At 32.6% G+C, this 72,089-nt stretch overlaps 2 protein-coding genes across 3 annotated transcripts in view; both read right to left on the bottom strand.

The window, feature by feature from the left end:
• Positions 1-20,936, bottom strand: part of LOC148274994 (uncharacterized) — a 267,174-nt gene extending 246,238 nt beyond the window's left edge. The window contains exons 1-2 of one of the 2 annotated variants that reach the window (XM_088236328.1): positions 20,154-20,936; positions 18,511-20,122 (exon numbers count right to left, since the gene is read on the bottom strand). In XM_088236328.1, coding sequence (XP_088092454.1) covers positions 18,511-19,945 — 1,435 coding nt within the window. In that variant the 5' untranslated portion in view covers positions 19,946-20,122; positions 20,154-20,936. Of the gene's footprint in view, positions 1-18,510 lie in introns of both variants that reach the window. The other variant, XM_088236327.1, reaches the window with a different exon arrangement.
• Positions 20,937-41,297: 20,361 nt separating this feature from the next.
• LOC148274993 (tyrosine-protein phosphatase non-receptor type 13-like) lies at positions 41,298-68,351 on the bottom strand (the record flags this gene model as incomplete). The annotated part of the gene is made up of 12 exons (XM_088236325.1): positions 41,298-41,790; positions 44,496-44,684; positions 45,525-45,749; positions 46,661-46,863; positions 49,163-49,522; positions 51,822-52,081; positions 55,150-55,257; positions 55,598-55,693; positions 59,477-59,615; positions 60,103-60,347; positions 62,573-62,674; positions 67,667-68,351. Coding segments are annotated over 12 exons (3,058 nt in total), but the record flags the coding sequence as incomplete, so codon positions are not given.
• Between the last annotated feature and the right edge of the window lie 3,738 nt (positions 68,352-72,089).

The raw sequence follows: 72,089 nt of genomic DNA, 5'->3' as shown, positions 1-72,089 counted from the left end.
ATCTCTGCATCTAGGCGTTCGTTTTCAATACTAACAGTTATGTCATAAATTAATTCTACTTCTAAATTCACTTATTTCTCTCTCATATTTTTAATAGGCTTTTATGAACAAAAAATGGTTGCCTCAGAACGATTAAAATTTTTAATAAATCTGAATTAAAGGAAAAATTGCTCGGTGGAGTAAAATTAATGTCACTTTTAATTCGGAGATATGCGTACCGAGGGATACTAGACTCGTCGATGCATACCGATGCATTTACCTTTACACTTGAAGGTTAAGGGGATCGGTAGTGTATCTTCGTAATCGCTCGGGAGGATTTATCTTCAATCTTCAATATGTGACGTAAGCTTCCCTTGTTACATATCGATGTAACTACCCAAAACCTGAAGGTGTGACGTCCTTAGCTCCCCATCGTAATCGCGGCCCAGGTTTGAAAAAAAATCATTATTAATCGCGAGTATCAAAAATGATATATGTAATTTTGAATTTAGTTATGACATACAGTGTATAGTTGAAGAAAACCACTTGCGTCTTGTTCTATGATCATGACGATTTGTGTGGGAAGGAGACATTTAGTTTAATTAAACATTCTAGAAATCGATTAAATAGGATGGAAAGGAGAAGAAATTTTTAAAAGGAGATGCTTTTTAATTTGTCATAATCTACTGTGAGTAAACATTGGAAGAAAACATGATTTGGTTCACGGATGTCCTGAGTTCTGACCTCAGTCGCAAAATGTTAAATATTTCATTTTAAAAAGTCGAACCGGGAGCACACGACGGCCAGATTTCGAACGACAAAATGGTTGAAATTGTATGTCTGTATATCTTGTTAGAAAGAATCTGATTTTATTATGTTTGAAACACACATTAATTTTTAAAAATTATATCCAACAAATGCCATGCGCGACTAGATATGAGGAAGTTCCGCGTTTTTTTTTTTTAAATTTGTTAATAGACTATTAAACTAAGCCAATTTTTTAGGTTTCTGAAATTACTCCGCATGTGACATCAGAGCTTCTCGTCCGCTTATTCTCTGTCAGTTCTGCCGATTGGTATGTTTATGGTAAGTAAACCGAATATCTTTCACAGCTGTGATAAAAAGTCATTACACTATTGCTTGATTCATTTGAACCAGTCACCGCGTTCGGAGTAGTTCGTTTTTATTAAAATATTTTTTGTAATTTTTTTCATACATTTTCAAGAAACTTTGCGTAACAATTTAATGCTCTAATTTTTACCGCGCGCAATTAAACATTTTTTGTATCCAATTTATTGTAGAGTTAAAGTTCCTCATTCATCACACCAATCGCCGTGTATCTTAATCAATTTTGAAAGTAAGGTGATCAGTCTTATGCTTCAGGTACCAGTCCAGGGACTATGAAATATTCTAGTGTGAAAACACAACAAAAACACCCTTAAATATTTTATATCAACTATGTCGGGAATCGAACCCGAGACCTCTTGCATGGTAGGCAAACGTGGTGACCATTACACCACGACGCCGACGAAGCTCTTCATTACGTAGCGCATTCTGTCGGCCTAATTTTTGGCGAATAGAACTATTTAAACTATTGGAACTAATCATTAATTTTAGTTACACAAAAAAATGACAACCTAAGTGTAATAAATAAATGACACATAAATGCAAAAAATCTGATCTGGATAGTGACAAATGCACATGTTACCTTTTAAAAAAATGTTTAAAATTGGACTGAATAATTCACATAGATAATGTTTCAGCAAAAGTAAAAAAAACTTGTTTATGTATTTAATGCCGTAAGAAACATTCTTGACAAAAAACTTTAAATCAAGTATACCACTCAATGTATCAAACCGTTATAGATGACGGAATAATTGCATAAGGTGGAGCCAGCAAAAGTGCTATGCACACCTTGGAAATAGTACAAAAGAATGTACTCAAGGCTTCGCTCGTTGTCCCTATCAGAACACCCACAACGGAGGTGTTTGAACGAGTAGGTGTTCTGGACGCCAGGCAACTGTACACTAAGGCACTTCTCGTTCACACAGTGGGAGAAAATATAATACAATCTATGAAACAATATATAAAAAGAGACAACTATTCGTGCCACCTAAAATAACAACATCGTTTAGTCAGAAGAGTCACATGTACCTTGCTCCCAAAACAACAACACAACACTCTACCTTTTGATTTAAAATTCAATACAGATAAATAGAAATTGAAATTATTTGTTAAAAAATGGCTTCTGGATTTGGGTCCCGAGAACTGCCTTGAGATGGTCACATTGGTCACCCCACCAAAACAGTAGTCTATTGTCTGCTATGTATATTTTATGTTTATATCCATACAGTGTTATTTATTATATCATATCTATATATATTTATTATGTTGTCGAACATAATGTAAAAATAATGTAAATGAATGTCTCGACACGGGTTATGCCCAGTGAGGTATTCATATAGAAAAGAAAAAAAAAGTTTTATGTGAAATAAATAATTGAATAAATAAAATTTATTTTTCTTCATCGTCGTGGTCTCCGGGGATATTTGGCAATGTCAAGGGGTTCAATGCTCACTCCGGTAATGAAGAAGTTCAGTGAATTTTTAAATATTTTTTCATATTCAATAAAATTAAATCCCATTATCGTCGCTTTGATTTAAAAATTGTTTACCTTCAAAAATCCCTAGCAAAATTTTGAAATAACACCGCCCGCGACATCTCGAATCACGAGTTGTCGGTGAGTTTTTTTTACATTTTAAAATAGAATCCTGTACAATTCTAAAAAAAATAAAATTGTACCTGCCAAACGTAGAAAAATATGGCTACCCCGGAAATCGGAAATCTGCTGTCGGTTGCAAAAACACCCTGTAGATGCCTAGACTTCTATATTATCTTTTCTTAAATGTTCTTCATCTCTGTTGTAATATGTTAATATAAACAGCTCCCCAGGGAGTTGAATCCAGTCCTTATCTACAAAAATTTGGACAAACTCAAAATATTGTTAACACCATATTTGATTGGTAATTGTTAACACGTGGTCATATGAACCTGTGACGTTGCAAAGTAGTTAATTTTTTTAATGTATTTTGGAGAAACTTCGCAGAAAAAATCAATGGTTTATTTTCTATCGCGTTTATGAAAAAAATTCCATATCCAAATTTCCCTACCACTGAACCTCCTCATTCTTTTATTTGGTCGGTCTATATTGTGGAAGTCCATTCTCTTACTCACATACCCCCTTCAACTGTCTCTGTGACTACGAGGGTAGGCTATAAACTAATGCACACATGCTAGAATGCGAATGAAATGACCTTCAGAAGTGCGCCAGGTGGCATGTGGAAGTAACATTCCCCTCTATGCGCATGCGCAAGTTTGAAGGCGTTGCGTTCATCCAGTGTATTTTGAGAAGTGAAAGTATGGAGACCAGTTCTAGTCAACGCGAGTTATGCAGCGTGCTCCTATCGAATTTAAACTGCTGAAAAAGTGACTCCCACTGAGATTCATCGTTGCTTAAAGGCTGTTTACAGTAATTATGCTGTTGATAGCTCTACTGTAAATCGATGTGTAGTAAAGTTTCGTGATTGCGAGCTTGGAAAAGGCATGATTGTTGATGAAATACGTCGCAGACGTCCGATCACTGCCACAGACGATAAACATCGCAAATTCTTCTACGATTTGAATCGAAATGACGCAAGCCGTATCGGAAAATACAAGGAACGTTTCGGTTTATGATTAAACAATACCACGTCGTCCCGTCTTCACACCTTGCGCGCAACCGAAGAGGCTTTGTAAAACCTGAAATTTGAATCGATTCTATACTCTACCTATACTTACTCCCCCGATATTGCACGGTCCATTTTTTTTCCTCTACTCAAAAGAGACTTTACACCTTAGGGGTTATCATTACACCTCGGACCATAAGGTGAAGACAGCTATCAAGTCCTGGATTGAAAAAAAATTGGAAAATGTTTTCGGTGTCGGAATGAAAAAACTTGTTGCACGTTGGAAGACTTGTGTTAGACTTAACGGTGACTATTGTGATGAAGAAGTCCTGGGGGGCGAAGCATCTACCTGAACTTTCCAATCCACCGACCAGATGAGCCATGTAAAGTATGAGATCATTAAAACCTTTTACATCAAGCAAATCCCCTCCATCCTATCCCTTCGAAACTCAGTGCAAATGCCCCCCGTCTGATGTTGCGCTTTGCTGCCCAACTAGTTTTCCATAGAATCAAAGCGCCACGAGACCCGTACCGTTTCGCGAGGCATAGATAAACGGGGTTGCGAGCGTAAAAAAAATGTGAAGAAGTACCTGTCTAACACTATGTTGAAAAATAGATATATGATTTTGAAGCTTAACTCTTAAAAGACTGTGGTAAATAATACATTTTCGCGCGGTGATGTAACATCGTGTTACCACTAGTAAAAGATGGAATATTCTAAAGTTCAGACATTAAAAAAAATTTAAAAAATGGATACATAGTGTAAAATATTTTTTTCCATAATTTATACGAATAAACATATTATTTAGCCCTGTTATAGCAAAATAAATTAAAAATCACAAATACTCAGCTCATGTTACGCGCGTGCGTTCCCCATCATTGTCATCAACTGACTGAAGACTGAATCTGTTTAAGACAACACCCACTGTAGAACAGCATCTCTGTCTTCCTTGTTATGACTTCTATCTTCGTGTTCTTTCTTGTATAAGGTATGGATCTGTTGCTGAATTAGCGGACATTTATTCTTCGCGTAGCAAGGATAAATATTTTTTTATTAACATTTAGCATAGTTATATAAATTTAACTTTCCAAATTGGGTGTGAAAATGTTCATTTAAGGAATAAAAAAATAGGAAATCATCATTAGAAAAAATAAGAGAGATATATCAAGTCTTGTGTCCTATGTCGACAACTGTGACATCACAGCCACACAAGAGTTAAGAATTTTAATTTAATGTACTTCTTGCCCAATCTAGCCATTTGTTTTTGTTTGTGTTCTAAAATCATGTGTGCATTATTTTTCAGCCTATCCTCGTACCAGGTTTTCGGCGGTATCCTCTTTTTTTCTTGCGATATGTCCGAAATGTAATTTATTTTGAAATTTATTTAGGTATAGTAATCCTCCTATTTCGGGATTGATTTATATGCATGTTGTAGAAAAAAAAAGATAATTTACCTGTTTTCTTTGTGTCGTTTTTATGTAGCAATTATTTTTCTATTTTATTGCAAATTAGAAGTGAAGGTTATGAGTTCTGAATCATTGCCAGCTGTTTGCACAAGGAAACCATCTATTTCATTCAATACTCTAGTATTATTTGTTTACAAGCTGTTTCACGTAACTAATATTTATGTGGTGTTGAGATATTTTTACATACGGCGTTCAGCTGGCTAATATTTTCTCAGTTGGTATGCGAATACTATCATCGAATTCCTGATTCAATAAAAAATATTTCATGCGTTTTTTTACAAAAGGTATTTTAACAGCTTCGACGAAATTACAAAAACATTTATTTTTACCTTTACAAAATCATTTAAAAATTGTGTTTGAACACTCGCATTTCTTTTTTCTTATCTTTAAGCATAATAGGTATTTAGTTTATAAAGTTAAAAGACTTGTTGAAATCATTAAAAACGTTGGAAAATTTACATAGCCTTAATAAGGTTTCAAATAATCCAATGAAAATAGCAATACACTAATTTATAATGTTACTCAATTTTTATTATATCTTTAGTAACCTAATAAGGAAGTTCAGTGCAACGAGAAATCGGGTTAAAAAAACGTTTCTAAACGCGGTAAAAATTAGAACATTTAATTGTACGGTGAAGTTTCTTCAAAATGTATGAAATAAATATTATGAAAAATTAAAAAAAATAAAAATTCTTTAAATTAGGTAAAAGTTCTTCTAAATCAACCAATGATAGAGTGTTGTGACAGATTTTTGGTTAACGGGATGCCAACCCATTAATCAGGACAATTCACCGAAGAGAACTAGCGACATCACGCTCGGAGTAGATAATTAATAAAATAATAAACTTTTATAAATTATAGCAATGATAATACAAAACTTAAAAATAAAAATTTGGGATAGCTTGACAGTCTATTAACAAATGTAAATAAAAAACTTTAATTCCCCATTCAGATAAATTATCAAATCGTTACCATTTCTTATGCCTTCAACACGAAAGATGTTAATTATATTGTTGAAATAACCAATTTTTGATTAATTTATTATATTAACGGCCCAAGCCATTACAGCACTTTCACAAAGAAACATTTACGTATACAAGAAACAGAACTAACGACCTAAATACATGTAGCAAAGATAAACAAACAAATAAAATTTTTGTAAATAAAAAATAAAAAAAGATTAATAAAAAAATTTGAGCTCGGCTATGCCAATCTCCTTCATTACGAGCATCACATCATTTTTCAACTCAATGCTACAGGTACTTTATTATATTCAGGTAAAAATTCTGTAACAGGAAAGCAAGTGGAGAATATTCCGCCCTGTTGTCTATTGGTTAGAGCTTTTGCTACCACACTTGAGGTTCTGGGTTCGATTTCTGCTTAGGTCAACAAGAAATATTGTTGAAATAAAAATATTCACTGCAAAAAATAATTATTGCAGAGCTCGTACAGCAATGAAAAGTTAAAGTTTATTTTCAATTTTATCTACAAAGTAAAATTAAGTTTTCTTCATGAAAAATATAATATGTACACAACTTCTTATTTCTGTGCCATATCAGGTCTCCCCGGCGTTGGCGATCACTCTAGAGTAGGCATTCCGGTCCTGCGCCAACTGGAACAGCGCCTCAACCCCACGCACTCCCGTCCAGTCGCGGATGTTTCTCAGCCAGTACATCTGTCGCCTTCCAACTCCACGCTTTCCCTCCCTCATCATGATTAGCTGTGGAAGCGCATATTTAGGTAAACGCATACAAAAATAAAAATCCCCAAATTAACCACTATCTAGAGGGAAGAGAAGATTCGGAATACCACCCGGGCCTCGATTATGATGGGAAGATTTTTTTTATTTTTTTTTTATTTATTTACAATTTTAAAAAACCCGTTAGGGTTACATTAGAAATTTAATATTGTCTAGTCATTTTATGTCTCGTCTAGTCTAGTTAGTTCAGTCATCATGTGCTTTTTTAGATTGATTTTAAATTTGTCTCCATTAAAAGTTTTCAAGTAGTAAGGTAGGTCATTGTAGTGACGATGACGACTTCACCTTGACGGTATAGTTGAAGATAAATTCCCTCTAGCGATTATAAAGATATACTACCGAAGCCCCACCTTTAAGTTTTGAGTAGGTACATCGATATGAATCAAGGGGAAGCGTACGTCATGGTACACATATCTACGCTCTAAAATGACATAGCTTCAGTATGACGTCATAGTTGAAGATAAAAGTCTCCCGACCGACTACAAAGGGATAGTACCGATACCCTTCCCCCCCCCCACCTATAGTTTTGATGTAAGTATATCATTTTATACCAACGGGTCTAGAACCCCTCGATACGTTTATCTACGCATTAAAAGTGTCAAAAATTTTGTTCCACCGAGCAATTTTTCCTTTAATTATGATTTATTAAAAATTTAATCGTTTTGAGGTTGGCACTTTTTTTCTTAAAAGCCCATGAAAAATATGAGAGAAATAAGTCAGTTTTAAAGTCGAATTAAATTCCGACATAACTGTCACTTTAATAAAACGAACGGCTAGATGTGAAAATAATGTCGTTAGGTTCTGTCCTATTAACAAATAAAAGTATCTAGGCGTCAGACACAGATTACATGCGTCAGAAAGTTACCACTCCAAAAAAATAATTTAGTTATTATATTTTTTCCATCTGTTTTACTATCTTTCCGAGTGTATGTGTCGAGACCTTATAAGAGCCGGCTTTGTAGTCGATCGGTAGATACATACAGACGATCGTTAAGCGTACCGTCTAGGTGATTTCCAAAAGTTATGCAAAATTCATGTTCAAGCGAGCATTTTTTGCTCGAATTGGGATTTATTGGAATTCAAAAACGCTTTGAATTGAGCACTTTTTATTACAGAAGTCTATTTAAAATATAAATGAGAACTATTTTTAATGTTAATGACGTAAGGAACGCGAACTAATTGTTTGCGGTCATTCCGTTGGCTTGTTTCGATCATATGATGTCAATATGACAAGTAGGTAGAACATACCGAGGTAAGATACAGATAGTACAGAAGTTAAGTATACCGTCTCGATATATACAGATGAAGATAGCGTTCATAATCGAGGCACAGGGCTGCAATATGAACGACTATCTTCATCGGTATATACTGAGACGGTACAAACTAATATCGATATTTATGTACGAAAGTGTGTACATTTGTGTGAAAATTCAAAGTATCTTCTTCGGTAACCGGCAATTGAACATGTTAAAAAAAAAATGTAAACATATTATATTTTTCGTACAGAAAATTTATTTTTATTTGGTAGATAAAATTTAAGATAAATTAGACGTAGTTATAAAGAAAGCATCCAGCCATATAAAAGTAAAACTGAGATAATAGCACCTTTATGAAACGAGTAAATGATCAAATCTTCACGACAGTTGGAATGTTTTTGATTTTGACAAATGTTAATCAATGAATGCATTCGTTTTTTTTACATTACAAACAAGAGTATTAGTAAGTATTTAACCAGCTTTAATGATTTTTAAAGTACAGTAAGATTTTTCTAGTGCTGTGGGTGTTTTTTGCAAATTGAGAAATGCCGTTTTTGTGATCGACACTTTTTTCAGTAGGTGATTATTACAGTTTAATTATATGTAAACGGTCTGGCTGTTTTGGCAGAACATAGAGTTGACCTTACTGAACCCGAAAACAACAATATCTCATTTTTTCGAAATTGTGGACTGGCTGCTTCTGCATAACTACGTTCAATTTCAACTTCTCATCAGAATACGTACTCAGGGAGTAAATCCAAACTTGCCTACAAACATTTGGAGATACTCAAAACATTGCGAATTGCGTGACATTTTGACGGCCTTTCATTTGACATTGACTTGTAATTTCTTAATAGATTCTGTGTTATTCGAGGACTGGGACTAATAATAATATTACGCACGCGGACAGCTGGTGCCAGGTGCGTGGGAGCAGCTTGGGACTTGGGACATTCCCATATCCCGGGTACAGAGTTTGCGGTCACTAACATGACAATACTGAGCAGAGCCCTGATTACAATGGGAAGTCAATTGTATCTTCAAGGTGAAATTAAGTTCTTTGTATAAATAGCAGAATAGAAAAGCTTCAGGTCCAAAAGCAAAAAGTCCAGGAACTATGAAATATTCTAGTGTAAAAACACCCTTTTAAATAAATATATATATATATTTTTTTAAAAAGAATAACCCGCTAAGCCTCTATTTTGAGGCTTGTCAGCAGGTGGGAAAGAGGGAATATGGAAGGTGGTAACGAAAAATACACCACAACACCCAGACCAATTGAGGAAAAAGCTTATTTGGATTTTTTCTTGCAACTGGCTAGAATCGAACCCGCGACGCCAGTTTCACAGTTGGCCGTCTAACCAACTGCGCCACGGCGCCTTTCAACCATGTCAACCATGTTGGGAATCGAACCCGAGACCTCTTGCATGGTAGGCAAATGCGCTGACCACTACGCCACGAGGCCGAACGATTACAGCATTAAGTTGTACCGCAAAGTTTCTTGAAAATGAATGACAAAAATAATAAAACATATTTATGAAAACAAACTACTTTGAATCAACGAAATAATTGGTTGATTCTTTCAAAGAAAATAAATCTTTCACAACAACTGTTATAAAACAAAGTTGTGAAAGATTTCCAGTTTACGGTAAGTCAAGGGACCAATCGGCGAACTGACAGAGAAGAAGCGGAAGAGAACTTGAGATGTCACACGCGGAATAATTTCAGAAATACAAATACTTTGAAAAATTATTGCTTTGATTATAAAATAAAAAAATGGTTTATTTTAATCGTCTGGTAATATTATTTTTATTAAACCACTGAACTTCGTAATTCCCATCCAGTTCCAACATGTTTAATTGGTACTTTTAATTTTTGTGGCAATGAGGAACTTTAGCCCTACGGAAAATTGAGTACAATAAATGTTTTCTTGCGCGCGGTAAAAATTGTAGCATTTAATTTTACGGCAAAGTTTCCCGAAAATGTACGAAAAAATATAAACGAACTACTTTGAATGACGTCACAGGTTCATATGTATCAATCTATGATATGAGAGCAATGGAAGATTTCCGATTTCCTTGCCGTGGATGGACCAATGGGAAGAACTGATTGAGACTAAGCGGAACTGAACCTCTATCGTCACACGCGGAGTTATTTCAGAAATACGAAACTTTCAAAAATGTAGCGCCGATAAAACGATATATAAAAATTGAAAAAAATATAATTTTGGGTTAGTTTATGGTATATTAACAAGAAAAAAAAATTAAAAAACACTAAACTTCTCATTGAACAAATTATTGGAGCGTTTATTTATTTGACACTTTATATACATCTAAGGCGGGCATATTGCCTTAAGACAATTTCTCTCTACCTCCCGAACCGTTCAGTTTGAGAAAATTATAAATACATGAACATATTGAATCTTACAATTTTATACAAAAATTTAAAAACAAAGATTAACAAAAAATATATATATTAAAAAAAAAACACTATACCATGAAGATAAGAGTGGGGATGGGAAGGAAAGAAGAAGGATAAAGGAACAATTGGAATATTTAGATAGTGACATTTCAATCTTGACTTAAATGTCTCTAACATTAGTGGGTGGTAGATTATTCCACAATCGAGCGGCTACTTCTGTGAAAGAGGAGGCAAGAAAATTAGAGCTATAACAGGATATTAAAATGGTTCTCTCCGTTGCAAAGATATAAGAAAGAATTTTCATTGAAGAAATATAGTCTATGACTGTAGATACGCAATGATAATTTGTGGTAGTGTTTGTCTTTTTTTCTTTTGTGATTGGATCGAAATTCGCAACAATAATAAAAGCTGACTCAAAACACGGGTCGTTTTTTATATAATTTTGTTAGCCAATTTCTACGTGGCTACAAAACATTAAATTATGAAAGTAAGCTTGAGACATGTCTGTTGTCATATCAGCCGTAATAGCTTGTGCATCTGTCACCACACGAAACTGGTCCCAACTGTCAACGAACCAATTAAGGTCATTTAATAAACTCTTAAGTGGATTACACCGATTTTTAAAGTGAAGTGATTCAAGTGATTGGATACATTGTTCAGTAAGCATTAATCATAATTTATTACTGTCGTTCTAATTATATCATTTAAACTGATTGATTTATTAACAGGAATATTTTGAGTCTTACAAAATGTTCGCAGCAAATACTTACTGGATTTAATAGGACAGCGATTGATTAAAAACGGGTTATGTTCTTGCGGTAGTGATATGGACGTCCGATCAAATAGTCGCCAAACTGAAATATTTGGGAAAACTCAAGAACCCGAATATTTATTTAAAAAAAAGATGGGATAGATTATTAATGTCGAAGCATTTAGCATTCGTAGGGCTTATCTGTCATTAGCTAACTCATTATTTTGCCTATGTTTGAATATCGTTTTCTTTTCAACTTTGCAGCCAATGACAAGGCATGAATTTTATAAATATTAGACATTTTCCCTCCTCAATGAGATCTTTCACCTCTGTTAAAATCTGACTAATGTAGGGAACTCAATTGGCTCAAAATTAGACATGATAGAGACTATTAAACCCCCTCTCTTCTGTTCACTTTATTTTTTTTATAAACTTTATAACACAAAGTATTTTACAAGTATAATACATTAAATTACATTCCCAGGAGTTACAACTAAAAGTTCTAACGCTCCTATTTACCTTCGTGAAATTTTTTAACCCAACGCTTAAGGTCAACAGCACTAGAGCGGCACTGCGCGGCGCGTCGCGACAACACCAAATATTATTTTCATTGTTTTGGATGAAACGAACGGAACTACAGCTGCGTTACACTGCGCTTCACTACGTACAACATTTTGTCACGCATTGCCGCTGAAGTGTAGCGACGCTGTAGTGCTGTTTGGCCTTAGTTAGTTCGTTGCATTCAGACACTAGCCACAAGACACGGCCCGGTTCATAAGCTTGCATTGCTTTTTGGTTTCTTGTAATGTAGCAGTCACCGCATCACATCCTCAACAAACTTGATTTCCATTTTCTAACGTACTTATTTACGACTAAGTACTCGTAATTGAAATGTTTTTCACATCCTGGACTGGTAACTGAAAGGTAAAACTGATAACCTTGTTTTCATGTAATATATGATTAAGATACGCGCATTTGGTGTTCCAATGTAGTTCCCTATGCACCATCTGGTGCAGATGGTGATGGATCGAACATAATAACCCTTTAATTTTTTTTTATATCTTTAAAGGGCAAATAAATAAAAATAATGATTAAATAATCATTAAAATATATTTTTATATGATTTACTTAAATAATTAAAAATACGTAAAAAACTAAATGAAATGTGTAAGACCGGGTGACATATGAACCGGGTTGTGGTCCCGCAGCTAGTGTCGCAGATTCACGGATCAGAGGTCCAAGGTTCGAACCCCACTCTACCACAACACGATTCCCATTTTCCAAAAGTGGGTTATTTGCAGCTCGTTGAAAATGTCCCTCAAATTAAAATATTTGGGTAAATCATAAGAACGCAAATATTTTTATCAATTAAAAATGGAAGGACTGTTGTTAAAATTATTATTTAATTATAATAAATACAAACAAAAATATTGATCCCAAATTGTTTCCAAATATTTCACTTTCCAATATTTTATACTTTTATGTCCAAGGTTCTGTCAAAATATTAGTGATTATTCTATTAATCAAAAAAGTATGTCATTTTTTGAAAGCAGTTTTCTTTTATCCTTTTCAGATTAGGTACATTAACGATCTCCAGTTCAAAAGATATATTAATTTTAACGTAATTACAAAGTAGATGCATAAATATATGTCATACATAAGTTAACCATCAGATGAGCAATATTGGTCGTGACATTATGTTTTGTGAAGTCGTGTGTTTTCCAAATATGGTAAAGGTTATCTTCACAATAAAAGCAACCATCTGGTCACTTCACCCTGAGTCAGATATTATGCGAGACAAGATGAATACTTTATGCTCCAGAGGTAAAATGCAATCATTGTTACGTAGATATTGTGTAATGTTATTTAATGTTTCGCTTATATCGAAAAGCTAGTTTTCAATATGGCGACATAATGATGAATGTAACGCGGAAATTTTCAAGTTTTAAAATTCTACACTGGCTAGAACACCCCAGTTAGGAGTGGAAAAGTAAAAAAAATACTAAGAAGAAGAAGAATTTTGACGTTTAACGAACATATTGGCGGGAAATAATAATGTTTTTTTTTTTACCAGTGGCGTATCAACATTTTGGTGTTCTGACAATGTCATTTTTGCTATCGTAGACGAATGAGTTAAGTTTTAAGGACGTGTTATAGAAATAAGGATTAAAAGTATACGAGAGTTTAGTAGGATTTGTATGTTTGTGGGGAGATGGAAATGTTTTGGATTGTTCAGAAAGAAACGACCGCTTCCTATCATTTATAGATCCTCCGAATTTTGTGACTCCATAGTCACATGCTGCGAATAAATGTTATTATTGTCTGTCAAGGAAAATTATTTAAGTAGGTTATTCACGTTATGTAAGAAATTAAATGTTTTCTTGATTACGGTACAACAACAAAATTTATAGACAAAAACACCTACAAATTTTTCTCAAAATTTGGCAGATTGTTATTAATATTTCAATGTTTATTTATCATATTTATAGATTTTTAAGTTTTACATAACTTAACCACGAACATGCAATTAATTTAATTGCTTTTGTTGCCACATATACTCAACACGTAATCATGTATTGATATTAAATAACATATATCACAACATTGAGGTAAACAGGGTATTCATTAAACCATGTCACATCCGAAACCACGATGATTAGTATGAGCAAGAAGACATATTGGCACATTGAAATGTTTTTTTGGAACGAATAAAATTTAAAAAAATAAAATATCAAAATAAACAAATGGTTGCTTACTTCTGCAGGGGAGAAACGAGGGGGAGGTGGGAGTCTGATACACCCACAACCGAGCTCCCCTCATTTCTCCCCCGAAGAAGTAAACAACCATTTGTTTTTTTTAATATTTAATTTTTTTAAATTTTCTTTGTTCTAAATATTTTTTTTAATATGCTAATATGTCTTCTTGTCCATGTTCTTTAAACCCTGTCACATCCAAAACCACGATGATCAGTATGGGCAAGAAGACATTTTAGCATATTTAAAAAAATATTTAGATCAAAGAAAAAGTTTTAAAATAAAATATTTAAAAAAACAAATAGTTACTTACTTCTGCAGGGGAAAAGTTAGGGGAGCGAGGCGCAGTATAAGACTCCCCCTTCCCCCTCCTCGTTTCAACCCTGCAGAAGTAAACAACCATTTGCTTTTTTTGATACTTAATTTTTTAAAATTTTGTTCGTTCTAAAAAAATATTTTTATGTGCCAATATGTCTTCTTGCTCATACTGATCATCGTGGTTTCGGATGTGACAGGGTTTAATGAACACCCTGTATATTTAGGTTTCAATTAAATTAATGAATGAAGTTAGTTACCCCCTGAGATCTGAATGTCCGTGACTATATAGATTTTAGAAAATTACATACATAGCACATACGTACGTTATAAGTAGTCAGATTCTGGGTCAGGACCATAATATAACAAATGTGACTCAGTGCTTATAAAAACAAGTTGCTGCAAGTCTGCCAGTTGTCAAGGTGTTAATAAATGTTTTGCTTCGCATTTCGTAATGAATGTCTATATAAATATGCTCTTAGATTTATTTTTATTTTTGGATGCCATGCAAATACCAATTCGCGTGTACAAATTACACAGACCTCTGCACGTATATGCTTGTCTTCAAACATGTTTTTGGAAATCGTTTTCCCCAAAACTCCATCGGATATTTCCATCACAATGAGGAAGTTCAGTGGTTTTTTCATAGGTATTTTTTGAGTTATCGTTACTAAATGAAGAGAATTCATAGGAGTAGAATGCAAATCGATCATAGGATTTTATTTTTTTTGCTTTTAATACAGAGGTTCATAAATTTCTTTGTCCCGTTTTATTTTTGCTCTTGATAACTTTTCGGATTGTTTTCATTGTAGACCCTTTACTAAGTTCAATCGTATTTTTTACAGTTCATCAAAAATAATGGGTTTAAAAAAATGGTTAAAAGAATGATTAAATAAATACAGTCAGTAGTGACCGACCGAAACAAGATTTTCAGCCGAAACCGAAACTGAAACTCATTTGAATGAGTCCTTAAAAATGCCTAAAATTAGGCGTTTTTAGTGTTAAACTTTATGAGCTCATTATATTAAGTGTTAAATAAAATACTCAATTAAATAAAAGGCATAACTTAATTGAGTGAATTTGTTTAATTTTAGCACTTTTTGGTTCGTTGTTATGTTTTGCATATAACTTATTTGCAGCAGTTCTTCAATGTACGCCATAGGAAGTTTAAACTTTAAAGGAACTTATTAACTATAAAATAATAAATTACAAAAATATAGATATCAAAAATCTTACTACTTACCATAAGTCAACAGATCACCGGCTCAGTCTAGCTTTTAATTTTTCTTTTAGACAATAGCAATACAATAACTAATTATCTAAAAAGACGACAATCCAATATCTCCAATTGTTCTAATTTTCCATCGGAGTGCTGCCGAACGTAATCCGACAATCCCGACCGCAGGTTTCGGCTTTGCCGAAGATTCGGCCTAAACCGAAACCGAAACCGAAACCGCGGCCGAAACTAGCTGAAACTGAAACCGAAACTTTGGTCGGTCACTAATAGTGAATAAATAAATAAAGTATAAAAGACGACAAACATGTTTTCATTTTTTAAAATTCAGACTTACTAAAAATATAATATTTAGATTTCGGAAGAAGCAAAACAGAACCTAAAAAAGTTGATTATTTGAATTGGATTTCTACAAATTTGGACCGCCTTAATGTTTACTTGAATTGAACTTTTGGAACCCTAGCAACTCGATAATAATCCTTGGGGGTCCCATATGAAATATTTTGGGTATCGTTACATTAACAGAAATAAACGAAACACGCTTTTTATGAATATTACAACAAAAAACGGTGTTTGATAGGTGAATTCGGTATTTTTGTTTGTAGTCTGGTAAAACGCACGCAAAATGAGGAAATCGTACGATTTTTGCAATTTTAAAACGAAGGTTTTTTTTTAATCGCGCAATAATAAAAAAAACATAAATAGATAAAAACAATAATTTTTAAATGTATTTCTGGTAAAAATATACTTAAAAGTTTTATCTAACTAAAATATGATTACTTTTAGACCGGCAGATTACGCCATTTCAAATTTAAACTAAACTTAGGTATCTGGGATCTCAATAAAGACTAAGTTTTCAATTAAAATTTGTAACAATAATTTGAAGATAATAAATTGAACATGAAAGTGGCCGGCACTTATCTGTACCGGTAAAGGTAGTATGAAGGTAATAAAAACGTAATTATGATATTGTTTGAAATTAAATATTACAACCAGAATTATCTTCTTTAAAAAAAGAGAATATCATTCTATAAAAAAAAGTTCAAACTAAAATATTTCAATAATTTTTTTTTTTACGTATTACCGAAGGCATTATTTTGCGTAGAAATAAAGGAAAATATCACAAAAATGTATGTGATTTAAAATGATTGTATTTTTTTTAGAAACAAAAAGTTAAAATTTTGCTTAAGCCACTTTCATGTTCAATTTATCATCTTCAAATTATTGTCACAAATTTCAGTTCAATAGTTAGTCTTTATTGAGATCCTAGATACCTTAGTTTAGTCTAAATTTGAAATACTTTTAAAAAATATTGTTTTTATCTAATTTATGTTTTTTTATTATTGCGTGATTAAAAAAAAACATTCTTTTTAAAATGGAAAAATCGTATGATTTCCTCATTTCGCGTGCGTTTTATCAGATTACAGCCTTAATAAAAGTAAGCAACTTATTTTATTTTTTTAAATAACACTTTGAAAACGTTAGTATTATACAAACGCAAAGATTGTTATATTGCGTTAATGTTGATTAAATCTTACTGCAAGGTTACACCGCCAATCGTAAATTCAATATTGTAAATAAATTTGCGAAAATTACAAATGGAAAGATTTATTGTAGGCATATCAAGACGACATACAACATAGAAATGTTTTTTTTTGTATTTCACAATAAATCATTCCCGTTTTGATAAGTCTTTTTTGACTTTCATCAAGCTTTGTTCTCAAATGACGTGCGATATGATATTCCCCTTCATTTCATTTTTGCGTTTCCAAGTGGGTGGTTGCGTGTTATATTATTAGTTAGTTGCGTTCAAGTATTTGATGTATTTGGTACTTTGCCGCCGTCAGTAAAAAATCTTAATTGGGTTGTTAGAAGGTACTCTGAATGTCAGTGTTCGTGTCAACAGAGCTGTGTTAAGTAAATAATCGAAGCAGAACGCCAAGAAATATTTCGGCGAGATCAATGTAAACTATAGTTTTTTCCAATATATTGGAGAAATTATGGTGATATCTTTAATCATGAAATTGATCAAATAAATTTAACTATACGACACGTTTCAATTCACTGAAACCAAATTGTGCAAACTCTTTCTCGCATAATTTGAATCAAATAATGATACAAACGTTAAGGTACTCTGTGCAAAGCGTGTTAAATGTAATCACGTATTTTGATCAATTACCGAGCTAACATATTTCTGATAGCGCATTGTTTTTGTATTCACGAGACTGTGAAGAAATCATTAATCATTAAGGTATACACTGCAAAGAATGTGTTGTCATTATCTCCAGTGAATGTCACAAATTGAATGTTGACAAAAATCAATCTAGTTTGGACTAGTGGGCTTGGCACGAACTCAAAATAGTAAAATATTTATCAACATGAGTTCAAGCTAATAAACCTTGTGCTTTAAAAGGCCAATTTTTGTTTTAGTTTCGATTGAATTCAATTTACGAGGTAAATTATTTAAGGGTTCTAACAAGTTCAGAGATGACTGATAACTTTTGACTAGTTCTATAAACTGTAAGAATTAAATTAATCGGGATTGTATTAATTCATTGTATTTGTATATAATGTTTAATTAATGCCGGTTCGAGTAAATTATTATATAAACAAAGTATTAAACATTAATAATATTTATACACTGTTATATTTAATTTAAAAAAAACAATATTTTCAACTTGAGTTTTTATATAACAATATAACATCAAACAAAAAATATACATAGCTTCTTTAAAAAATATCAAGCTATGTTTTTGCTCTCCTGTAAACCTTGCAAAATGCAGATTTGATAGTATACGTAGGGACCGTTGATATACGAGTAAGTTTACAAATGATATAATAAGATAAACTCACCATTTTTCGATGCTTTTCTCTCGCGTTTCTTGTTTTGACAAATTCTTCTTCTTAATCTCTCCAAAACTTTGTCTGCTTCATCCACACTTTCTGAAGATGATGATAAAGCTCCTTCAGAATATCTTCTTTTGAGTTCTCTGCGGTTTGGATCCCTTTTCCACGTCCAGTAATCGGTACAAGACATTACTCGTTGATATTTTCGTAAACGCTTTTTGATTTCTTTTTCTACTGTGCTGTCCACATCATCGTCGTAAAGGAAATCTGGATCCAAACTAAATGTAGATTCGTCACTTTTGACCACAATACCTTGTCTCCATGTTTCATCGACGAGATTTTTTTGTTCTTTTCTGAGTTTTACGTTATTGACTATTTCTTTTAACCACGGAGGACTGGACTTGTTTCGAGATGGTAAACTTTTCTGGTATATTTCGAGAAACGACATATTCCTTACCATCGAATATCCTCCCTCGGGAATGTATTTCTTTTTAAGGGAATTATTGACATCGGTATTGGCCCTTCTAACAACTTTTAATGGTCGTTTGCATGGCTTATAATATGATGCTGATTTACACACTTTTCTCGGTATTTTGTCGACCACGTTAGAAGAAAAATCGTTATTTGAAATATCGTGAGGTTCTATCGGTAATCCGTTGTATGTGAAGTACTTCCTTTCAGTTTCATTGGAATCATTAACATCATGTAACAGATCGATTGATTTTTGGGAACTAGTTCTACATTGAGGACTCTTACTATTTCGAATCGGTCGTTTCCTTCTGTTTGGATTATATGTTTCATTTTCTTGACAAAGAAGTAACGTTCCTGCTTTTCCAGATACGTATGAATAATCAGGAAGTGGTACACAGCTTTCGTTGTCAGAGCTTTTGTAACTACTGTTTTCAATTTCACTTAATCCCGAAGAATAAAAGCTTATGGGGCTACTTAAACTTCTGCCGTACGGTGGTATCTGCAAATTATCGATCTCATCTTCACTTGGAAGACGTGAGTTCGCAGTTAGATTTTCGAAGTCTCGCGTGTCGCGAGGATTCGACTCCTCCTCTTTACTAGAATTTCTTCTATAATATCTCGTATACACTTTATCCCCGGTAACGCTATTGGTTTTCTTCAGGGGGAAGTTAACTCGTCGTTTGGCGAAATCGTTTGCGCCGAGAGATTTACTGTGTCTCTTTCCGGGCAGGGATTTTGCTACATCAACGCTGTTGATAGATATGTTGTCATCGTTAGTTTCTAGAAGAAGATGTCCGTCACAGTCGAACAGTTGTATGGTGGGGAAGATTCTCCCTGGAGAGCAGTTCCGGGTGACCAGTTCCCATTTCCGGTCCCGCGGTTTCCTCAATTGGATTCTGATTACATTATTACTTACCCGAGGACCCTCTTCATCTTCCGATACCTGGTCACCTTCTTTAGACTCAGGCATACTTAATCTTTTTTGTTTTTACCCAACTAAAAATAAATGTCGTCGGTCACATCGTGAAAGTAGAAAAATAGACTCAAAATAAAATGGATAATTCGTCGTAGTTTATTATACAACCTGTTTTCTAATAGAACCGACAAATATTTCTGTAATTGGACGTTAGCCAAGGTCACTTATTCACTCGATGTGACGTCATTCAAAATTGTTTGACATCGATTATATCAAAATATTTGCGCGGTGCACTCCGTTCATCTTTTAATCGACCTAGTTCGAAAATCTAAATTCGAGTAAATTTCTTAGTGACATTGAATTCATAAAATTATGTAGCTATGGTAATCGGTTACTCGACGCAATCTACAACTGAATCAATAATGCGATTCCTTTCACTTTTCTCGTTTCACCATTATCACTACACTCGGCACGGGATACAGGGTGGTACAGGGTAGCACTGCACATGCACTGAGCACTCTACTGGCAGCGGTCCGCGGCCAGCCGACTCGGCTGCTGGTGCGACCGTCTCCTGCCCGCAGCACCCGCAGCGCCCGCAGTCCGGAGCCAGCTCGTGGCCGCTCGTGACAGTCGTGTTCTCGTTTCGATAGCAATATTGAATATTTTCGATTTCCGCGTTAGCGAGTTCGATCGGCGACGGCCGCGCGGTATCTAGCAGTTCACCGAGGCGCGAGCGTACTGAATACGCGGAATGCTAGCAGATACTGAAGGCGGGAGTTGTTGGGTGATCGCCACGAGATGCAGCCAGCGGCCAGCGGGCAGCGGGCAGCGGCAGCGGTGAGCGGCGACCACTCGCTCCCGACTCCTACTCGCCGCCTGACATTCCTGTCAGTAAACAGACAGAAATAGATCATTCAGTTCAAAATACTCCGAGATACACATCGACTCTGTATCTGGAACCTTAACTGCGTGAGATGTAAGGACGATAACGTTGCATTTATTTACAATTTAAGGTCAAATTATAAAAACAATAAAAAACAAATGTCTATACTGAATAAAAATAAGTATTATTGGGCACTGTTCTTCGTTTGGTTTAAGCATCAATCGCTGTAAATTTGTTTGATTATTAGATCATTGATTTTCCTGTTTCTGAAATACACTATTTATAAAACTAAGATTTTGAACACGCCATAACTGAAGAGATTCTCTACGTATCTGCAATGGATTGAAAAAATAAATATATTTCAGTTTTTTTTTTCATATATTTAAAATGTTTTTTTATTGCATATTCTTTTTTATAATTGATATGCCATGTACTTTTCAATTATGTTTTTGTTATATGTGGTAAATATGGTGATATTGACTGTTGAAGTTTTTTTTACATATATTCGTCATTTATTCGTTACATGTAAATGCTTTATATGCGTCAAAGATATCAACGCTACAAGTCGAGATTGTTTTTTCATGTTTTATCTATTCAATACATAATTTTTCAAAATGATGGATATCGTTGGTAAAACCTTGATAAAACCCTCTCAATGACAAAATTTGAAGAAACAAAAATGCAACTACAAATATGTAGTTTTTCGAACTTTATCAACTAAAAAAAATCACTCATTAAAAAATATGTTTTAATGTTTTCTGGAGAAAATCATTGATTCCATTTTCAAACAATTTAAAGGAACTTAAATGGTTTCCTGTATCATGTCCAAAATATGAACAAGGAAGACCGGAAAAGACTTTGGTTGAGTCAAACATTCAAATAGATTTTTCTTAGTATAGTGTACTATATAATATGTAATGCATTTAGAGGATTTTTATCAGTATAATTATAACGGACTCAGTATTGATGTAGACATTTTTAACTGCACGTTGCATTTGTACAGAAAATTTCTTCATGGGGTCGATTATTTGGGATAGTTGCTGAATGTGCATCTTGAGTGGTTTATGCTATGTATATGTGCCGCATGTAATGTATATGTTTGTGTATGTTTTATATGTGCGTTCATGTGTGTGCGTGGATGGCTCGGAGTGTACATTCGGTATTTTTATTTATTTTAATTTATTACCTCCATGAAAAACGCAAATGTCGACAATTATTCTTTTCTCACTTAAAATTCTTATTTATTTTGTATTTTTTTGTCACATGTTATGTTTATATCTTTTTAATTTATGAAAACTTAATTGGTCTTTTTATGTTAAAAAAATGTTGTTTATAATACTCATTTTGTATGACTGTATGTTTTCTGAATAAAATAAAATAAAATAAATAAAATACCGACGATATATGAAAACCAAAAATTAAAATGAGTAAAATAAATCAAAACAAACGAAACCGACAACACCAAAAAATAGTAATATTTAAAGTTTTTTTTCCAATTTTTGTCGACAAGGACTGAATTCCCCACGAAGGGAGTTATAAATATTAAAACAAAAATGGCGAACATTCAAATAAAGGTTTTAAAAAATAGTAATATTTAAAGTTTTTTTTCCAATTTTTGTCGACAAGGACTGAATTCCCCACGAAGGGAGTTATAAATATTAAAACAAAAATGGCGAACATTCAAATAAAGGTTTTAGCTCTGTCAATGAGGAAATTCAGTGTTTTTTTGTTTGTTTATAGACTACGAAACCAAGACAAAACGGTTTTTTAAATACATTATTTTTTTCATAAAAAGAAATATTAGCGTTCTTATAATTTACCCAAGTATTTAAAATTTGGTGACCATTTTCAACGAGTTGTAAATAACTCACTATTAGAAAATAGAAATCAAGTGATAGAGTGGGGTTCGAAATTTGGACCTCTGATCCGTGAGTCCGCAACACCAGCCATGGGACCACAACCCGATTCAAGCCAGATTCAGACCCGATTTATTTTTATGTATCGTATTATCAGCGTTTGTCGGCCTCGTGCTATGAAATATTCGGGTGTGAAAACACCCTTTTAAATAAATATTTCATATCAACCATGTCGGGAATCGAACCCGAGACATCTTTCTTGGTAGGCAAACGGGCTGACCATTACACTACGAGGTTATTACATTAAGTCATTACATTAAGATTAACAAATTATAACAGGGATGGAGAATACCTTAAAGAAGGGAATATGGAAGTCTAGGCATTTACAGGGCTTGTGACCTGTCATTTGCTGGTTTAAGTGGCCACTTTACACACTGTGTAACATTCATCATTTTGCCTATGTCTGAATATCCATATTTCTTCAATTCTTCCATTTGTTGACTTAGTCAAGTTAAAGAGCTAAAACCTATATTGTTGTGAAGAGATTCATCTGACTGAATTATTTCACATACTAGGCAACGCCTAAAAACTCTTTAGCTACACATCTCAGATGACAGGCGCCGTGGCGCAGTTGGTTAGACGGCTATCTGTGAAACTGGCGTCGCGGGATCGATTCCCGCCAGTTGCAAGAAAAAAATCCAAGAAAGATTTTTTCTCAATTGGTCGGGTGTTGTGGAGTATTTTTTATTACCTCCTTCCATATCCCCTCTATCCCGCCTGCTGACAATAATCAAAATAGAGGCTTAGCGGGTTATTCCTTATTTTAAAAAAAATATATAAATACAAATATAAAAATAAAAAAAAGTTATTCTGAAGGAAATAATAAGAACTTCACATACAGAAATCCTTAAAGCCTTTGATACGCCTGAAAATTATTATGCTAGATAGATTTATAGATGGACATCGTCATCCCCCTGCTCTTGAACGAAAGTATATAACAAGGGCAAGAAATAATATCACTGTCACTATTCATCCCTTTAACATAACATTTGGTCAAAGGTGCAAGGATTATTTTTCTGACAAATTGTTTAATATGCTTCTTCAAAAAAATATTTTTACTGATAACAAACAATATTTCAAAAGAGAAAGTTAGGATAGAAGAGGTAAAAAAATATGTGAAATATGTACCGTATTTTGCGGACGATAAGACGTGTCGGACCATAAGAGGCCCCCCAAATGTACCAATCAATTAATATATAATAAATATATGTTTTCGACGATAAAACACATCGAACCATAAAACGCACCCAATTTTTGGTTGAATTTTAAGAGTTAAAAAGTGCGTCTTATGGCCTGAAAAATACGGTAAATAGAAGTTTGGAACACTGTACAGCAGTCTTCATTGGAAAAGGGTTCCCTTATGAAGAGGACTCTTAAATTATTATGTATTAAAAATATATTTTTAGTCTCTCTCTCTCTCTTGAATACGCGTCTCGTGTTTGAAGATGATGACCACGCCCGACTCCAGGCATGAGGCATGGCTCATCCGTGACTGTGACAATCTCCCTCCATCTGGAACGGTCACTGATAGTTCTGATAATTCAGTGACCAAGCCGCCATCTTGTCATATAGTACAGATATAATAATATAAAAATAAAAAAAATGTTTTTAGTTGACAGTGGTGCTTACGAATTCATTCACGAAATTTAAACCGACTGCTTAAGTAATCACTGTAACACCGAAAGGAAAAGTCTTGTTTTCTATCGAAGCACTAAATTAGTCCGACATAAAGTAGATAATCGGTTCTTGTCTGCTTCAATATACTTTCGCTTTTGTTTGAGCTCTTCAAAGACCTACTTTTCTAAGTGGATACGATTACTCGAAGTATATCTGTAGATACGTTGAGTAATTTATTTAAATGAATTACGTACTTAAATCCAGTTTTGAATTTACGGTTTTAATTCATAATTTGTTAATAATTGAATGCGTATGCAATTTTACAGTGTGTAAAGCGGCCACTTTTGTCTAATTTTTTTTTATCTCCAGTTTTGTATGAATAACATTGTTAGTAAAATTTCAATTTATTTTATTTAGATAAATTGCTTTATTATATTTTTTGTTGCCTTACTGTAAGAAAGCCAATTATTTATGCGTTCTTTCTACATTTTAATTCATTAATATTTTCTTGAAGTATTATCTTCACTGTTTTATAATATTACCTGTCATTCACTGGTTTATGACGAATTTTTCCGATCGTATCATTTTCAGTCGGAATATACAGGACAGCTGTAAAGAAAATGTTTTACCCTCTGGAAACAGCTACACGCGAGGTGGACTTAAGAATCGATGAAGGTAAAACCAAATTTATGACCCAAAGCCGAAACCCATCCAACAGGACAAGATGTAATGTGCAGTAAATAGATAATTACGCTTTTTAGGCAGTTGACCAGTTCACATACTTGTATTCTCTTCTCACGAAATGTAGTGAGGAAATAAAAGAAATAAAAAACTAATATTGGCGGATTTCTCCTTGCTGCCGGTGTTTCAGTCCCGAAGCGTCCACAGGAAAACGAAGATTACCCTCTACAAGAACATTATTAGGACTGTATTGGCGTACAGTTGCGAGGCACTGACACGGACAGTGAGGTCCGCTGAGATGCTGGCCATATTTAAAAGGAGAGTTCTTCGCCGAATCTGTGGTCCCGCGAAAGATGGAGAAGAGTGGCGCAATGGGCGAAATGCCAAATTGTACGGGATTTATGTACCAGGGCGAACCGTGTGTAGAAGCGATTATGCGCAGCTTACCATTATATTTGACTAACCATAATAATGTTTAACTGTAATTTTATTTACAGACAAGGAGTTACTATTTATTTTAAATCATTTCCACCGTTTGTATCTTTATCCTAATATTAATATTAATAAAGCGCGCCCAGCGCCTGCGGTGAGCCAAGAAACTATCCGATTATTCCAGCTTATTTTTTCAAACAAATAAGTTTACTTTATTTTGAATGTCTTAACCCTAGTGCGGGTTTTTTCTCCTAGATTAAACTTGAAGATTACACAAATTATTTGAAGATTCTTGATTTAGAAAACAGTATTTCAAACATTCTTTCTTAAGGCCTATTTTTCTTTAAGATGGTACTTTTGGCATAAGACCATAATTATTTTCATGCGTCATATTGCAGGACATGGCGCTCGACGCGGCTGTTTTTAGCACTATTCATTTCTAGAACAATTCGGCCAGTTGACATTTCAATTGAATACCTAATATCGACTGAATTCGTAGTGATATTCTTTTTTTTATTAATGAGTTATGTATTAAAGTAATTGATAATATATATATAATATAATATATCACGAAGTTATGTCATTTGAGTTGATTTCATGGATGAGAGTTGTTATATCACACAGAGCCAAAGAAAAATATCAATTTATAGTATATATTACTTACATTATATTATGTACCTTCAATGTAGGTACGAATATATGATATTTTTTATAGCTTACCTATATAATAAAATAAAACCACCATTCCCCACTGTTATGAACCCCCTAGTATCTAAACACACTTAAAACTGCTCAGGTTGAGATGGGCTGGACATGTACAAAGAATGCCAAATACGCGAAGTCCTAAGATAATCATGACTGGACATCCGAAGGTAAAAGAAGAATTGGAAGACACAGGCTTCGGTGGCCGGATGACGGGAAAAAATATGCAGCACAGTTTCTACAAGTTGCAAATCGGAAAACGGCTGCTAAGGACAGCCGGAGTTGGAGGCAAAAGTGGAAGGAAGCCAAGGCTTGATTTGAGTTGTAGCGCCACCGAAGAAGAAGTATCTTAAGAAATTCTTCAATTTGTCCCTTTGTTGATTTTTGTCAGCAACCACTTAAGCCTAAAAAAATGTTGATAATACATCGTCGCTATTCAGATAAATGTCACTAACTCAAAAAACAACATTTTAGAGAAATCGAAATTGACCAAGGAAAAAATTGGATTTTTATGTTTTGGAGGTTTTGTGTACACATCATAATTCATTTGAGTCTTTTTTCATAAATAACATTGTTAACTTTATCCTTCTGATACATTAAAATCTTTAATGTTTTTAATGAGGCAAGGTGGCTAAAATTTGGTTACGTGACTTTTGCTTGTTTATAATCAGGACGACGAGCCATAGGAATTAGTGAAAAGAATTAAATATTATAAGTTATTATTATGATGTTGTGGTTAAAAAATATTTTTTATTTAAAGAAATACTTTTTAACATGTTTTTATGAATATTTTATTATTTTTATTCCTCATGTATTATTATCTTTATATATATAATTCTTCTGTATGTGTGATGTCACTGAGCTCCTCCTAAACGGTTTAACCGATTTACGTGCGGTTTTCAGTGAAATGTAGATATTTGCGCTGCGCGTGTTCGTAGATATCTAAATCTCCAATCTAATCAGTAAAAGAAAAGTTAGGAGCATAAATGTTTTATTTATCGTCCTACCAGGGTTACATTCCACGAAACTGCATACAAAAAATGGAAGGATGTTGTTTATTGTGTGTTTAAAGTTTGTTTTTAAATGTTTGCAAACAGCGTACGCTTTAAATTAATCCGAATCAGATTTTTTCCTTACACTCCTTATTCGAGTGATTTCCACCCGTTTATTTCGTTTTGATCGATTTTTAATATTTTAATGTTTTGATGCAATTTCTTGGTGTATTTGAGTGGATCCCTGGATGGTTTAGACTCACAATTGGACCCGGTTGGCTGAAAATTCTCATATCGAAAAAACGTTTGCGGAACCAGCTAATAGCAGGCAAGCCAACGTTTGGGCAGGACAACGTTTGTCGGGTCCGCTAGTTCATGTACATAAAGTCACATAGTAAAAAACAAATCTGTGATCTTCGCAAATTTGACCACATAACCGAGTATCGCACACAACTACACTGGCTCAGTATCAGGCATAGACAAAACATTCACATTCTATCACTTCTTCACAATATCTTAAATAATCCCACTTCGCCTGTTTATCTGAGAGAGCTCTTCCAACCTCTTTCACAACACGGACTCTTCGTTCTAGTAACGCGAGAACCCTTTTAATACCCTGCTATCGCTCTAATTTTACTGCCTCCTCTTTCACAGTAATAGCAGCTTGATTGTGGAATAATCTACCCGTTAATGTTAGAGACGCCCTTTCTTTATTTACATTTAAGTCAAGATTGAAATGTTACTATCTTAATGTTTAAATTGTTCCTTTATCATTCTTCTTTCCTTCCCATCCCCTCTCCCCTCTTCATAGTATAGTGATTTTTTTTTTATATATTTTAATTTTTGTTAATCATTGTTTTTATTTTTGTATAAAATTGCAAGATTCAATATGTCCATGTATTTGTAATTTTCTCAAACTGATCGATTTAGGTAGGGAGGAAGAAATTGCCTTAAGGCAATTTGCCCGCCCTTATATGTATATATATTGTAAATGTATATAAAGTGTTAAATAAATTAATAATTCAGATTTAGGCAACCTTTTAATAACTAAGTTACCTTGGTGACGTTTGCCGCTTAAAAAAATAATTAAGGTTTTCAATTGCAAACTCACAACTGTTATTTTTAGGGTTACTGACTTTTGCCTGAGCGGCGACGATATTATGTATTGTTTATTAACATAAACTATATGTGGATACTTTTTATGAATTCGATTTGCAAAATGGCTAATGTTTACAGTCAACTAATATTTACAAAGCTATGATTGTAGTTATTTATCTATCGACCAATTTGTCCTTGTTTGTTATTTCACAAGGTCGTTTATTAATTGGATTCGGAATGCCGGGAATCTGATTTTATTATCATTGAATAAATGTATAATGAATCAATTAATAAAAAGACAACAACATCATACCAGTTGAAGACTGCCTCCGCCTCCCGCGTTTTAAATGATGTTATTAAAAATTTGTAATTTGATTTGTCGTCCTTTTTTATTATATTACCTTTAAGATTAAATAATGTTTTGAGTATGTCGAAATCTTCGTAGACAAGTATTTCAGATTTATATTTTGACAGAGATGGAAAAATATTAAAGAAGGTAATATATATTTTCTCATCCCTTAACCTTCTTACGAGCTCTTTTTTTTCTCATGTCTTATTTTAATTTAATTTTAATTTTCTTTTATTTTTATTTTCTTATTTTCTTTTATTTAGGAAACATACTGTACAGGTACATAGTTTATATTTTACGCAGTTAGACTTAACTCTAATTGACCAGTGAGTTTCCATAGTATAAAGTAGTTATATTTAAGGTTAATAATTAAATTACAAAAAAGAGAAGGAAAAAAAACATAAATAGAAGATGTTTAAAAATTAAAATTAAAGTTTAAAAAAGTTAAGAATTAAAATAAAGAATGAAAAACATGCTCAGATGTAAGAATAAAATAAAATAATAATAACATTTTTAAAAAGGAAAAACATAAATATACACATACATATTTTAAGGGATTCAAAGAAGCGATGAGAAGAATCTTTAAATAAGACAATAAATTTAAGTCAATTTAAAAACATCTTCAAAATGACTGACACATTATAATAAGAGCAGCAATCTATTGATTTTATATACATATAAGTAATTAAAAGTAGTTTAACAGTATAAAAATGTGTCAATGCAGCAGAGAAAAAAGAAAGAATAACAGGTCTAGCAAGTAATATTTGAAATTTGAAAAAGCAATATAAGGAGAAGATTTGAGAAGGGTAGTTGATAAAATTTCATTAAAGTGATTTTAGTAGTTATACAAATTTCAGTAGAAAAATTTGAATAACGTTAATAATATTAATGTATATAATGTGAAGTGGTGTAAGAGAAAAAGGGATCAACGGGAGTTTTATTCAAAAGCTTTCAATACACTATTTTTAAATATATATAATATATTATTTTTCTCTTTACTGTGTAACATGTTCTCTCATTATATTTGTAAAAAACTTTAACTGGATGTATGAACTATTTTTTTATATTTTGTGTTCTTATATAACAACTGTTTTTTTTCCTTAATAAATAAAAAAATATATACATTATATCTAATTATTACAGGGCTGGCGTGTGATCAATTTACAAAATGTGTAACATTTATCACTTTACTCATGTATAAACATTCATAATTAAATTATCACAGACCATTTTCGGGCGGGTGAATAAGTCATTTGAAAAATAACCTAATATACAAATAACAGTAGAAAAATACATTAAAAAAATTGTTGAGTGGGTAGGTACATTTCAGTTTTTTTGGTAAAAACTCGCGTTGAGCGGAAATGTCACATTTAATTTGTTATTTACATATTTGGAATAATATAAAATTATCTAAAATTAAAAATATGTTCTTAAGAAGACCTACGGTGCTAGACATTTTTGATGAATAGGTATTTGAACATTGTTTTCCTGTCACTCTCTAGCAAATGCCTTCCCGATACCGTGCGAAAAAGACAACTGTACGTCGAACTGATTATGCCTAACTAAGATCGATGTTTCGCTGTTCCGTTTTCTGCACCCCATAACTGAACCGATTTTTTTTTTTAGAAAGCATCAACGTGAAATTTTCTTTGTCGCTACGTTTTCTGTTTTTTAAAATTATTTATAATATTAATTTGTATACCGTACCCCCGGATCGGGTAAAATTGGGCGCTTTCATGGGTTTTTGGAAGGTCCTAGCTCCCATAAGAAACAATTTATCAAAAAAGCAAAAAGATATAAATACGTCAATAGTAAATATAAGTAAATATGTGTAAAAAATATACTACTCTATTACTATAAATTGAATATGAATAAATGACTGATTAAAGCTGTGAGCAACTCGATAAACTTGAACGACTTCAGAAAACATTCATAAGGTATATTTTTGGTCTACGTGGTAGACGTGATTTAAACAGAGATACTCTTTGGTAGTGGATAGGAGATAATTTCACAGTCGAGCCGCATGGACAACTATACTAGTATGAGGTATGAGTTAGATAAGAAAGAGGAATTGTGGATGGGGATTAAGGGTGCTTTAAGAATTAGAACGAAGAGGTAAACCATGAACTGATAAGCCTTGAATTTTTTCAAGGAGGCATATAGGAGCGTTAGGACTTAGAAGTATAGTAAACAGAAATGAGAGGGAGTGATAGTTTCTAAGTTGTCTAATTTTGAGATTTATTTTATACAACTTTAGCTTTTTTTTTGTTTTATTTTCTATTTTTTTTTTTTTTTTTAGTAAAAAGAAATATTTGCGTTCTTATAATTTACCCAAATATTTAATTTTGAGGGCCATTCTCAACGAGTTGTAAATAACTCACTATTAGAAAATGGAATCAAGTTGGGGTAGAGTGGGATTCGAACCACGGACCTTTGGTCTGTGAGTCCGAGACACTAGCCACGGGACCACAACCCGACTTGTGAATTGCAAAAATTAAACTTTTCTTTTATTGGTTGTTTGGAACAAATTAGCATTTGGCAATAAGTCCACCAATGTACAAATAACATTATGTACAAAAATAAAACAAAATAATAATTATTATAATCCAGGAAGAAAATACGGGAATACGTTTGTATGAAGAAAATTCCGACCGCGTTTCCTTTTAAGTATGATCACATGTTTTTTCAACTGAATCATTAATAACAATGTAAAATAATTTAAATTAACAATTATTTAACATTAATAATCAACAGAGACGAAGAACATTTTAGAGAAGGTAATATAGAAGTCTAGGCATCTACAGGGTTTATGACATGTTATTGGCTGGTTTATGTGGCCACTTGTGCCACAGTGTGTAATATTCACCATTCTGCTCATATTTGAACATCCATATTCCTTCAATTCTTTCATCTGTTGATTTTCGTGAAGTAAAGGGGCTGAAACCTTTATTTATGCGGGTGAGATTCATCTAATTGAATTATTTCACCTACATACTAGACAACGCCTGAAAAAAAATTTTTTTTTCAATTTCTATACTTCTTCATGGACAAGGTGGATTTATCATGTTGAAATATGGGCAGAATGGTGTATGTTATGCAGTGTGTAAAGTGGGCACTTAAACCAGCCAATGAGAGGTCATAAGCCCTGTAGATGCCTAGACTTCTATATTATTGACATTTCATGATCAGATCGAAACAGTTTGTAGAAGATGTTAAGATTCGTCTTGCGTACTGCCAGGGTTTTTGGTAGTACACGAGTACTGAGAATTCTTTATAACTCGTTAGTGCGAAGTAGACTCGAGAGTGGCTCGATGATTTGGAGACCGTGTGAGTTGAAGTACTCTCTTATGGTGGAGAGGGTTCAGAATAAATTTCTTCGGTTTCTCTACATGGGGGAGTCCGGATATTATCCATGGCTTTATTCCACTGAGTTCCTCCAGGGTATGCTCGGTTACAGCAGTTTGAAGACCAGAAGGAACGTGTATTTAACTACGCACTTCTTTCAATTGTTGCGCGGTATTATTGACCACCCTGAAATTATGCGGAGCATTAGCTTTTATATTCCGGATAATTACCTCAGACAGCGTCAGCATAGACTGTTTCACATTCCAATATACAGGACCAACCTGCCAATGGTTATGCCTGCTGGAAGGGCTATCTCGATGTTGAACAATATTACTTTGGACTTTGACATTTTTCACGTCTCTAGGGGAGTTTTTCGTTCCAAGATTCTCTTACTTTTTAAAATATTATTCTCTGGATATTACGTGCACTTATGTGTTATTTTTATATACACCTAATTTTACCTTATTATTTGAATTATTTCTACAAGTATGAATTAAGATATTTCATTTTGTGATGTACATATATATGAATAGCTTACCCACCACATACCGCACACCGCATCTGAGGACATAAGTCTCCTTGGCGGTGCCCACATACACGGAAAATTTGCTCGTTGTCAAACGAGAAAAGCTGCCCGAAGGAGCTCTCTGAAATCTGGTAGCCTTAGCATCTTTGTGCTGAAAGAAAGTAATCCAGAAGTACATAATATGTACTTCATTGGATTGAGAAGAGAGGGAAGTGAATTCTTCACTGACTGGGATTAAATTGATTGGACATGATCAATTCGCCGAAATGATCACAAAACTTTTTAAAAGCCTTGAAATTCTTTTTAGAAGCCACCAGATCTGTATATCCGACAGGACCTATAACAGGGCCACGGATAGTAGCGAGAAGCTCCATTCGGTAATCATAGAGAAGGGGAAAGGGACAAGACCACAGGATGTGTAACATATATATGAATAAATAAAATTGAAAAAATACCTCCTCTAAAATATTCTTCATCTCTGTTGTAATATGTTAATATTAACAGCTCCGCGGGGAGTTGAATCCAGTCCTCGTCTACAAAAATTTGGACGAACTCAAAATATTGTTAAATAATTAATATATAAAACAAAACTGTGACGGAAATAATGCAGATTAAATATTTTTTTTAAATATCAATAACAATCATTTAAAAAATGGGATACAGAAAACAATAAAATAAAAACAAACCATTTATATAAAAACTCACAATATAGGTACCTGCCTATCTCTCAAAGATATTTTTAAAACATCTTTACTATTGATTATCTGCAGGAATAACAATTATTATGGATCCAAAACCCACGTTCAGCTATCTACCCAAACAGATCAGACTCTTTCGGAATTCAGATGTTATTGAAACATATTTGTTTACAAGTACAAAAATATTATGTTGTTTCGTCAGATGACGGGTCGTAGAGGCTAAAATATATTTATTTCGCGGACATATTTTCGCGCCAATTCTAATGCCAAAAATGTAGCATTACTCTGTCTTGCCAAGTAACTCTTCTATTTTGCTTTCAGTACTTGGCTCAAATTGTGGTCCAGCAACATAAACTTTGATTTAATAATAAATATATTTTATAGAGTTTCTAAGAAACGACAGTTTGGTTGTTTTCAAAACAGTTTGCATTGCGGATAAGATACGAGTAGTTTGTGTATTTTTGTGAATGCATTACCCATGCCTATAAAGAAAGTTTCTAACCTTCATGCTAATACGCCTCGTTAATAAAAAAAATTTCGGCGCCTCCCTTTTATTTTTTAATAGATACAATAATATAGACATGTCACATAGAATATAAATTTAAAGGAAAAAAAATATTTTGTGAAATGAATGTAATCCGTAGGGGTTTATAAATAAATAAATGAATTTCAAATAAAAAAATACACAGGATGGCCGGAGAAGTCATGTCCAAAGGTAAAATGTAGGTGCCTCAGGTTGAGGGGTATCCGAATTACTCCCATGTATGCTCTGCGATTTTGCGTAGTTTTCGAGTTAATTTTTTTAAATTTTCGACATGATCAGTTATTATTTTTTTATTTTATTTCTGGAATGTTTTTTAGGGATTTTTTTGTGTAACTCATTTTTTTATTTATTTTACTTTCACGCATAAAATAATCAGCTTCGTAACATAATTGAAAGCTACAAAAGTTTTGACCCAAAGAGCCGAATTTAAGTTTGAGCGAGTCAGACTTGAACTTTCAACATAAAATCAAAATATTAAATTAAAATTAAACTTTAAAATCTAAAAAAGCTATTCCTTAGTTTCTGAGTAACCATAAAAACTGCGCTATACTGTAAGGTTTTTTAATAATACAAAAAAAGTATTCCTTAAAATGCTATTAGTCGCTGAAATCAGCCTTCAAAGATACTGAGGTAGAAAATTCCTCAGTCATTTTCAGCTTGTGTTTACTGTTACTCGTGTCGCCATTTTATCTCAGTTATTTTTTGTTAATTACACTTATTTTTTCTTAATTATCCTTAGGAATTTTCCACCTCAGTGTCTTTCAAGGCTAATTTCAGCGAATAAGCCTTTTAGCCTATAAGGAACTACATTTTTTTCGTATTATTACACAAGCTTAGAGTCTAGCGCCGTTTTTAAAATTACTCAGAAACTAAGGAATTGCTTTTTTAGATTTTTAATTTTAAGTTGAGAGTTCAAGTCTGACTAGCTCGAACTTAAATTTTGCATTTTAGGTCAAAACTTTTGTAGCTTTTATTTCATACGAAGCTGATTATTCGATGCGTGAAAGTAAAATTTAATAATAATGAGTAACAAAAAAAAACTTGAAAAAACCTTCGAGAAATCCAAAAAAAAATATTACAAAACCGATCCAGTCGAAAATTTTCAAAAACTCATTAAAAAAAATCATAACTCGAAAACTACGCAAAATCGCGTAAAAATGTTTTCTAACAAGCGGTAAAAATTAAAGCATTCAATGTACAACCATGTTTTTCTAAAATGATTTGAAAAATTCATAAAAATGAACTACTTCGAACGACGTCACTGGTTATCCGAAACCAACCAATGATAAAGTGTTCTTATAGATTTACGGTTTCCGGGAAGTCAACGTTCCAATCAGGACAACTCACCGAAGAGAACTAGCGACGTCATTTGTGAAGTAATTTAAAAAATACTAAACTTATAAAAATCGTAGCGATGATAATACGATACATTACAATAAAAAAATATCTTCGAAAACCTTACAATGTAAGCTATTATTTTACCTCACCCGATCCTCGGAAATAAGTTAAGGTTAAGGTTTCGAAAATGTTCTCTACATTATGCATTTTCGGACTCACGGACCGATGATCCGCGGTTCGAATCCCACTCTACTCCAACTTGATTTCCATTTTCTAATAGTGAGTTATTTACAACTCGTTGAAAGTGGCCCTCAAAATTAAATATTTTAGTAAATCATAAGGACGCAAATATTTATTTTATTTAAAAAAATAAATAAAATATTTGCATTCTTATGATTTACCCGAATATTTAATTTTGAGGGGCATTTTCAATGAGTTGTAAATAACTCACTATTAGAAAATGGGAATTAATTTGGGGTAGAGTGGAATTCAAACTACGGACCTTTGAGCCGTGAGTCCTAGACACTAGCCACGGGACCACAACTCGATTCCGATTCTCGATTTATTAAATAACTTCTTCTGCTTTCTCTAGGACTGCGTCCAGTTATTGCTCGGATCCTGTTCCTGGGATGCGGACGTTCAACTGTCCCACCATCTTTTTTATTGTCTTCCGGGGGGTCTGCTGCCAACTGGTATTGCACCTGCTACTATATTTACCACTCGTTCCGAATCTGCTCTCTCCAAATGCTCTCTCCAGAAACGTCTTCTTGATCTCTCCTATCGCACATCTTCCACGTCGCAGATCCTTCTTATTTTGGAGTTTCTTACTCTGTCCCGGATTGTCGTTCCCGAATTGGGTCGGAGAGTTTTTATTTGACTGGTTCTTAGGAGGCTTTTTGTTCAAGTGGTGTCAGCCCTTGTTTCAAAGCCGTATCTCATAATAGGTCTTATACAGGTTCCATTTCTTAAGCCGCATTTAATACAGCATTTTTTAAGCATCAAGCCACAGCAGCGACTTTATTTGTTTCTACATTTTACACAATCGCTTTATTAACAGGTGATATACCTCAACTGTCATAAATAAGACAGATTTCGATGACAACTGTCATCAAGCAGAGCTGCTTTGATTAGCTAGGCCACCAAAAAGCCCAGAAAGAATAAAATACAGGCTTTGCTGGACAGTATTCAAATCCCTTCATAAAATGGCTTCAAAATACCTATCGGACCTTTGTATTAGGGAAAATACATGTCAAATAAAAGCTAATCTTAGGTCAGCATTTGATTCAGAAAGTGGAACACTTGTCGAAATCCGGCACTCTCTAAACACAAGATTTGGAGATCGTATTTTTGCAGTTGCCGGCCCCTCTGCCTGGAACCAATTGCCTTCAAACTTACGAACCATCGACAATCCTAGTCACTTAAGATCCCATCTAAAATTTAATTTCTTTAGATTATTATACCCTCAATTTTAAATCAGAAAATATAATATGTCACTTAAGTTTAGTTAGAATGTAAGTTCAAGTATACAATTGTAAAGCGCCCTTGAGGTGATTTTTCACAAAAATGGCGCTATATAAATCAGCCAAATATTATTATTATTATTATTAATATTATCTGCGGAACCGCTTTAATTGTTCACTATTGCCTGCTTTCTTAACTGGACTGCTGGAAATTCATCTGCAGTTTGAGCTATGGGATACGAACATGACATTGCAAGAGGCATTAAATTTGGTAGCCGACAGAAAAAGCATGGAAGCTATTTGTTCACACCTTACGATCTAACAAGTAAGCAGACATTAAATGTACATCAGTTTGTTTCCAGTACTAATCCAATCTCTGCATTCAAATTGCATAACAACACTTTAAAAATACAAATAAAACAACTAATATCATTCAAAAGATTTATTAGTACCTTTTTCATAATCACTAAGTATAATCTAAAACACTTATCATGTTTTTTTAAGTAAAAAAGCAAATCATCAGATCTCTATAGCGTTAAAACAAATCTTAAAAGTATTTTGTGACTTCCCAAAAAAATAAGATACATAAATGCGCTGCGATCAGTCTTATATGCAATTTTTCAAGTGAACATTTCAATACATACAATTTAATTTCATAAAATTATTACTGACGTCGTTTTTTAACCATTACATAAATGGATTACATTTGATCAAAGGATTAAGTAAAAAGAGCTACGATAATAAAATGTATCAAAAGTGTATGTATTTTTATCCAGGATTTATTACTGAAATAAAAATTAAGTGATACTTAAATCCACAAATTTGGAATAACCAGCGACTGGTTTTATCGCTTTCGCGACATCTTCAAGACTGATATCTTGACTATAATAGTCAATGTATTTTGTGTACAAAAACAGTAAGGATAGAGATTTCAATGTTATATGCATAATAGTAATTGAATTGAATTATTTTTATGATTATATTCATGTTCTTTAATAGATATTGTTAAAGATTCGATTAAATAACATAAAAATTCCTTTGATTTAAAAATAATTCACATTGCCTCAAAAACCCATAAAGTAGATAAATAATAATATAAAGAAATTCTTGAAATCAATAGATGAAAAAATAAACCCGATATAGAATGACTTAATGAACAGCAAACCCATATTTATTCCCCATTACTATAAATACCCATTGCAATAACTTTACTAATTATATTTTGAATCATTTACTTTTCCGGTAATTGACAGTCTTTAGCCTCACCGAGACGGGATAATCAAGAATCTGAGCCACAACAATATATTTATGTACTTAAACTCAATAAAATATAACATAATATCAATTTGTTAAAAGGTCCTTCCGACAAAAATATGTCATTCAATTCAATTATTATTGTATAACTCTCTAATTCTCTATCCTTACTGTTTTTGTGCATATAAATACATTCAATTTTATAGTGACAATATCAGTCTCGAAGATGCTGCGAAAGCAATGTAACCGATCACACGTAATTCCAAATTTGTGGATTTAAGTATCAGTTGTCATTTATTTCTATAATAAATTACAACGAACTTCCACCAAGAATTTTCACTAGCAAACTTGGAATGTTTTATCTGAGAAATTAAAGCCAAAAAATATAAATTCACAACAAATAGGCATGTATACTGTTAATTTATTGAAATCAATGAAGATTGCTTTGAAGATTTAAGCTTCAATGTGAATGTAGAAACATTTACAAATAAATTACCTATTATTGCACATAAAAAGGAAGTAAATTCTACAATGGAGCAGGTTTTATCAGGTCTGCGATAAAAAATATACTAAAATATAATACAATAAAACATTTCTTTTTATAGAAAACTAGTTCAATATTGTTATAGTTGTCTTTTTACCATAAAGATAATTGTAAACTAATCAATACACATAAGTTTAAATCATACAAATTTATTGAATAATCTTAAACCAAATTATGTTTTTTATGTACAAAAGACTGTCACATTAAGTAAAACAGAACAATTAGTTCATTATAAAAGATAAATTACAAAACATGATTTCAAAATCATTCTCATCTTACTGAATCTATAATTTTTATTAATTGAATTTGAAATCACTGCTGCATTAGGAGATTATAATATTGGGACATTCCACTGTTTTTTTTTTCACATATTAAAATTAGAAATACAGTAGGATCTCGCTAATCCGGACCCCCCCTTATCCGATGATCACGGTGATCCAGACGGATGGGGCGGGGGCGTTTGTGGGGGAGGCGGGAGGCATTTCAGCTGCATTAAGCGCCGCACTAAGCAGTCTGTTGTCAATTATCGACCTGCGTTCTGTTTTTTTAGCTTCATTTAAAACGCACAACCTTCCTGCGTGTTTATTATTCACTATTGTTAATATTTTTGAGCTTGTCTTTTGATGATTAAAGAAGTTTTTGAACATAAACACACATGTTTTATAACCATTAAAATATTGCAGGCTTCAATCCGGGTGCCTTGGTAATCCGCTAAGGTCCTATTTTTGGTTTGTCCGGATTGTCAAGGCCCTACTGTATTATGTTAAGTGGCTAAACAATTAGTATGCATCTACTCACAAATTCAAGAAATGCATAATTAAAGAACAAGTAATTTAGTAGAAGAATTTGATAAATGAATTGAAATAAATATGTTTAATAAATGTGTTTATTTCATTAGTGCATCAAATGCTTAAACTAATTGGGTACCAGATCAGTCAACATTTGTATGTGTTTATAAAATCTCTAAGTTAATCTATTCATTCATGAGAGATAAATGGAATACAATTTTTACGTCACAACACTTCAAATCTATGATTTTATTTAAATTATGTAACATGACAAAGATAATATTTATAAATTTAAACATTAAATATAGTATTCATGATGTTGATTATTTATTAAATACATTAATGACATATTATGTACTTGGTTTGACGATATACATTAGTGTGGTAACAATAGTTATTGGTAATTTAAAAAATTCATCTCAAAGTTTTACTGCGATGAACTGTAGATCGAGCATTTATAAAGGTACAAATAAAATACATGCTTCAACTAATGTTAGTTAATATGAATATAACACAATTATAAAAATAAAATTAAATATTTGAAAATGTATTTTTTAAAATAATTTTGATGCTTAAAAGGCTATATGAATAATGTGGCATTAAACGAATGTTGCAGGAAAATTGAAAATAAAAAAAAAATTAAATGAGCATAACCTTTTAAAGTCATGTTATGTAAAACTATAAGAACTTAATTAATTTTTTAGTTCTTTTTTTTTTTTAATTCTTAACTATATTTTTCTAGAAAATGGTAGATTTTATTGAAAATGTGCTACTTTGAAAAATCTTCTAGAAAATTGTACAAACTACATAATAAACTGAAATCGTATGTGTTAATGCGCATTTATTTGAACAGCACATGTACATAATTTTCATGTGATGCTAGAACCTACTTATTCGACCGCAGTAAAAGGTTGAAAAACAATTGTGGTAAATTTGGGAATTTTTAAAAGAAAACACATATCCCTTTACTCTAGTTAATACACATGTTAATATATTGACTTCTAATACAGGATTTGCCACAAATATGGTAATGATGAATGGATAACTACACAAAACTGTAATGTTTGTTTTACATTTAATATAGTATAATATCTAGTAAAAACTTAACAATCATCCTATCTAAATATTTCCCTTTCATAAAACACTTTACAATGACAAAAATATTCAATGATACAAATACTATACAGTACAGATAATAATTATTGGCACTTGTAATTTAGAGAAATACTAGGAAGCTCTCAGTTATTGTTATTACTGAACTGAATACCCTCCATTATACCACATCACTAATGGTCATAACACGCGTTATCCTTGGTCCTTGTATTGTCAGAAGTTGACAACTCTAGTTCTGCCAAGTAGGAAAACGAAAAATTATATAAGTGTACAAATATTTACAAAAAATCCCTATCGAATAAACGACTTCTGAACATTCATATTGTATTAAAACGCTAAAATTAATTCACAATTTTGCCGTCATATTTTTATTTAGGCCTGATGTTTTACTAATCTAACAAATTTCAGTATTTATATCACATTGTAAGCAATTTACATTAATGTTAATACATGGAAGTTAAACTAAAATCTAAAAATACATCCTGACCAGAGTTATAAAGTAATAATTATAGAAAGTGAATTAAATGAAAATTTGTTCATCGTCTGACTGCATATTGCCAAAAGTAATGTAAGATGCATTTCCCAGAATCATCTGGCCTTTTAGAGGATTGGTTTAAACAACTTTAGAAGGCGTAACGGGATACTTTACGTGTCCACCCCATTTGCGTCCAAAAGTGCCATGCCTCGGGATTCCCAGCTGCAGCTTTTCAATATTTTCACTAGAAACAGCGGAAACTTTCTTTATTGGCGTTAGTTTAAGATGGTTAAATGATTTGGGCTCACTGGCGTTCCCGCTGTATGCTTTTAAGACAGTTATGTTATCACAAGACATAGTGCGATTACTGAGACTTTCATCGTATTGGTTTTCTGATGAATCCAAATGACCAAATATATCTACGTTTGCCGGAATATGAACACTTAAAGGCCGCCTTTTGTAATTCTTACTCTCTTGCGTCGAACTAAATGATCGAGTTTTATTACGTAAAGGTTTCTTAGATGGAGTGCTCTCGGTGGATGAGGAATATTGAAATGTGTCTCCTTGGTCAAAATTACCATCGTTTTGTTTCTGTATGCCTAAGCTATCTTTTGAGCTAATGTTAAAACTAGATTTTCTTTCAATATTATGTTTTGTTAGAGCTAGTAATACATTTATTGTCTTCAGAGCTTCCACGTTTAATAAATTGTTATCAAATTTTGAGCTTCAGTTGTGTGTTGCTCTGTGTCATTTTCCGATCTGTGACTGACGTTACCAGGATTGGGATTTCCCGAATCATTCGGAACAGTGCCACTATTATAAAGAGATAATTTGGAAAATGAACTGCCATTGAGTAATCTGGCCACAATATTGCTACTCATATCACCGGACAAAGAATGCTTTCTCAATAAATCTCTATTATTTCCAATTGATGTGTTCCTCTTTGATAACTCGTTGGCGGCGACATTTTGCAACAGTATGATTTCCACTTGGTTTGGTGCATTTTGAAGCAGAGATAAAGCTTTGTTGTAATTCAAATTCAGTAAAGTTTGTCCATTTACAGAAATGATTTGATCACCGGGATAAATTTGCTTTAATTGAGATGCTGGTCCGCTTGGAGTTATAGACTTCACATAAACATTTCCTACAAAAAGTAAAACAATATATTATTAAAAATACAGCCGAACTCGGTTATGACGCTCACGGAAATAGCGGGATCTCGGATGTAATGAGGAAATATTCATTGACAGCTTAAATTACAGTTTTCTCCATACATTTATTCTATCTTTATAACGAATTACTTCTTGGACATACCGAATAAAAATATTGTCAAAAACGAGGAAGTTCAGTGCTATAGGAAATTGGATATAAAAAATGACTATCAGAGCTTTTGTAGACAAGAACTGGTTTCAATCCTCTTTGTTTTCTTACATGCGGTAAAAGTTAGAGCATTTCATTGTAGAGCAAAGTTTCTCTAAAACGTATGCAAAAATGAATAAAAATAAACTAACAATGTTTGAGTATGTCCAAATGCTTGCAGACTGGCTGGATTTCCTCCCTAGAGAGTTATTCATATTTAAATTTATTTCAACAGAGAGGGAAAACATTTTTAAGAAGGGAATATGGAAGTCTAGGCATTTACGGGGCTTATGACCTGTCATTGGCTGGTTTAAGTGGCCACTTAACACACTGTGTATCATTCACCATTCTGCCCTTGTTTGAACATAAATTTAAATAAAAATAAACTACTTTAAATGACGTTACAATATTTTCTAAATAAAACAATGATAGAGTGTTGGGATAGATTTCCAGTTTCCGGGAAGCTAACCAACCAATCGTGACAACTCACCGAAAAGAACTAGCGATGTCACGCCCGGAATAATAAAAAACCAAACTTTAAAAAATCGTAGCGATGATAAAACTATACTTAATTTATTTTATTGATTTGTTTAGTTTGATAGTCTATTGACAGACACATTTTTTTAAAAAACCACCGAACACCTTCATTGAGTAAAAACTCTTCAATCTTTAAAAATGTAATTTCCAAAATAAAAACGCAAGTAATAAAATCCAAACGGGTGGCTCACTTAGAACTGATGCTGCTGAGCATCGGAGTTGGATTACGTTTTTGACACTGTAAGTAATAATAAATAATAGACAGAGTAAATAATCTACCCATTAATGTTAGAGACTTCTTCTTTATTTACATTTAAATCAAGACTGAAATGTCTAAATATTAAAATTATTCCTTTCTCCTTCTTCTTTCCTTCCCATCTCGTTTCCTCTCTTCCATAGTAAAGTATTAATTATTTTTTAAATTTTGTATAAAACTTTAAGATTCAGTATGATTCCTTAGAATATGTCCATGTACTTGTTATTTTCTCAAACTGAACGGTTTGGGTAGGTAGGAAGAAATTGCCTTAAGGCAATATACCCGCCCTTATATGTATATATAATTGTATATGTGTTAAATAAATAAGTGTCTAAGTACTTAATTAATGTTATCGCCGATAACATTGAAAAAGTAACACACATATGGATGAAATTGAATATAAAAAATCCAAGGTTTGTAAACTCAGTAAGTACTGGCTCGGCACATAATTATAATTTACAGCTTCTTTTGAATTTTATGAATGACATCCTTTTGTCCGGGGTTTTTACGATGTTTTCCAGTTTTTTTAATGTTCTACGTTCCTATGGTCAATGAATAATAAACATTACGAGTGGGTGATGTCAGATCAGTTAAAAACTAAACCTTGATTTATAAACATGTCTATTTACAAGAGGAAGTGTCTCTCAATTCGTGAAAAAGTGGCATTTGTGAAAAATAATGTGGTGCGAAAAATGTTGAAGTGTGTAAAACGTTTACTCTATCCTTATCCACAGTGTCAACATCGTGGAAAAACACAAATGTTTTATTATCTGCAATTGAAAAGAACGTAACGCATACGAAAAAATTTAGAAAGTGGCAGGTTTGTAAGCATTTATTACAATTTCCTTTAACAGTTTGATTTTTTAATTATTTGTATGAATGATATGTATACATATTTATTTGTTTACTTTGTGACAATATGCAATGGCGATTGTATTTCAAAAAAATCATTTTTCTGGTATAACCAGTGCTTATAACAATCAAATTCGGTCGGTCCCATTTCCCTCGTAATAACCAAGTTCGACTGTATATCACAAATTGTATATTTTACACGCTTGAATAAATTAAGTTTTGCTTACCTTTTTATGTTAAGTAAAAAAAAAGATATAAATATTTCGACAAAACCCAAGATAGCGATAAAATTTTATTGTAAAGTTAAGAACTGTAATATGATTCTATTGAATTTAACATACAATTTTGTTCAAGTTCAAAAAATTAACTAAATCAAAAAAATATATTTTATATTATTTGCTTAAAATTTTTAATTTTGAGGCCATTTCATAAAAGTCCTAAATAACTTGTGATAAAAAATGGGAATCAAGTTGTCATAGAGAGGGGTTCGAACGTTGGACCTTATGTATATGCCGGCATATATATATATATATATATATATAGGCATATACATAAAAAAAAAATATGCAGCACAACAGGCCAGGAGGCCCAATAACAGTGGTGAATCATAGCACAGAACACCCAGGCTTGAGAAAAATCACATTTCAATTTTTGTGTTCTCACCGGGAATCGAACCCAGAACCTCCTATGCGTGAGGCAAGCGTCTTAACCATTATAGTAGTGGGGAAGTCGCCGAACGCAAATTAGTTTCAAATGTATACATTATATTGTTAATAGAATTATCAATTTTGTTTTATAGGAATACACATGGATCAAACATTTTAAAATAGTAATACTCAACGAACCATCAGATCCTTCAGCAACCTGCATACCCAATGCTTTATTATGATCACGAGTTAAGTTGACAGTTCTAAAGCATCTTTCTGATTGAACACATCCCATAGAGAGTAAACGTTCTTGTAAAGAGCAATTCAAAAGAGTTTCGTCATTCTGAGGATGGTATCCAAATGTTGTGTTATTTATTTGTGGAGAATCTAAAATAAAATACATAATTTATTATAGCTATATTTACTTAATACTAAAGCCGGTTAAAAATCGCATTAATTATACAGATGATTCAATAAAAAAAGGAATGAAATGTGACAATTTAAATTTTAAAACGTTTTAAAATATGGTAGAAAGCAGCATTTTTATACAAGAAAAAAACAGAACAAGAACGGTCATGAAAGACTTGACATGATTAGATAAACCAAAATCTCAAGTTTATATCATGATAAAAGCATACAAATTAAAGAGCACGTATGGCAAGATGTATGAAAGTGGAGCTCCATCCTGACTGTAGGGGGAAACGGCATGATGGTAGTAGAAGTTGATTCAAATAGGAAAACCGAGTTTTAAGAACCCTAATTTCATAAAAACAATTATTTTTTTCTCCTTTCTACATCCGCTCCTAAGTGGACATCACCAGAAACTTTCAAGAGACACTATCGCTAGCCAGGGCTCTTGTCTCCTCCCATGTCAATCTCGCGTCCGTTAATTGTGCCGAAGAAAGCCGAAAGATGGTCATCGGCGGCCTTCCAGGAGAGTGGGAGCTTGCAGGGGGCTCTCCTGAGGCATCCGCAGCATTTGTCCAAGCCAGTTACACTGCCGCACTCTTAAAACGCTTGTTAAAGGAGGCTGCTATAGCTGTTCTCGAGCTTCAACGTTAGTTATGAAATTGAACCACCTTATGTTTTACATGTTAGTTTTTTTGATAAAAAAATTAAGGATAATTGATATGATTAAGCCTTAATTGATACGTACTTAATATTTCATGTACATGTGACCCATAATATATGAGTCTATCGATGTCTTTTGACTTGAATTACACATACCTATAACATATGCAGTATTTAAGTTGGTAGAACTTCGAGTTGCTTCGCTCTTGTAGTTTCTCTGAGGCAGTAAATTCATTTGATTTATAACACATTCTTGTGCCTTCCCAGTAGTAGGATCATCAGAATCACTCAAATTTGAAGCCAATTCGATATCTGAGTGAGCCATACGTTCGGGAGAGAATTGCAATCGATTCATTTGATCAGAAAATCCAGATGAGGTTCCTAAAAACAAAAACAATACATTTATAATAATCTATACAATCAGTATAATAGTTGCTACATATGAACTAGAAATGGTCACATTATCCAAACAAAGCATCGAGAAACTAGGAACAAAAAGCTCGTTGACTTGGAGACCTCGAACAACAAAAAGAAGTGCAGGTACACACAACTAAGACGGAGAGATGACTTAGATCAGCATTTCGGTGTGACTTGGATGCAGTCTGCATAGAGAAGGACAACATGGAGGCAAATGAAATAGGCCTTTGTCCAGGTGTGGATGGAAATAGGCTGAGGAAGAAGAAAATATAAGTATTATTTTTTAAATCCACTACATTTAGTAACGGTTTTCAGTAAATGAATAGCTTTGTGCCTGTTACTGTGTGTAGACATTTTATCAGTTGCAAATATAATTTTTCTGGGTTATTGTGCCATGTGTCAGTTGCAGTGTCAATCATCAGGGTCGATGAAATTACATCAATTATAATTATTTTATCAGCTCTTTAATATAATAAATATTTTAATTAGGAGAAAAAATATTCATGGATAATATTACTCATAGTTAGAAATATGAGAATTTTACATTAACTTTGCTGGTATTACATTGACATATAATACCAGCAAATGTAAGTATGTAAACTATTATCCAATTTTTAGACTAGCATATTCAAAGATAAAATGCAAATTGTAAATAGAAATGGACTGATTAAGGCAGCTCAATTTTACATGCCTTGGTCGATTTCACACTGTTTTTATTTTGTTCCATGTTGCCATATTTAAAAAAGGATAATTATGATTCTTCCAACGTCTTGAATTCAGGACATTGAAAGGAGGCAATTGTGGAGTTTATTTCTAAATCAAATATTAAAAATCAGTTTGTGTAGATTAAATCTAAGTTATGAAATGAGAGTCACCTAATTGTGTAGCGTCTAGAGAATGGAACTGTTTGTGCTGATACGATGATGGATTACTTGATCCGTTGAAAGCTCGTGTTCCCATCTTCACTCCAAGTCTTCTGGGGAGGCTACAGCTTTCAGGTGATGAAAGGACTTCAGAACTACTCGCATTAGCTCCATCCACTGACATTGGACCCCCGGGCCAATATAAATTACCATCACTGAAAAAGGATTTTGCAGGTTTAAACAAAAAATATTTATAAAAACAATAATACTGCCCTAGGCAAAACAATGTTTCGTCAATATATCGTCTGGAAAAGGAAAAGGTTCCTAAGCAACGTGTAGCAGCTTTACAGAAGAGGCAATCAATATTTTGAATTGATAAAAAAATCTCATATTACATACCCATTATTTAGTTTTTCCATTGTGTTTTAATTGGCGTGATTCTAACATAATTTTAATAAAATAATTACACATGAGATTTTTTATTGATAAAAAAAAACAACAATTTTGATTGGCTACTTGTCGCTTGGGAACTATTGCTTTTATTATATATTTTATTACATCAAGATTCATTAAAGGTAAGAAAAAAATTACCAAATGATGTATGTAAGAAAAAAATCGGAAGGAGGTTGGTTGCGCCACATGTACTATGTTTATTGTGTATTGCAAATTTACTAGGTCTTCAATAAATTTAACGCTGTGTTAAATTTATGGCTACCTACTGAGCCCTAGTGAAAATGTTGTAATTATCCTACTGTGGGAACAATATTTTTTTCTCTCCTGCCCAATAACAACTGAACTGTCACCAAATGTACGTGTGATTTGATATTCTCAGCGCGATCGTTAACAAGTAATTTTAGCTATCAATAAGCCGTTCCAATCCGAGTCGAATTTATAATCAAGAATCCGACAAGTGCCGATCTGACCACAGGATCTGATAGAGCCTGCCACGAGAGAGAAGTTCGAACATTGAGGCCCCAAGAATCTCAGTACAAGGTATGTAACTGCATTAATTTGTATTGGGGTTAGGTGGCAGAGTAACTGAAGATAATACAATAGCAACGCCAAATCTGGGAACCATACAAAAATGCAATATTCAAGCATCTATTTGCGATCTGGCGGGTGGCGTGATCAGAAGTATACGATTGGCTATCATTTTAAAAAGTTATCACGACAGTAAATATTATTGGCAAGGTGACAATGCCATTGTTCAAACGTTAACTATGTTTTAAAAATATAAATATGTAGAGATAGACTAAATATATTTGCCATTTTAATGTACACATAAATATGAACTTATTTTTTGTAATTTTTACCTACATACATAGTTGTGAATAAGTGTACAAAATGGGAACACATTTGCTTTGAGTTTGATCAATACTTCAAAGCAGTCAATGGCAGAATCTGGCCCTAGTGGCAGAATCCGATTAAAAAGGCCATTGTCAACCATATTTGGCCTTATTCGTTCCATAGCAAGCCGAGCATTTTTTATACATATTATGCCATATTTCATATGACAGAACACTGCTTGCTCGCATTTTTATGATTTAAAAGCGGTAAATTGCTGTAAAAACAACTGTGAGTTGTTTTAAACAACAATCTAAACTATTCTAGCGTACCTAAAATAGATTTCGATCTATAAAAATGGTCAATAGGTGCTGCGTTCCCAATTGCGAAGAAAATTATAAATCCGGTTCAAAAGTTTACACTCTTGTGTTTCCCATCCGATTTCACATTCAAAATGGCTTAATTTTTACACCAACTAAATACTCTAGGGTAAGTAATAACATGTATTTAAACCTTGTTACATTAAAAATCAACACTAAATATTAGTTTCCATAACATAACCTCTCATGCTTTCTGGTTATGTATATGTACATATTTGTCAGAATACAGGCATGTTTTTAAATAAATTTATTGGTTTATTATACGTGTTTGTTCCGTATTTTTGTAATGTTTGGTTATGATAAATGGTGTGTAAATGATCTTCAAACAAAATGTCAAATAATACCCGTTCTGTAAAGGTTAGTTTTTTTTACAAAATTGAACATTTTAACAAATCTTTAGATTTGTATTTAATTTAGGTATTGATTATTAGAAAAATACGCATCGTTAAATACGTAGGTCCTCAATTACCTTTGTGTTAGAATTTTTAAAAAACCTAAAAATTTTGATGTTTATCAACGTAAAAAAAAAAAGCCCACATTATTTCAGTGTCCAGGCCTTGAGTCTAGGTGGTGATAGTTTGATGCATGGTTTTTTCTTTCGACATCTATGCAAATTTCTCAAAAACTCTTGTTTTAATTTCAAATTTAGCTAAGAACTGAACCCTAGTCACACAGTAAAATTTATATTTTGCTGAAAATTGTTAAGATTTTTCCCATCTAATAAAATTTAAGTAGAATAATAAAATAAAAAAACAGTCCTCGGTAATTAAGTTTTTGTCATGAACACCTCTTATACTCTGAAATAAAGTATAAAAGAGTGATTTAAATGAATTAGGAGAATATGAATTACCTAGATATTTCCTCCACATTCCTGCTTGGTTTCTCATTCTCCTTATTTTGGAACTCTTCTATTCTCCTTTCTGGGGAGAAATCTTCTTTCATTCTCTTTTTAGATAGTGGATAATGCCCTCTAACCGCCAAATTATAGCTGTCCTGGAAATTGCTGACTTCATTTACCCAAGCTTCGGTGTTTTCATTAGCATCTACACTGGTAGGTTTTTTGGAAATGAGGAGTTTCTTCTTCTTCTCTGTTTCACTGTGTAGGGGGATACTAAATTCATCAGATATGTTCAAGAGGGAGTTTATATCTGCATGGAGACGCATGTAGAATCGATGATGAAGTGAAGCCAACCAAAATGTGAAATAGCTCCTGGAATCAGACAATACAATAATTAAAAAAAAAAATAAGCGAACCGCTTTTAAAAATAGAAGATATTTTGTAAAAAAATGGTGGAAAATCATTGGAACTTTTGGTGTTCTTATAACTATTCTGTCATTGCCCACTGAAAAAATAGCAATAGCAAAATAGAATGTCATAATCTTGTCGTATCCAACCATAAAAAAATTGCTTATAACAAGGCATAGAGTTAAGAATAGTCTAGAAACCCCATACACGCATTAAACAGAAGGCAACTAACATAGAATCAAGAAATATCCAGAAACCACATACAAGCATCAAAATAGAAGGTGACTAAACTACTCATAAATAAGTAGTTTCACGTTTGGACCCATTAGTTTCTTTGTAGACGTCGCTCAGTACGCAACTTCTGATTTGAATTCAATTATGCCGTGTTGTGTCGTTTTAAAGTGTAGAAATACTGCTAGGATCTTAAAGAAACGGGATAGGATCACATTTCACGTGTAATTAGCAAATTAATGTGCAAGTAGCAAATACATTACTTAAAAATTGAATTATTTTTCCATCTGTCAGATTGTCGAAGAAATCAAAATGGACATTTCGTTAATGTTGCCAGGGTAGTATTTTTTTTCACGCTTATTTGCTCATCTAATGAGAGAACTAATGAAAATTGGACCTCGGATTAAACAACTCTGTGGTGGACATATGACCGACATTATCTTTAAAACATCAAATATAATTTAACACGATATTAAAATTTCCGTTTTATGTAAAATAAAATTTGTTTTATATTTTAAGTTCAAAGTTCATAAATTCAATTACTCTTATTAAATGACCCTTTACTTATCTACTCTGTTGTATAAATCAATGTTTTCGCGTGCACAATAAAATTTTAGAGAACTTTGAAAAATATATATAATTATCTTACATTTGTGTTATGATTATATTTTTCGCGATCTGGCAATACGCGGCGACTTCACGCATGCGCGTGGCGAAAGTGGGGCAAAGTTGGGGGTTATTTGGACACAGTCCGATGTATTCATATATGATTCTACGCTCCTTCTGGACTATTCTTAATTCTATGTAACAAGGTGTCGCTTGTGAAAAAATCAGTTATGGTTGACATTTATTTGTTTGAAATTTCATATAAATGCACTGACCGGTTTATTGCCTTAAAACAACTTCTCACTACCTATGAATACAGTCCAACAGAAGAAAATAATAAAACCATTATTAATTTTATTATTATTATCGATAATTTAAAAATCCATTGACTTATTGATATGTTTTCTGCATTTTTAACTTTGAAACGGCAAAAAGTGGACTCCCGTGTTTTATCCTCTAAGGTACAGTATTGTATTATTCAAGCACGCATGATATTTTTTATTAATTTTGTGGCATGCATGACGTGTGACGTCTAAGCGACGTGATGCCAATTGCGAACCGTTTTGAATGTGCTCATTTTTAAACCCCAAAATTCTGAATTAAAATTTGTCTTTCATGCATCGATAGTTACATCATTAGAACCGTAAAAACCCACTCTAGACATTTAAATATTCAATGCTGTAAAAAAAAACAAAATTATTAAAATACCCTATTGAATGTCAGTTTTCATAGGTCTGTAAAAACATTTTTAAAATTACATTTTAAATAGCAATAAATTTTCTATATTTCACCAGAAATTAATATGATGTAATAACTTATATTTACATATAAGTTACCAATTTAAAATACTCGGTACACTTCGACTTAGACGTCACACGTCATGCATGTCCCTTTCTTGCTCTTAATCATTAAATCAAATGCAATTTTCCACTCATACTTTCCTTCATTCATCCTTCACCACTCCTTATTAATTTCCTTCTTTTCCCTCCCACTATCTCCTGGTTTTGTTCATATTTCTTTAATTTAAATACATAGTATATTTATTCTTTATATAGTTTAAACTTTAAACCGTCGTCAATTTATTGCAGTAATTTAGTGAATACATATAATTGGATGGTAGGCCCTACAATGTATACATTTTTTATAGTTTTTATTTATATTGATTTAACCTGTACATCTGTTTGTATTCGTAATAAATAAAATAAAATAAAAAAATATTTATTCAACCAATTAGCGCTTTTACCCTCTAAAGGGCATTTTCAGACTGAAGGGAAGTGTACCAAGTATTTTTAATTGGTAACTTATATGTAAATATAAGTTATTACATCATAACAATCGAATTCCACCAATAATTTACAATAATTAACTTAAATCAAATCAACAGAATTTATTGATTAAACTGACTTAACATGAAATGTGTACTAACTTATTTGATTCCATTTTGAGTTTGAATTTCAAACTGCTTTTGCTATTTCCTGATGCTATTCTGTCATTAGGGATGACATACAGAGTGCGTTTGTTGTAGTAAAGAGTGTGAATATGTTGCCAGGCCAAGCACTGCAGAAGAATTCTGCTACTGGTGTTCTCTCGGGAGAGTGCCGTGATGCAAGTATTACGGGAATATAAAATCATCCCACGGGGTGATATCGACAGCCAGACGTCCCTTGTGAATCCATCTCTTGTTGCCTGGAAATTCAAGAAATCATCCATTCGAATAATATTATTGTTTATACCTACAGAAAATAGGCTTTCAATAATTTGACAATTGAAAATCTGTTTGTAATTTAAAGATTTATAACTTCTCCAGAAATTGCATAATTTGTTTACAAAACACAAACTCAAATACATGAAAATGAACTAGAAATGGCAGAAAATGGTTTTTTCATAATATGTTTCCAAAAATGAAAATTTTGTGATGTATATTATAATATTTATTTCTGTTTTGTAAGGTAAGAAATAACAAATGAGGGTATTGGAAGCAAACTTAGCAATTTTCATAAAAGGAGTTACTAAGATATTTGCGAAAAACTTTGAAAAAAGAATTGTGAGATTTCTAATTATGCTTCAGCAACTCAATGGAGAATGGAGAACGCTGACATTTTGCGGTATCAAGTATGATTGAATTCTGTTTTTGGAAGATTTAGAGACGGTTTTAAATTACGCTATTCTTTAGGTATGAGGGTTTTAATGCATAGTTTATTTTGGCATCAATAACTAATTTTCCGTTTTTGGTGGAGATTTCTAAGTTTGCTTCTGATACCCTCAAATGTTACATTTTCACATACAGAGACATAGTAAATGTTCTCCATCTCTGTTGTAATATGTTTATTTTAATAACTCTCTAAGGGGTGAAATCCATATTTTGTCTACAAACATTTAAAGAATTAAAAAATATTGTTGATAAAACCAACCGGTTCTAGAAGAAGTATAAAAATTGATAAAAATTCAGGCGTTGCCTAGTATGCAAACAGGTGAAATAATTTAGTTGGATGAATCTCGTTCGCATCCATTAGGGTTTTGGCTCCTTCACTTCATAAAAATCAACTAATAGAAGAATTGAAGAAATATGGATTTAAAAAAATGGCAGAACGGTGAATGTGACAGGCTATAAGCCTTGTAAATGTGTAGACTTCCATATTCCCTTTTCTGAAATGTTCTTCATCTGTGTTGTAATATGTTAAAGTTGTTTTTATAGATGACATTGCTGATCGCCGAAAAGGAAGGCGCTGCTGTTGATTTTGGAGGAAGATTGTAAAACGAAAGACTTTTTTCCACTTATAGTCCTTAAAATGTAACATGATTAGAGTGACAGTTGTTAGAAAAAGTGACGACATAACTTTGTAGTAACGTCAAAGGAGTTATTTATATTGACACACGAAAAATCATTTGTATCTGGCGTGTTAATTTATTTTTTTATTACAATGCTTGAAACATAAATCAACATTAATACATAAAATCAGTGTTAAAACTAAAAAACTAAAATAAACCTAATTATTAACAACGTTCTTACAAGGTTACATCATTTTGCAAAACCGTTGGAGATGGGACAAATTGATCAATGTAAATTGATCGAATAAAAAAATTATTCGTTTGATGTTGTTCATGAAAAAAGTATAAATGTCTCATTTTTTGATAAACAATTATGTTAAACACACTATAATAGGCTTGTTTTTTCGTTTTTAATATCAATTTTCGGAAACAGAGTTTTATGATTGCATGAAATAACCGATAAAATCGATTTGATCAGTGATTAGTAATTTCACATCTCTAATGAAATTAGCCTGACAGCTGTCATTCTAATCAAGCTATATTTTAAGGACTATAGACAATGTAAACTTTATACTTTCGTGGGAGTGACATATTAATACATAGATACGCCCTATAGAGTAAATTATTTTTAAAAATAGTAACATGAAAACGAACGTATAGTTACTGAGTGTGTTTATTTATATCTTGGCTGGCTAACCTAAAGTTGGAGAATACTCATTTTTGGTGCAAAAAAAGTTTGCATTTTAACGTTAAGAATAAAACATCATTTTTGATAGATCCCAATCAGATTCTTTCCTTCAATTCCTTATAATTTCGACATATTTATTTCTTTTCACTTTATTTTGGGGAATGCAAAAATACTATTAATTCACATTGATTATATTTTGAAAATGATTTTAATTTCGATTCTAAACGACTAAATACGCGTTGGACATGACTGGGCCTTTGAGCATGAGTAAGGTGTCATCATTTTTGAAGACTCTGGCATGTCTATGTGGATTTATTTCGTGGCAATCAAATTTAAGTTCTTGCAGGTTCCAGTGGGCTTAAATCAATAGGAAAAGAATATCTATATATTTATTCTTATGTCTATTCTTTGTATATATGTAAAATATGAGTGATACTTTAAGGAACAACCAGTGACAGGTTTCGATACTTTTGAAAAATTTACAAAAATTAAAACTTATATTAACACATTCAGGAAGGATAAAGAATTAAAATTTGTATCATTTACTTATTTATTTATACAAATTTACACATTAAAAAAAAATAATAACGTATCCCTCCATGAGGCCAAGAGCCTTGTGTTGAGTTGGAATATAACGTAATGGAGAGTGGAAGCACACATATAATTAAAGACTACAAAGATAACAATAAGTATGTAAACATAAATTTTAATTAACATCTGGACAATATGATTAATGATACATTAATCTATGAAATGTCTCGCAGCAGTCTTCTGCAATGGTCTCTTCCGTTAGACAAAATCCAAACTTGTACACTTCTCTTGAAAATGTATCTCATTTCGGAGAGCTTAATATGTTCATCCAGGACATTGAACATTCTCGAGGCTATAAAAGAGAAATTACTCTAAGCAAAAGTAGAGCGTGTTTTGGGTATTAAATAATTTAATTTACAGGAAAACTTCATACGAGCATTCCGCTGGGATCTCTTCTTGTAACCACATAACCAGAAATGTGTCAATGACTCTTTTATAGAAAATTGTCTAGTGTCCAGTACCTTCGTAAATTAACACAACGTCTCAGATGGAAAAGTTGGGGGACATCGAATCATCACTCTAAGTATTTATTTTTGTACATTACATTCAATGAGTTAAATTATTTATAGCGATTAAATAATCCTTTAAAAATCCGGGCAACCTTGACGAAACATCTCTAATGAATTTTTATATGCATGTACATAAACAAGCAACGACCTTTTTTGTACAAGCGTTTTTTTTTTTAATAGAATATAATATATCTCACCCAAACAGCAGTGTAGAAGTGTGATCCATAGTCCTTGAATATTTGCACTAATGAAATAAACTTTTCTTTTGCCTCTTCAGATGTCATATTTTTATGAGATTCGTGAGCCTAAAAAAGATTCAATGCATTACATTTCATATAATTAAGTATACTTATATGTCAAATAATGAAAATCGAAATATAAAACATTTATATAAGAGTTATTTTAATACTTTTTGGTAGTTGATGATGTTCAAATAAAATCATGTTATAAAATAAGATGAGGTCATGTACAAAAAATGTTAATATAAATAAATTAGTTAAATATTAAAAATACTCTCGTATCACATTAGAAAAGCCACAAATTTTTTACATCTACGTAATCTCGATACGAGGGTATTTTATCTAGATTTTTATTTATTTTTGGTAATAGAAACACATATTTCAAAACATTTAAGAAGGTACTCACTTGTTTCAAAAGATGTCGAATATTGGACTCATCTTCTGAAAAACTTCCTTCAGGGAAATAATGCTCCATCAAAAAATAATCTCCAGAGCAATGTTCCTAAAAATATATTTTTTTAAAATGAAGTCATGAAATAATGTCACTGTTAAACACAATAATGTCATGTAACTAAATTAACAGTTAAACGAAATATAAATACTATAAGGTTACACAATTAAATCGTCAGTGACATTGCAGTATCGTCAAACTTCTTTTTTTACAAAAATGTTTTACTGAAATAAACTCATCATAGGGACTAAGACCTGTTAGTTTTAAATTACTGTTATATTTACTCTAAATAATGGCAGTTTTTCTAATACTTCAGCGGTGGTTTTGGTTGATTTAAAATCAGAAAGGTTTTTCAGATCCCCTGCCAAAATATATAATTCATAGTTGTGTGGTATTGCGGTATCACCGATGATATAGTGCAGTGGTCGGCAAACCGCGGCTCGCGAATCACATGTGGCTCTTAAGCCACTCGAGTGCGTCTCACACGGCCTAAGTTTCACTTTTTGCGTGTATTGTGAACGGATCCTAATGAAAAACTTTGACGACCATTGCCACTGAAAGGTCAAACACGTGGCGAAGATATTGTAAATGATCATCTCAAACTTGATTAAATTGTTTCAATTTCAACATATTGGCCAAAAAGTATGACGGGAGTGAGAAAAGGTGTTGTTTCTATTTTGAAGGCGAAAATTGATCACAAGATACCTGTTTATCACTGCATCATTCACCAAGAAGCGCTTTAAGCGCAGACATTTGCAGAAAGAAGTGGAATATTTTGTAACTGGGAATCCAGATTATCAAGATAATTAAACAATAGCTTAAGCTCTTTATTATCGCCAATTCCAAGAATTTTTTGTTAAAATGAAGAATGAATATGCAAATCTTTTACTACATAATAAGGTTCGTTGTCAATAAGAAACCTTTAAAAACGAAAATAAATTTCTTTTAAAATAAACCTTAATTACTGTACTGCTGATATTTGGCTCTTTTGACTAATGAGTTTGCCGACCACTGATATAATGAAACCCGGCTTGCCTTTGAATTTATTTTTCTAAATACATTTTTAATTATGTTTTGTAATCTGATCTAATCTGGTCATTCACAATGTTGATCAACAAAAATAACATTCAAAATATTATTTCGTAAATCCTTTATCTCAACATGTTTTAAGGCTAAATATTATTAAGGCATTGAAGTAATTAACGTACCAACAGTTATTGAACATAATTTTATCATTTGATTTTTACATAATATATTTTAGGTACTACTATACATAAATGTACAATAAAAGTCCGCCTTCACGACATGTGAGGTGAGAGGTGCTGGCGGGGTAGGAACTCCCCTGTCCCGCGCCTCACACCCGATGGGTTAGTGCTGTTAATGTTTTTCATACCGCCTTAATCCTCATGATTGGTATTTATTTATTAACACCCAAGGGGCTTTTACATATACAGAGGTTATAAGCAATTTACAAATATAAAAATACAATTTTAAATTAAAAAAAATATACCTTAAAAACAAATAAAAATATTAGAAACTCAATTATTATTCAAAAAAAATAAGAATAATTGGCTTTTGAAGTTTGATAAAGTTGTAGCAAATACATCTATTTTTTGGTTATCAGTGTATTTGTTCATTATAGACTGAATTCTCAGGAACAGAAAATTACTGTGCAAATTCGACTTTGATATATTAATATCTCTAAAACAAATATGATGCCTCATTGGCCTATTAGGCACATTGAAATATATACATTTGACCAAATCAGGAACATCAAAAAAATTAATAACAACTTTATACAAAAAAAATAGATCAGTTATTATGCTTCTATCACTAATTTAAATGTATTTTAAGGCGATTCTGAAAGAAAATATTAAAAGAATTATTCATAGATGGCGCTTTAATAATTTTTTATTGAAAAATACCATTTTTACGTTAATTTGCAATTGAAATTTTACAAAACTTGGTTTGCGGAAATTTTACACTATATTGATAGTAACAAATACCATAACAATATAATTTTGATCCTTTTTACAAAATGGTGAACAAAACAAAAAATAACTTATCTAATTTTTTGTTTTGTACACTATTTTGTGAAACGAACCAAAATTATATCGTTTCGGTATTTGTTGCTATCAATATAGTGTAAAATTTCCGCAAACCAAGTTTTGTGAAATTTCCATTAAAAATAAACGTAAAAATAGCATTTTCCAATTAAAAATGATAAAAGCGCCATCTATCAAAAATTAAATTCATTATTTTCGTTTAGAATCACCTTAGGAAAACGTTATAGTTTAATTTGTCTCGCGGTAAATGCAATTTAAAATTTATGCAACTCTATTATGATAAATTTATGAACCAATTTCTATTATAATTCAAGCTTCGTTTTCTTCTAAATATTAAAAGTGGTTATAGAATTTTATACAAATACATTAAATGAATAGTTCCCCTTTAGTTATAAAATACAGAAGATGCTTGCTTTACAATTTTTTCTAATTTAGTTGTGTTATAAATTAATTTGATGTCATTAGAAATGCAACAATGAAAGTGTACGTATTTTATTGCATCCAACCCCTTTTCAATAATTAAACATGGAAATTGAAATTACTGAAACAAAAAAAGTATTGTTTGATAAAAATAGTTTGAAAAGTGATGCTGTATAAATAAAAATGTCAAATCGGTAAAAAAGAAAACATAATAATTATAAACTTGTCTTTGAATGAACAAAAGCATGTCAAGCAAAAACGTGCACGATTCAATTACACTTAATTTGCCGAAGTAAATATTATTCTCAGATCCATTGAACAATAATAACATTGTTAAGATGATTTTCTAAATTATTTGTGAATATCGATGCTCCAATTTTTATTAAACTCGCCCGGGCAGCGTCACTACCTACCGCATTCCTTCCGCGCGCCATGAACGTAGACCACAATGGTACATATTTTTGTTAAACTTATTTTTCTAATTGTTGTGGTTCTGTTTATTGTAAATGTCACTATTTCAATTAATTTCATATGTCATTTATTTATTTATACTTTAACATTGTTTGTATTCTTTTTTTTATACATGATAATGTTCTCTCACTGGGGTGTCCCGTGCCGAGTGAAACATGCCTAAGATAATAATATTTAACAAAGTTATGAAATATATTTAACAAAGTTAAACAAGTTAACAAAATAAGAACAATAAAAAAAAAAACGTAATTGAACCAATTAACCTAATTAAAATTAACATAATAAACAAAATAAAAAGCAAAAATATTCATAAAAAACATAAACAATTTATATAGACTAATTAATAAAATTCATAAACAGTGCATACATTTTACATATTTGGCTTGATCCACTCATCGATCCGTGCGCAACCCACCTCCACTATCCATGCTGAAATATCGATGCTGAAAAGGAAAAAGTTATCAAGCGACATGTAGCAATTTTACTGAAGAGTCAGTAAAAGTTGTTTTTTTTTAGTTGAAGAATCTCATACTTAAAATTTTTATTTAAATCATGTAGGAACTACGCCAAAATAATATGCATACATAAGATTTTTTCATTGATTAAAAAAAAAAACAAAAAAACTTTAACTGACTCCTCTTTAAAGTTGCTACATGTTGTTTGGTAATCTTTTCCATTTCAGCATCGATATCTTTTAAATACTTAATGTACATTAATCAGAGCACTAAATTGCATTTTTTTACAAGTTTTTACTTATTATTAGCTTTTGCTCATAGAGCGTATAAATAAATAAATTCATCTCTAAACAATAACTTCTATTATTTACTACTTTAAATGTTATAATATATAAAGAGAGAAAAATTCAACAATGCCTTACCCTGAAGGAGTATTTTCCGAATTCAGCTTGCAAAGCATATCCAGCTAGTTCCACCAGTTGTGGAAGTTGCAATGTTATCTGTCCTTCCACAACCGACCTCCTGAGCTGAAGGTAAACCCAACCTCGCCACGCTCCACCCCTGAAATAAAAATATTGAGCAAATGTTGATTGTTGCATTCTTAACTCTTAAAAGGTTGTGCTAAAAAATTCCTTTACACGCGGTGATGTAACATTGTGTTACCTCAAGAAAAAGACAGAATATTCTGAGTTCCGATATTCGAAAAAAAAAACATTAAAAATAATGTTTAAAAAATCCTATTCAATAATGTATAAACATTATAATATCATTAAAGCCTATAATAGCAAAATACATTAAAAATCATTATTTTTTTTATTTAACATTCTTCCATCTGATGATTTTTCTAAAGTTAAAGGCTGAAAGCTTTATTGATGCGGGTGAGATTCATCTGACTGAATTAGTTCACCTATATTTTACTCTCTTTTTCTCTTTCTTCAATCCGTGCCTCATGTCTGAGGATGATGATTACGCATGGCTCCAGGCATGTCTCATCTAATTACCGGGTTTCGTCGTGGCCGACATGGTCAGTCTGTGATTTAATATTTACCTGACAGCTTTGGACAGGTTTGGTGGCATGAAGAACTTAATCCTCAAGAACAAGGTGAATCTTGTGGTCTCATCAGGAATGGGCAGCCTTTTGGGATTCTTCTTCTTGGCAGAGTTGGAGCACCAGATCTCCGGCGCAACCTTCCGTATCCTGTAGTCATCAGGGAGGAAGACGAAGTCTCCCCCGATCAGGGCTGACAGTCCCAGCATAAAGTTGTGCTCCAACTGCTCCAGTCGGACAACCGCCTGGAAACGAAAAGCGTACATTTTTTTGTAAGTTGACTGAAAAATAAAAATAGTATGTGTACAAAATAGAATTAAAAAAAAACATGGAAACTATTGTTAAAAGAGTAACCTCGACGGTTGTATCATAACATAAAATACATAGGTGTATAATTTAAAAAATCCTTAGTCATCAACACAAAACTAAATTATTAGTAGGTACATTTTAATCACTAGTAGGTAAAATAATTCGGTAGAACAGTATTTTTAAACGCGTAGTTCGTAGGAAGGGGGTCGCAAAGTATTTATTCCAAAGGTCATACTCACTTATACTTAAACTGCCATAAAAATTAAATAATTTCAGTGAGAAGGCTGTACTAAGAATTTGTAGAATCGTGATTCTATTTTTGAGATGTGAATAACTCAGTATCAAAGGTGGCCAAACGCTAAAAATAGTATCAAAAGAGGCCAGCTGCATATTTAATACTTACTAAAGATAGCGTTTCTTGTTATGTTAACCTTAAGGTTTACTGTTCAAAGTGTTGATGGCATCAAATATTTTCAAATAAAAAATATTTTTTGTAAATATTTCAAATTAAAAACAGCTATTACAAATTTTTAAACGAAATTTTCTAAAAAATATGTATGGAATCGTTTGGCCATCTTTGATACTGGGGGCTTTAACTATATATTATTTTCTAATAGGAAAGAAGTCCTCTTTTTAGTTTTTATGTCCCACTATGACATAAAATGTTAGTTCACATGGGTAGGACGTGGAAAATGGCACTGACAATTCAAAAGCTCCCTGCCAGTTCGTGATGTATTTTTTTTTCTCTTCATCCAGGCGACCTCAGAGTAATAATTCTCTAGAGAAGCCCTTAAGCTATCTATCGGATAGAACAAAAGCTTTACAAATGTTTGGTTTGGTTTTTAGTTTAACAACAAACGTGTAATGGACGGTTTCGGTTAGCGCTCGCAATTCTCTACCCGAGTACCTACGGCCCGTTGTGTTGCTGTAATATGTAGCTAAAGTCGTGGTCAATAATAGTAGAATGGTATTTCTCCGTATGGGCAACTCTATTAGGTAATTACTCGCAAAAGACGTTAATCTTATGTGAATTGAATTCCATTAAAAGCAAGATCTATAAGTCTTATAGATCCTCCTGCGCAGTCCCGAACCATGAACTTGATTTATCGGTTTACAATAATATGCACTAAACAGAAAGAAAATGAAGTAAGTGCTTAATAAAATCACTGACATACTAAGATGTAATATAATAAAACTAAGTCTTGGGAGTAATAATACGCCACAGGCTAATAGAGTCGCCAATACGGACAAAAATCATTATATGATTAATATTGATGTTTTTTGTGTGTGTATTTCTTGATACAACTCCGTAGATCATGATTTTGATAAAACTATAAATAAAGTTAATAAAACTTCTTGGTTAAGTTTTACTTTTTTATTTATTATTACGTATTAATTATGATAACATAAAGTGTATTTCCCACTGTGTTGTATTTCGCCATGTGTTCTTTTCCCACCTTTTAAATAATACATGCATAATCCCAATTTCGGTCCAAAAACTCCCAAAAATGAACTGTTAAGCAAAGCAGTTGTAAATATTTATGTTTTCGGTCCCCTGTTAAAATACTTTTTTGATCTTCTTACCTCCAAAATATCTTAGAAATAGTATAAAAGCTGTAAACGCTGTAAACAATTAACCAGTCTTGAAGATGCCTACTTAGGCGAAAGTGCTCGTTGGTCAAAAAAAAGTAAAACTAAACCAAAAAGTTTTATTGATAACTTTATTTATAATTTTATCAAAATCATTATATGATTATCAACCACAAAGTTAGCTACAGTTTACAGAAATATAATGGGCCGTTTGTACTCATGTCGAGAATTGCAAGCGCAAACCGAAACCGTCCATTACACGTTTGTTGTCAAACCGAAAAATTGGAACGGTCTTGTTCTATGCAAAAAAGCTAAAGAGCTTCTCAAGCGAATTATTCCTCTGAGCTTCATCACTAAAAACCATTGAACTCTAGAACGGATCCGGATAAGTGAAGGGGCTTCTCATGCAATAATAATACATTTCCGGCATAAGAATTATAATCTTACCTTTAAACGCATAACAAAAAAATTTCGGGATACGTTGTGATCTGTGTACTAAAACTGTGCCCTATGCACAATAAGTACAGATAAGGGAATGATGATGGTGATATTTGAATAATAATAAACTCGCCTGGAAAACTTGCCCAGCTGTTGAATTTTGGGGCTCGCAAGCAACATCGATTTTCTGCCCGTTGAGCAGGATAACCACCACAGTGCGCTTTTCCGAAGAGTCCTGTAAAAAATAAAAAAATAAATAAAGATGGCGGCTGCCAATCAGGCAGGTTGCGGGAGCGGGGAGCTTCGAAACAATGAGCCATTAGCGAACTTTGATCGGGTGCTGATTTCCGGATAAGTTTTTAGGGTCGCAAAAGATTTTATGGAGTGGAGGGTGCGGAGAGATATTTATGAAAAATACTCGAGGTTTTTTTACAGCACGAGATTAGAGTTAAATATGATAAGTAAGGTCGAACATTTTACGAGGAATAAAAACAAGGCATAAAATACAATTTCAAATGCTTTTGTGGACGTCGTTAATTTGATAATAAATCATAACACAAAACGAAAGTTTAGTGTTTTTGATCCGTCGACAGTAGAAACTGTTGTTGTTTCTAAGAACAACCCTAAATTAAGTAAACTATAACTGTATTTATTTATTTAACTTTTTGCACATAATGTTAATTGTACATTGGCGAGCTTATTGCCAAATGGCAATTTCTTCCTAAAAATAAAGTTATTGAAAGGAGGGTGAGTGCCGGGAACAGAGTGAACGGTGCACTTAAATCAACCTTGGCAAATAAAAGTGTTTGTCGCAAGAGGCAAAAATTAACAGTTCACAATGGAGTCATGGTCCCATGGGAGCGATGTATATACTTGGAAAAACGGATAAAAGTAGGCTGAATGCTGTCGAAATGCGATCTCTCAGGCGAATGTGTGGTAAAACTATGTACGATAGATGCACAAATGTTGAGATCCGTACATTATGTAAGGCTGAGACAAGCATTATCGACAGAATAAAAAAAGAAGCTCTGCGCTGGTTTGGACATGTAGAGCGAATGGACAGCGAAAGAACGGCTACGAATATTTGCAATGCAAATGTTGATGGATGCAGAAATAGAGGAAGAACGAGAAAGACATGGCATGACTAAATCCAACAAATACTTGAAGATGGACAAGTCGAAAGTCGGAATAATCGGCGAGCGAGCATGAGAAGATGTATGAATGTAGAGGAAGCGAGATCGGTATAAGTCATCGCCAAACAGTTAAATTAGCCACTCAATAGGATTAAATGCCGGCATTCAATTGAATGGCAAACGGACGCTTGGCCAACACGTTGAAAGCAACGTTTAACGAAAAGGGCTGAACGTAGCTTAGCCTCTTTCATTTTAATAAAATGTTGTATTTTTAAAAGTTTTTTTAGGGTAATATGAAGCTAGGTTAGGTAAGGTTATTGTGGGTAAAGTTTAATAGTAAAAAAAAGTTTTTTTACTTAACTTAATCCAACTTATCCTAACCCAACCCGGCGGCTTTTGGTTCAGCCTTATCCAAAGGGCTAGCTTTCAACCAGCCAATACGTTTAACTTTCAGCTTCTCAATTCATTCAACGAACGACTTAGCCATTTAATTTAATGCCGCCATTTAATGAACAGCCCAACTGACCAATCGAGTGGCTAACTTAACGATTTGGCGGCGACATATACATCATATGTTTCTTCGATAACCTTTTCTTCCCCTTCTGCTGACAAGCCTCTTGAACAGAGCCTTAACTGGTTATTCCTTTTTTTTATTGAGTACCTATCACTTTAATTTAAAATTACTATTTTCAAATACCATCAATAAATAAGAAAATGTTTTTGAATTATAAAAACTTTTTTTTAAAATTCAAATATAGGTACACATATGTATAAGTACGCACATAAGTTTATGGTACAAAACAAGAAAATATACATGAGTAAATACAAAAATCCCACTAAGCCACTTTTTGTGGTTTGTTGGAGAACATAAAAAATAACTAAAAATATTTAAAAAATACAATATTGATGCATAAAAAATTAACCCTAATTGAAATTATTACATAAATATATAATACACAACAATAAGAAAATAAACAAAACATAATAAGAAAATGGTTTACTTTGACAAAAAATACTCTCACCTAGTTCCGGTAGTTTGATCATAAGTAAACGTTTAAAATTGAAGGCAATACCTATAAACAATTTTTAGAATCGAACCTTTTTATGCTAAAAAGGAATACCCTTTCAAATATTGTTACTTTTAAAATTTAATTAGTACTTATGATCAAACAACCGGGGTCTAAATGGATTTTGAAAACATAAAAACCCCCGCCTAAATGCAATGAGATAGTGCCTAAATGCAAAATACAATAGACTGTCATTTTTTTTTTTAAAGTACACTTTACTAGCAATAAATATGCCATCCAAAAATATAACTTTTTTCAACAAACATAATAACTCAAAAACTTTGTAATACAGTTTAAAGCATGGTTATCCCAATTTATTCAAATAGTTGTCCTCACATCTCTGTAATTAATTTTCCGACCATAAAAATTAAATGTTAGCCCGAAAACGCCCGTTGGAAATTAAAGCCAGAAATTGAAATCAATTTCGTGTGCAATATTTCAGCCAAAATTAATTAACTGAAAAGACTGATCATGCGTCACAATTCCTATCAAACGTATAAGGGCTATCATTTGTACATAAAATTCAATTTGATATTTTGGAAACAAATCATTTCGGTAGGTTTCTAAACAAAGAGTGCAAAGGAAATGTAAATAAAATAAAACAAAACAAATCAAGCCACTTGTAAACAGCGGTGAGTTTTAATAAAAACAACTAGACCAATAATAAAAAAAACGGTAAACCGAAAACTATTCGACGAATGATAAAGTTACCAATAAAATTTTATATTCCTTTTCGAATCTCGGTTACCCTTCCTTCTATCAAAGAAAAAAGATTTCAAAGACGCATCAATCTCTGCCGGAGAGACAAGATCTTATATTTATTTCTAAAATGTCTTCCAAATAACCGCTCAAAAAGGGATCAATCATTCTGGCCACACGATTGTTTATATGGAGTTTGAATGTCATAAAAAGTTGTGATTTGGCAAGATAACATCTTACGGACAAATAAAATATAGGAGTCATTACTTGTGCTTATAGTATTATGCAATTTCTATTTTAATATTATTTTTTAAAACGTAATAATTTGACTTATAATTGAACGTAGTTATGCAGAAAGCAGCCTGTCCACACTTTTGGAAAAATGAGATATTGATGTTATCGGATGCAATAAGGTCAATTCTATGTTCTGTTAAAAACAGCCAGACCGCTTTCATACAAAAAACAATATTAATCTTCTTCAGAAAAAGATGTCGATCACAAAAACGGCATTTCTCAATTTGCAGAAAACCCCACAGCACTAGAAAAATCTTATGGTCCTTAAAAAATCATAAAAACTGGTCAAATATATTATAAGATTCTTAATTGTCATCTATAAAAAAAAACTTATGTATTCATTGTTTATCGTTTGTTAAAGTCAAAAACATTTCACTTGTTGTGTAGATTTTATAATTCACTCATTCTCACAAAATGGCTATTATCTCAGTTTCACTTTTCTATGGCTGTCTGCTTTCTGTATAACTACGTTCAATTGGTGATACTGATATCACCATTGGATTGTCGGCAAACACAGAACTGTCTCTAAATGCGGGGAATATATCGATGAATGTGGCGGCGGTCGGTAGATGAAAAGGTGTGCGGATGCGGGCAGACGATTAAAAAGGCGAGCGGATGCGGGCATAAAAATTATGAAGAGGAACGCGGATTCAGGCAGACGAATTATAAAGAGACATGCGGATGCCGAACAATAAAATTATGAACATACTCCACTCAATTTACCCAGGTGGTTTACTTTCCACTCCTCTCTCTACTCCCTACTCCTCTCTCGGAGAGTAAAGATTCGCATAATCATTTCGAATAAAAGCGACATGTTTGGTGTTGTCGTCGCCAGAATTTTCGGATAAGAACTGTCTTGGCGACTTCCTTTTATTTTTTGTTGCTACGACAACGAACAAGCAACTGTGTCAAACTTATGTCATTTTGCTTCAATTTTGTGATTAAAATGTCTAAAAATCTAACGATCTCGTTATGTGTTTTCGTAGGTAAATCGTGTTTTTTGTGCTTGTGCCCACGTCTAAGATAGAAAGTTTGCGTGCGTGCGCTTTAAAAAAGACGACTTAATCTTGACAGTGTAATTCTACAAGTGTAAAAAAAAAAATGTTAAGACTGTTATGTCTTTTTAAAAGCTTAAATGTACAGTATTTCTTTAGAAGCGTCTATTTTAAATTGAGTATGTTATGTTTTCAAGTTAAAATATATATTTATTTAATTTATGTTGTGTTTGGACTAACAACAACAAAATACAACATGACAGCTCGACCGTTAGTGATTTTGTTTTCCGAATATTATATATCTAATCAACATGATTAAAAAAACGTGCTCTACCTGAAGAGCGTCTTTTTTATTTTATCTCGAATGAAAAGGAACATATATATAATTTGTTAATCAAAGCCCCTCCGCCATTAATCATTGATGTAAGGACGATTTTAATTTGATTTAAAAAGTTCGATGTTAAATGTGATGAATTCGATTTAATTATTTTTTTAAATTGTTAACTTTTTTTATTACAATTTATGTGTTGGCAACATTGATTTATTACTTAATACTTATTACTTATTACTTAATAAATCAATGGTTGGCAATCAATTACCAACATTTATATCTCTGATTATGAAAAGAGATGATTGTTGTTATTGGTTGCAATGGATATGAATACTTGTTCTCATAGCAACCGTAGCTACTTATGGCCATAGCAACGAGAAGAATGAATAAACATTTGGAGAAAAGTTGGGAAATCACAGGATGGGGGGTGTGGGACAGGTGGATCTTCATCAACCGACGGTCCATCCAGCCACAAATCACTCAATCCCATTAACCACTCGCGCAAGTATGTCAAGACAGGTTACAATTTCTGATGTAGATGATGATATTATTGACATATAACTAAACGCGTCATTGGTTTCTCGCAATAAAGTATCTAATATATTTAAAAATAAATTTGGGTGATTTTAATTTGCCAAGAAATTAGTATGTAAAGCATGATAAACAGTAATTACGTATTATTTAAATAATTCAAAATAAACATCTTACCGTGGCTGTAGAAATATCCAGCTGCCTACTGGGATGCGTAGCCCTAACGATAAACTCCGGACCCACACACACATCTCCACCCTTTCCTGGCAGGCTTTCGGCCCTGTAGAGCCTAGACGCTGCCCTCTGTACAGGCTGCCTGCGAACCTTCAGCCTAGAAGTAACCGCCCTTCTTACATTTTGTTCTTTTCTTAACGGATTCGCTTCAAATCGACCCGGGAGTGTCCTTTCTGGGAATTTGCGATTTTCATCGGGGATAAGTTCATCTGATATTTTTTGAGCAAGTTCTGTTCTTGAAAAATCGATCGATTTAGATTGGGCGTTACGTTCCCTGGAAATTTTAGATTCAAAGTGGTTTGTCTCGTTATTTGTGGAAGATATGAGATCGATTGATGAAAAGGCGTTTGTGAGGCCTCCTTTTCTAGGTACGGTGGCGTCGCTGGTAGAGGGTATGTGAAGGTCGAAGACGCTCGCTGTGAGCAGTTGCCTTTGGGGGAAGGAGTGCTGGGTCCCTAAGGTGCGCGGGCGCTGGGTCTGCGGAGGCGCCGGGGTGTCCGTGTTGGTGCTGGCTTCACGCGTCGGGCGCCGCGAAGGTGGGGCTAGAGGCCGGAGGGGCGCGCAGGCGGCGGCTGCGCCCTCGGCTGCCGACCCCGCTGAGCAGGAACTGCGACCCGAGTCAGCATCACTGAAAAATATAAGAAACACATTCTCAGGAATAGTGTTCACTTGCACAGATAAACAAAAGATTTTTATTTTATTCAATAAGTTTTCAATCACAAATATATTAAATATTACGCATTGCAAAGTTTGTTGGTATGTGTGGTGTTTATTATAGAAGTCATATAAACTATGACTTGAACAGAAGTTTAGCTTTTTTCAATACATATTTATTCGTTTTAAAAATCAATTATTAGGATGAAAAATAATGTTATATGGACTACAGACTTATCAACGTTTTGTTTACTCCACATTGGTAAAATTTGATTGAAGCATTTTATTTTTAAAAAATAACCTTTTTGCACTCATATGGTATGTGCCAAGCCAAAAGCTATTGACTGAATAATAGATTTCTGCTAACTAGTACGTTTTTTTTGATCGAGTGTTTTCAGAAAAATTCTCAAAAAGTTTAAACAACGTTTCAGAAATTTCGGGATGATTAATCTTGCTTATCTACACATGACCGCTTACTTGTATGTTAAAAAGTAGTAACACCATATATTTTAATCAATTCCCGGCAAAACAAAAAAAAAGATTTTGTGTTAACGTGATGGACGTATTTTTTAAGCATTTTCCTCCAAAACTTTGCCATGTTTTTTAAGAAATATTATTAAGTTCGCATGTGTGGAGCCAATAGAAGGGATGTTTAGTAATGAGTTCATCTGTGTTTAGACTGAAAAGTTTTGAGAACGGACCACATATTAAAACGTCAATCTTGGACGGTCGATTTATCAGGAAACTTCTTGCGGGTGATTTATTTACTAGCAACCAATGGACCTCCATTAGCCGAGTTTAGAACTCGACTTAATTACGTATAAAAGAAAATAAACCTAATTCCATTTGACGTTATTTAACTAACGACTAGGTAATTGATGTGATACGCAAAAGTCATCAAATTATTATGAAAATGAATGAAGATTGACTAGACAGGTGCCACCGTTTTGTAGAAACAATTCACGGACCGTGTATACTTGTAATGCAGTATTAAATAGACTTTATGAACTCGGCAATAGTTATTCCCACGTATCTGATATATTTAGTGTAAGGTATTGTTCCTATAGAACAAACCTTTTGAACTTTTTCAAAGATGGTGAATGGTAATTATATTTATTTATTCATGCATTTCATATACAGTTTTTTGTTAACTTTGCGTGTGAAACAGTACTTATGATTTTCTTGTTGTTTTACTGTAGAATGTTTTATTATTTATACTTTCTACTGAATATGCTGTAAAATTTTTAGGTTATTTTTTTAAATATAAATCTTGATAATTTTTGGTTTGATTTTTTTATTTTTTTTTATAAATCTTGTTTTTAAAATTCATGTTTTTGAAAAAAAGGAAAAAAATATTAAGCCAAATATGTTAATATTATAAATGTTTGTAAAAGGCAGATTTGCCGTTTATGTTAATAAAATAAAATAAAATAATAAAATAAAATTATGTTATCGCCAAGCAAGCTAAACAGTGAAAGAATACCAAATTATTTACTTCTTTTAAAAAATTGTTTTGCTATAAAATGTTTACTTTTCTTTTACTGATATTTTTAAAATTACAATACACTTATCAATGACAAAACTATGGTAGATTGAATTAAATAATTGCTGAAAACATTTATTTTTAAAAAAATCCTTAAGAAGAATTTTAATGAGTATATAATTTTCCTTCATTGTGTAGTGACGAATAAACATAAATGATTTTATATAACAACAATATTTTGAGTTTGTCAAAACCGTAAATCCCGGAAATTGTAATTTCAATTTGAAGATTTGATAATGAAAAAACCGAAAGTCGATATTTAAAAAGTTAATTATCTTCTACAGCCACTGCAGAAGAACGTGAATAGATAATTTGATTTAAAAGATAAGTACCTTAAATACAAAACCGGTATTTCTTATGTATCTACTCTCACTGCCTCCACCTTCCATGGAATCATTTCTCTACAATACCGCAGAGTGTGTGCGGACCAACTACTGCTTTACAAAATTATGACAGGAATGGTTGACTGTACAGAGCTGCTTGGTTTAATAACAATACATGTGCCAGCCTGGATTTGTAGCCGGTACCACCTGTTTCATGTACCAATAAGTAAAACATCTTATGTTAAAAATGCTTTTTTTCGTAGGACTTTTTTAATGTACAATACAAAATTTGAAAATATAGATTACACAAACATCACTCTGTCAGATTTAAAATTTACACTAAAATGTATTATGTAACTTAGTAGACATTATAATAATAAATATGTACATCTCCCCTCCCCTCCTTATCCTCTTTTCAAGCATTTTTGTCCTTAACCCGCCCAATTTACAGTAACTTAATGTTCTTAAAATAAATATTTAAAAAATCTTTGATTATTGAGTACATGAAAATAACATTTTTATATGTATAAATTGTATGTATTTATTTGATATGTAATATATTTTCTTTACTAACTTTGTATACTATGTGGAAATCTGTTATTAGTTCTGAGTTTATTTTTATTTTATTTATTTTATTTTCTTTTATTCAGGAAACATACAGTACAGTTACAAAGTTTAATATTTTACACAATTGGACTTAATTCTAATGGACCAGTGAAGTTTCCATATTTATACACTATATCTGTTTGTTTACTAAAAATATGTATGTAGAACTGTTGATTTCCCAAATAAAATAAAGGCTAAACATTTGCTGCCTAAAAAAACCCACAAACGGCAGTTGTTAGAATAACGACACAATTTTTGTTCGTCGAAATAATTCGGCAGAACCGAACCTAGTGCTACTGCCAAGACGACAAATAAGAGGAAAGACGAAAATTGTCACAAGTCACGAGCTCTCAACAAGAGTCCCCCGAGGGCACCAATCACAAGACGTTACGTAGAGGGGCGCGAAATGGGGGAGAACGGCGAAGGAGGCTGGTGGAGGAAGGAGGTAGGGGGTACAAGTGATGAAATAATAATTAGCAATAGCATTGGGGTTTGAAAAAACTATAATAGCTACGAATATACGTAAGACCGGGTTACGCATGATCAAACGCGAGTGCAAATCTGAGATGGGTATAATTGAAAAATATGAAATGGCAAATTTTTATTTCAGCCGATTTGTCGTAATATTTTGGTAAAGGCTACAAAAATTAAGAAAATAACATAAACATTTGAACCATGTCGATTATCATCGTAGTTTATGATATTGCTTTGATAGAAGGGGTCACTGAGGTAGTTTGTTCATTTAAAAATAGCTAATTACTGAATTGTACAATCTTTGTTACAATATTGTAGGATGGGGTGGTTCATTTTACATTACATTTTTTTTTTTACATTTTTTTTTTGCACCACAACAGGCCAGGAGGCCTAATTACAGTGGTGAATTACATCACAGAGCACCCAGGCTTGAGAAAAATCACATTTTAATTTTTGTGTTCTCACCGGGAATCGAACCCGGAACCTTCCGTGCGTGGTGTGCTAGTGGTGATGTGTTTGCCCTATGAGATCTTCCTACTGTGGGCAAGATTAAATTGTAGAGCTTATACTTTTACCTGCAGGGTGCTTGATGCACTGTACCCACCTGAGCTACTGTCGGCATCTTAGCCCAACAGATCTCAAAGACCCTGAGGAAAATCACCTCAAACTAGAAGTTGCGAACTAAAAAATGACGAGAGAAAGAAATCAAAAGAATCATCAATTAAAATTATTGATCCTAAAAATATTCTCTACAATGCTCGGAATC

The sequence above is a fragment of the Micrasema longulum genome, unplaced genomic scaffold, assembly GCF_059751315.1.
Source record: "Micrasema longulum isolate JH-2025_06_02 unplaced genomic scaffold, ASM5975131v1 h1tg001534l, whole genome shotgun sequence".
In the NCBI taxonomy this organism is placed as follows: Eukaryota; Metazoa; Arthropoda; class Insecta; order Trichoptera; family Brachycentridae; genus Micrasema; species Micrasema longulum.
The sequence above is the reverse complement of the archived record's forward strand: the minus strand, read 5'-3'. Positions and strand labels throughout refer to the sequence as shown.